The sequence below is a fragment of the Hevea brasiliensis genome, chromosome 12 (genome assembly GCF_030052815.1).
Source record: "Hevea brasiliensis isolate MT/VB/25A 57/8 chromosome 12, ASM3005281v1, whole genome shotgun sequence".
NCBI classification, from domain to species: Eukaryota; Viridiplantae; Streptophyta; class Magnoliopsida; order Malpighiales; family Euphorbiaceae; genus Hevea; species Hevea brasiliensis.
This window is the reverse complement of record NC_079504.1, coordinates 37,776,925-37,829,481: the sequence shown is the minus strand read 5'-3', so window position 1 is coordinate 37,829,481 and position 52,557 is coordinate 37,776,925. Positions and strand designations below refer to the sequence as shown.

At 33.2% G+C, this 52,557-nt stretch overlaps 5 protein-coding genes across 5 annotated transcripts; 4 read left to right on the top strand and 1 right to left on the bottom strand.

Moving 5' to 3' along the window:
• Nucleotides 1-7,878: 7,878 nt before the first annotated feature.
• Nucleotides 7,879-33,819, top strand: LOC131171214 (uncharacterized). The gene is made up of 17 exons (XM_058130683.1): nucleotides 7,879-7,994; nucleotides 8,068-8,180; nucleotides 8,296-8,371; nucleotides 8,465-8,607; nucleotides 9,183-9,269; nucleotides 10,509-10,592; nucleotides 16,299-16,506; nucleotides 18,917-19,002; nucleotides 19,167-19,398; nucleotides 19,625-19,748; nucleotides 19,858-19,994; nucleotides 20,453-20,561; nucleotides 31,798-31,840; nucleotides 32,330-32,501; nucleotides 32,693-32,763; nucleotides 33,104-33,148; nucleotides 33,729-33,819. Exons 1-17 carry the CDS (start codon nucleotides 7,977-7,979, stop codon nucleotides 33,817-33,819), a joined length of 1,839 nt encoding a protein of 612 aa, XP_057986666.1. The 5' UTR covers nucleotides 7,879-7,976.
• Nucleotides 33,820-35,349: 1,530 nt separating this feature from the next.
• Nucleotides 35,350-36,388, top strand: LOC131171213 (uncharacterized). The gene is made up of 4 exons (XM_058130682.1): nucleotides 35,350-35,358; nucleotides 35,470-35,664; nucleotides 35,821-36,111; nucleotides 36,218-36,388. The coding sequence occupies exons 1-4, from the start codon at nucleotides 35,350-35,352 to the stop codon at nucleotides 36,272-36,274; spliced, it is 552 nt and encodes a 183-aa protein (XP_057986665.1). The 3' UTR covers nucleotides 36,275-36,388.
• A 1,445-nt stretch (nucleotides 36,389-37,833) lies between these two features.
• Nucleotides 37,834-41,920, bottom strand: LOC131171420 (calcium uniporter protein 6, mitochondrial-like). Its single transcript, XM_058131505.1, has 3 exons — nucleotides 41,760-41,920; nucleotides 40,999-41,523; nucleotides 37,834-38,461 (listed from the first exon to the last, which is right to left on the bottom strand). Exons 1-3 carry the CDS (start codon nucleotides 41,889-41,891, stop codon nucleotides 37,979-37,981), a joined length of 1,140 nt encoding a protein of 379 aa, XP_057987488.1. The 5' UTR covers nucleotides 41,892-41,920; the 3' UTR covers nucleotides 37,834-37,978.
• Nucleotides 41,921-50,674: 8,754 nt separating this feature from the next.
• Nucleotides 50,675-51,482, top strand: LOC131171258 (uncharacterized). Its single transcript, XM_058130729.1, has 2 exons — nucleotides 50,675-50,786; nucleotides 50,896-51,482. Exons 1-2 carry the CDS (start codon nucleotides 50,693-50,695, stop codon nucleotides 51,456-51,458), a joined length of 657 nt encoding a protein of 218 aa, XP_057986712.1. The 5' UTR covers nucleotides 50,675-50,692; the 3' UTR covers nucleotides 51,459-51,482.
• Nucleotides 51,483-51,734: 252 nt separating this feature from the next.
• On the top strand, nucleotides 51,735-52,549 carry LOC110667186 (uncharacterized). The gene is made up of 2 exons (XM_058130728.1): nucleotides 51,735-51,906; nucleotides 51,994-52,549. The coding sequence occupies exon 2, from the start codon at nucleotides 52,147-52,149 to the stop codon at nucleotides 52,459-52,461; it is 315 nt and encodes a 104-aa protein (XP_057986711.1). The 5' UTR covers nucleotides 51,735-51,906; nucleotides 51,994-52,146; the 3' UTR covers nucleotides 52,462-52,549.
• The last annotated feature ends 8 nt before the right edge of the window (nucleotides 52,550-52,557 follow it).

Sequence of the window (52,557 nt, the reverse complement as noted above, 5' to 3'; positions counted from 1 at the left end):
GTTGATAATTACATTATTTGGTAACACAAAAAATAATGTAATAAATAACAATTGTGTAATGTAATTAATTACACTTAAACTAATTTAATGATCATTACATATAAAAATAGATGTAATCATGATTGTTTGATTTGAATTTTTGTATTTATTGTTAACACTATCACCACCATTACTATCTGCCCACCACCACTACTACAACCACAACCCCTACCTTATCACCACCACCACCACCACCATTACATTTACCACCATCATTATCACCACCATCACCACTTGACCACTGTTATCACAACTTAGCTACTACCATCTCTACTATCCTTTAGCACTACGTCATCTTGCTATCACCACCCAACCACCGTTGTCACCATCGCCGCTTTGCCACTTAGCTACCACTTCCATTCGACCACTAATTACTATATCTATTATCATTTATTATTAACACTATAAATAAAATAAATATTAACATCAAAATTATTATATTATGTTACTTATATTTTTATTTTACAACCAAACATAGAAATATAATGACATTTACATTACATTACAACTTTGATTACATTATGTAATTGATTACATTACATTACATTATGTTATATCAAACGTAACCTTATTGCTTTTGGCTTTGCATGAAAATTTTTGTGGTACATAAGTTTATATTGAAAACATCTATATAAATATAATCTATATCTATCTATATAGATATAATAAACCCGATATCAAAATGAACTTCACTAAAACGTGACAAGCGCTCTATTAAATTTGTTCCTATTTGTCCATTTTGCCCCCATTTCCCTAATAGTTTTACAACATCAATTGATGACATGTAACTACTAAAAGACCTACAAGCATTTAATAAAAAAAAAATTATGACAATAGTTACAATTTAATTAATAATAAGAAAACTAGGGATCATAATTATAAATTATACAAATCAAATAAACTTTTATTTTCCACTATAATTATAAAATCATGCATTAATTCTTTATAATAAAAAAAATTTGTGGCAATAGTTACAATTTAATTAATATTAGAAAAACTATAAGTTATAGTTATAAACTATATAAACTAATATCACACATCAAAAATCAAATTAGTCATCTCCTAATACAAATAGAAGATACAATATCCAATGAAGATTTTCCCTGAAACTTACTAAATAGTATTTTAATAATCAAGGCATTAGAAGAAGATGATGAACAATTTGCACAAATATCATTAAGGTAATCTTTATCTTATAAGAATTTATTTATATACATTTTGTTGATATCTTATTATTTATTCTTTATATTCATTTTCAATTTATTTTTATTCTTTGCATTTATTATCTTTATATTTCACAATTTTTTTACAAGCTATTCTTAAAACATTTTAAATAAATTAAGTATAAGTATATAGGAAAAGTTATATAGTAGTATCTTTATTCAATTAAATAATATACCAATAATGATTATACCGTGCAATGCACGGGCATAAGCCTATTTGTAGAAAGTACTTGTTCACTACAACTATTTCCTTGCAGTTTTTACTTTTACATTGATATCTTGAGGACCAATCCCTTCATTTGTTTGGGATTTTAAATTAGAAACTCTAGATTCAATTACTCTTTTCAAATGTTTAGTAACTAGAAGTTTATAAAAATTCAATTTAATTGATTTCTTTTTGTCAATTCTCATGTTTAGAATGAAAATTTTTCATTCATTTTAACTCAAAAAGAATTTCATTTTAAAAGAAATAAAAGTCAAGCATAATTATGTGAGAATTCAATTGAATTCTTTTCTTGCAAATGATTTATTCTTAAGAAAGCCTTTGTGTGGAGGGGTATATGAGTGGGAGAGAGCTACTTTTCACTGTGTCCTCCTATTGAGAAGAGACAAAAGACAGAGAAAAGACGTAAGTTCTTGAAAGTTGAGACTTGTGATGGTGTTGGTTGCCATTTTTTTTTAAACCAAAGATAGGAATTCATTAGATTATATTGGAAATGCAAGGCTATAGCCCAACAACCAATGGGGTAAATTACATTAAAATCGATTACCTAAGCTAAAGAAAGAAAGCAAGCCTAAGGCCCTAACAATCTGTAACCTTATGATAGTTGGGCACTTAACCCGAAAATGAAAGACCCGAACACCACATTTGACAGGTGATGTTGCATCATCCTACTCTAGGCCAATTAACCACCGTGGTAGCCATATCCACAATCATGGAAGCATAAAGAGACTAAGCATAAGTCATTCATTCCAAGGTAACCACCTTAGATCGAGTCCAAATTGAGAAAAATTGCAAGACTTTTGAATAAACAACCCAATAAGTAGCAATCACAGCCAAATTAAAAGTGATGACAGCATGACTTATGGCATCTCAATCTCCTATACCCTAAAAGGTCAGCCATGTAACACTCACTACTTTTCGATATTGGAATTCTTGTTGTGGATGGAAAATTCTTGTGAAACTTAGGGTTTCATGGATAAGAGAAATAGTGCTAACTTCTATATGTATGATATGATGTGTTAAAGATGTGTTTAAGAGTGAAAAGGTTTTAAGTGTTGCTTTTAGGCAAAAGAAACTTTGATAACTGAAAGTTAGACTTTTGACAGTCGAAATCTTTTTTACTATTCAAATATTTTTTTGGACAGAATGGATTCCGGCAGCCAAAAGTTTCTCGACGGCAGAGGTATAAATAGCCCATTTTAGTTCTTTTCTTCAAAAAGTTAATTCTCTTTCTCTCTTTTGACTGTTACACGTAAAAATGTTTGAATTGAGTTTTCTTAGAAAATTTCATGCTTGGATGTTTGGATTTCATGGGGGAGCTCAAGAATTCAAGAGATTATTGAAGTTTTCTCTACCCTTACTCTCAATCTTATTTTCAAGGGAGAGAGGTATCTCACTTTTCCAATTTCTTTTAAATGATCAAAATGATTCTTGAGAATGTTTTCATAAGTGAGTTTAAGAAGAATGGATTGCATGTAAGAAAAGAGTAGTTTTAGCTTTTGTACCTATTTTGATTTTTTTTTGAAAGATTTTGTATGTTGGCGATTTTGAGAATCTTTTAATACATGTTGGGTTTGGGGTTTTAATATAAGTTTAGGATGTGTTAATATATGATGGATTTTTTGTTTTAACTATATTAAAGATAAATGAGTTAGTTTTTGGAAGTTTTCCCTTTATAATGTTCTTTGAATGAAATGAGGTTTTTTTTTTTATGGTTGTTTGATGGATGCACATGTAGCATCCTTGATATTATTTAAGTGTTTGCATGTATTTGTGTTGAGTTGGTTGGGTCATATGAGGTTTTGGGAGTAAGAGAACTATGTTTGGAGTGAGGTTTGGGCAAAGGGAATTCTATAGAATTCGAATTAGGAATTCTAAAAATTTCTAGGTTTGACTACCAAAAATCATAGTTTCTGCAACTAGAGCAGTTGAAGCTTCTTGGGAGTTTTCCTTAGTTTAGGACTTCGGCAGCTGGAGTAGAGAAGTTAGGACTTCAGTAGTCGAAGTTCTTTCCTTCGGCAGCCAGAGTAGAGAAGCTAGGACTTTAGTAGTCGAAGTTCCTTCCTTCGGCAGCCGCAGTCGCCCCTGCCTAAATAGGGCATTTAAGGTATAAGACTTAAATCGAAGTCCCATGCTTTGGCAGCCACAATCGAAGTCCCATGCTTTGGCAGCCGAAGTTGATTCTACTAGCCCTATTACCCTTTTTGTTTTGAGGCTCTAAAACTTGTTTTTATGATCCAAAAAGATCTAAAATAAGATGTTTAGCATGTATATAGAGTTTTTGAGCTCCGAATAACTTTTTAGGGTCTAACATTTGTGGGATCGAACTTAAGGGACTCGGAAAGCTAAGGATCTAAGGATAGCTACTGTTTGTATCAAGTGGTTAATAGGCTATAAGAGGTGAGTAACACTTAGGGATGACAACGAGTCAGGTTTTTACAAGTACCCAATTCAATCGAACCCTAATAGGATGGGTTTGGGTATTATATAATTAGGTTCGGGGCGTGTTGGTTGAAAAATAATACCCGTAGCGGTTTGGGTGGATTCGTGTTTTATATATTGGGTATCCATTACAGAACCAGTTTACATAAATAATTAAATAAATATAAAATATATATTTTTATAATAATATTTATAAATTTTTATATATTTTATTTTATGTAAAATAAATTTAAATATTTTATAAAATTATTAATTATTTAAAATATAAATTATTAATTAAAATAATTTTTATACAAAATATTAATTAAAATATATAAAATTAAAAGGGTTTGGGTTTTTTCCTGTAATAATAATTGGGTTTGGGACGGGTTCGGGTAGTTAAGAATAAATTTTAAATAGGTTTGGGATGGATTTGGGTTTTGATAATATTAATCGGGTTCGAGTTCGGGTAGGGTGATTTTCACAGGAACACGACCCGTTGCCATCCCTAGTAACACTAATCCTAATTAATGAAACTGATTTAATTGAAATCAAAATCATTCACATGCATCATTTCATTATTTATTAGGATGTATGTATCTAGAATACGAAGATATTATATTTATGCATAATTACCGTTGATGTCAATGGATGTTAGATGACCCACTGGTTTATGTTAAATGCTTATGATCATGCATGATATGATATGATATTATATGATAAGATTGGGTGAGGCCTAATAAGCCCTTAACTCACTATATTTTTAAGCAAAAGTTCTAAGGAGCCTTTGTATGGTGAGCACATTAGATATGGGAAATCACTGGTGACAAGTCTATCTTATGTAAAATATTTGTGATGTGAAAAACTCATGTGATTGATGCATTGCATATGTATGAAATGAATAGTTTATGTTTGGTTAGTTTACTCATTGAGCTCTGTAAAGCTTACCCCATTCTCTTAACCTTAGATGCAGAGTTGTAGGGATAGAGGTATATTCGAGGAGAGCTTGCAATAAAAGAAGCTTTAACAAGTTTTATGTGTATTGAGTTTATAGAATGGACATGTAAATTATAATGGTTAGATACTGTGCTTAGTTGTAAAGAATTGTACTATATTGTTTATGTTAAGATATGCATGTATATTTATCTTAATCTATAAGCACACTTATTAACGTTTCATGAATGTGCGGCGAGTGCAGTTTAATAGTTATGTATGATATGAAAAGGTTTAAATTATGAACCATTTTAAAAGAAAATGAATTATGTTCCAATGTAAATGTTAAAGTGTGATTAGTTATGAGTTGCTTAGGTTTTAGTATATATATGGAATGAGCTTATAATTACGGGTTTTAGGCTTGCTACAAGTTTGGTAGCCTTAAGTTGACCAAGCACGATGTGGCCCTTAGTTGGAGTCGTTACAAGCCATCACTAGACAAATGTCACTACGGACCGTTGAGGTACCATCATCGTAGTAGAAAGAACCCTCACCCAAAGCCAAGCGCCAAAGCCCTAGATAAACCACATGCATCACAAGTAGGTTCAAGATCTTCCTCTCCTAAAAAATAAAATAAAATAAAATAAGAACTCCAAAATAGACCATGTACAACCTTGCCCAAAAGTGGGGAGGAGGAGACCTATACTTCGAGCAATGTTAGGAAGTTGTCCCCTACTTGTATGGGGCAAGGGAAGGTTTGCTATAACAACGATTGAAGATACCTAGTCTCAAAAAAATCCAAAGGAAAGGGGAGAAGTCTCTCTCTCTCTAAAGATAAAAAGAGATGGTGACACTTTATAAGCTTAGAACATTTAAATGGCTATCACGATTTACTACATGTACAAATTCTAGGTATTTTTGCTATTTGCTTAGGTGGTAAATAATTAGATGGCATTGGACTATCTTTATGAGGACATAAGATTTAAAAAAAAAAAAAAGGGGAACACATTGGATTTGATATCAATTTTTGGATATAGAAAACAATCTTCCTTTATATTATTTTACCTTAGATGATAATCAATATATTACTTGTGTGGTTTAGGATTTAGATTTGCTTGTTACTTCAATCAATGATGTTGAATGCTTTTCTATTGTAAATTAAAATTAAAGGGCTATGTTATTACACACCTTAAATTCAAGTATGATGTTTGAAATTTAGCCGAATTAATATATGTTGTTGGCAAAAGTTTAGTAAAACAAAAACGTCTTCATGTGAGGGAGGCCTATTAAGGAAAGAGAGAAAGAAAGTGACAAAGTGATAAATGTTAAGAGAAAAGTGAGATTCAAAGCATACAATAGAAATGGCAACGAGGTCGAAGGCGGGATCGCTCCTCTCACCCTCGCCTCATAGAAGTTCGGGGTTAGGAAGGGACTTTCGTCAAGAAGCTTGGCGAGCTACGGATAATTATTTTTTAATTATTATTCCCAAATATTATGTAGAAATAAATTATTTTTTAATAAAAGATAATAATATATCATTATGGGAGGCGAGCTACGGAGATTCAGAATGGGGAGAAGATCTCTCTGTTTCCACCCCACATAATATTTGGGACAAGAAAAATTGATCAAATTTAAGGGCGAATCGGATTAGGTTCAGAAAATTTGCTATCTAAAACAACTCACTCTAAAGTATGTATCGTTCTATATGTAACGTGTAGGGAACTTTTTGATTTAAAAATTTTTATTTGATATTAAAAATTAATTTAAAATTAAATATAATATATTTAAGAATAACCAATGAATTTTGATTTGGTTACTTTGGGGTGGTTTCTACGATCATGAAGTTTTGAGTAATATATATATATATATATATATATATATATATATATGAATCCAATGATCAATATTCAATACCCTTCTGGGATCATGCTATTATTTCTTTTTTCCTCTGTTATTTCTTTTCTGTAGAATATAACTGATTTGTTTTCAATTTTCCTTTTACCAATCGGATGATGATTATTAAAAAGAGCTTTCTATATATGTTGTGTAAAAACATATTATTACCCATCCTTGATTTTAGTGTGGATTAATTCTATTTGCATGGGACATCTCATGGTGCGAAAAATTAAAAAAAAAAAAGATATGCTGCTTTTACCTAATTTGGAGAGAGAATTTTCCACTTAAAAATTAGGAAAAAAATCAAATAAGATTATATATTTTTAATTAATAATCAAATAAGTTCAAAATTAAATTTAAAATCAAATAAACTCATGTACTTTTTAATTGAGACTAAATAAATTTATATTGAATAAAATATTATTTTTTTAATAATAAAATATTATCTTTCTGGTTTTTAAATAATAAAATAATTATTAAACAATTTTTATTTATCATGTTTATCAATTTCTTTATTTTTTTAATTTTATTTTAATTAAAACTAATAAATTTTAATATTTTAAATTAAGAAAAAATAATATTTGTTATAAAAAATTATATTTTAGTTTTAGATTTATTTAGCTTTATTAGAAAGCATATGGACTTTTTTAACTCAAAATTTAAATTTGAAATTATTTGACCCTCTATTAAAAATATAAGAAGTTATTTTGATTTTTTTTTTAAAAAATTATGTGAGGTTGATTTTCAAAGAGTGAAATATTGAATTTAAACCGTAATTGGAATCAAATCAATTTAAAAAATTATGTTAAATTATTTAAAAAGTGATTTCACTGTTTATATCTTATTAATAATTTTTTATAATATTAAAAATTATACATTGTACGAAAATAATTAAAATTTAATTTTTATTTTTAATTTAAAAGTATTTAGCTACTTAAAAAGTGAATAACAGAAATTATAATTATGCTTAGTTTATGCATTTACTCGCAGAGAGAGAGAGAGAGAGAGAGAGAGAGAGAGAGAGAGAGAATTGATACAGAAATGGATTCAATATTGACGGGCCTCAAGCTGGCCCCCAGATTTGGGCTTTAGGTAAAGGGGCTATAGGCTTTGGTCCATGGCGCCCGGTAGAGGAAAAAGAGCGGGAAATGGTTGTGGTGGGATTGGGGTCTGTATATCTTTCTCTTGCCTTTGGGACAGGGGCCGGTTGTAACTTGTAGGGACTCGTCTCAAGCGAAGAAATGATATCCACTCTCAAGGTTTGAATCGAATCGTACGATTTTGTTGAACTAAATGATAGTATTTATGGATGGTTAAATTTTTTGATTGCAGAAATTTTTTGGGTATTCTGGGTTTCGGCCATACCAGAAGGAGGTGATCGAGAAAATTCTTGAGAGAAGGGATTGTCTGGTCGTCATGGCCACTGGCAGTGGAAAGTCTTTGTGGTAAAATCCACTTATCCCTTTTTCGTTTTTATGTTTGGTTTCCCAGAAAGCTATTTTGCTTTTTTCCTTCTCTCTCTTTCCTCTGTTTCTGTTACATGTTTGTTTTTGTTAACAGCTACCAGGTTCCTCCTTTGCTTGTGGGAAAGACTGCCATAGTCATAAGCCCTCTTGTATCTTTGATGCAAGACCAGGTACTTTCTATTCTGTTTATATGTGTGTGTGATTTACTTCCATTTGTTTAATTATTTTAAACTTTGAGTTGGGACCTGCCAATGCTTTTCCAGGTGATGGCTTTGAAACAAAGGGGAATCAAAGCTGAATATCTTGGAACTGGTCAGAGTGATCACTCTGTCCATAATTTAGCTCAAAGTGGTCATTTTCATTTATTATTCATGACTCCTGAAAAGGCATGTTTACTTCCTGTCAGGTATCATATTTGTAGCCGTTGCTTTTACATGGTGCCTATTGAAATAGAGATGCAAGATACTATCATGCATGCAATTTCATGTTTGATGCATTTATTAGCATCTTATAAATTACAAATATTTATAAATTGCATTTTTTTTTTTGGATTCTTCTCGGTTAATATTTTTGCTTTCATCCTTTCATTTCCTCCTCATAAACTTCCTTTTGTGGGTGGCAACATATAGGCTTAATGAATTTAAAAGTCCTACAAAATTTAACTTTTTTCTTTCTTTTTGTGGTACAAACATTGTTTACTTGAGTATTTATAAGTACCTTTTTGTGCCTTTCTTATGATTATTTGTTTGATATTTTTTTTTCTTGAAATAATGACATTTATCATCACCATGGAGAAAGTCTAATGAATGCAGATGACTGTACATAGTATGAACTGTGTGATATCTATGTCTGGAAAGTGGTGACCTATTTATGTTCTGCTACTTCTTTTGAATTGAAAATGATTGCGCAATGCTTTGCCTCCCTTTTCCATCCATCATCTTGAGATGAAATGCTGTTATCATTTTCATTTCATTTCTGTAGCTTCTGGTCAAAATTGCTAGAGGTTGGAATTTGTCTGCTTGCCGTTGACGAGGCACATTGTATATCAGAATGGGGCCATGATTTCAGGTTATTAAATGCATTATTTCTATATTGTTTTGAAACAAGTTATTGTAGTCCTATTTTCCAATTATGCAGGTTCTAACCTTTAAAGGGAAAACTGAACATTTGTGCCAGTTTATTATTTATGTATGCATGGTCCTATGTATGTTTGGGTTTAGGGCAATTGGACAAAGGAAAGAGAGAAAGGGGGAGACAAAAGGAAGGTGGGCATGGGGGGCTGGGGGGTTGGGGCTATATCCCAAGCCCTGACATGCAATGTCTAGCTAAATCATTCTAAAGTCAGTTGGCCAAACTCAAAAGATGCTGATCTCAAGCCCATCTTGGCATTCTGCATATTTGTTTCCTTCAGCAAATGATCTATAGCTTGAGGTGCCAATTCAATGCAAGTAGCAAAGCAGTTGCCAAATATCTTCTAAGTTTATATGCTTTAGAGCTGCTACAAGCACTTTGAGCTGTTGAAGAGCCTCCTCGGAATGGGATTATCCTAGTTACCATGCAAGTCTTAAACCTCTTTTAACAATGTTGAGGTTAGTTACCATGTTGGTGGTTTTTGGCTGTTTTCCATAAAGATGGAGAAGCAACAGTACAGTCAACCTGTACCATCCTGTACCAAGCCTCCAAAACTTGCTCTACCTGGATTACTAAATGACTATGCAATCTTTTATAGGGAATATCAGCCTAACATACCTTACGTTTGAGTTTAATGTGCTGTCGTTTTGAGCTTAGCTACCATTTTAATAGTTTTTGCTGAAAAGATGGAAGAAATCAAAGTCCCATCAACCTGTACAATCCTGACCAAGCTTCCAAAACTTGTTCAACATTGATTACCAAATGACTTTATCCAATCTTTTATAAGGAAAAATGGCATAACATACGTTACTTTTGAGAGTAACATGTTCCTTTACAATGTCTTGTCTACAGTAGTAATACATTCCTTGAAGGCCCAAAATATTGTTTGCCTGGCATCACTTGTCAACCTTCAGTCACCTCCTTTCTTATGAGTCTTGTAGTTCAATCAGTGATCAGCATGTTGCACAAACATTAAGACCTGAATGCCTCAAAATAAGCATAACATTCAATGCACTGGTGTTCAACCATATTCTCAAATGGAAGTTAAAAAGCTTTTTTGGGAAGAGATTCATAATGATATATATTTTATTTTTAGTACTTGTAACAATTGCTCTTGTACTTTTTGTTTGAATTGCTGATTTTGGAGGAAAACTCCATTTTCTTTTGGTTTGTCAGGGTGGAATACAAGCAATTAGACAAGTTACGCAATATTCTCTTGGATGTTCCATTCGTTGGCTTAACTGCAACTGCAACAGAAAAGTATCCCCCTCTTTTATTTGTTTATTTATTTGAAAATTGAGATTATCATTTATTATTCATCTTCTTTATGCCTTTGGCTGTATGGGAAAGGGAGAATTGAAGGTAGCCATTTGACCCTTTTTTTCCCCCTAATTTATTGCATTTGTGATATGTATGATTCTCTTGATTCTTAACCATAGTTTTCAAAGGGCACACTTCAAGTTCCTCAATTGCCCAAGCCCTAGGTCATTTATCTTGAGGCGTTCTGTAGTTAGGCTCCATACCTGTCACGCACCTTAGCTAGTTGGCTTGCACATGAGAAGTTTTATGTTTATTTATTTGTTTATTTTACTTGCTTTTGGTTGGTTTTATTGGTATGTTGCTTATTTTTATTTATGCCTTTTAGAGTTGCTTTTTAAGTTTTAACCATTGGATGGTACTAGTTATTCAATTAGATATGTGCAATTGCATTAACTAATCTTTAATATGTAAATATAATAATATGATACGGCCTTCTAATCTTAAATTCAAAGTTGCCTTTCTCCTTTTTAATCATGTTGACAATCTAAAATAGTGCCAAACAAAAGTGTTTCTAGGTTTGGGGATATTTCATTAGAAATTATAGATGAGACTAATTTAGAAGAGATGGATTTATGTTGATTGCAAGATTGGCTCAATTAGTACACTTGTATGCATTGATGTTTATTTGTTGAAATTGAACTATACAATGCTTAGTGGTGATTATATTTTTTCCCCTTTTTTTCGACCATTCATTGGGCTTTAACATTATACTTGTTTGATGGTAGCTTGTATTTCCATTATTTTTTTGCCATATAGCCCATCTTGAACTAGTTTTGGTGGTTAATTTCTTTGTAGTATTCGTGTTTTATTGTAGAAATTTTGGATATGTTTTCATTCAATTTTTACTAAAAAGCTTTTTAAAAAAATTATTTATATATTTATACACATTGTGATAAATGTGTACCTCACATCATTAAGAAGTGCGCTTTTGTCTTGAGCCTAGGCCTTACTGCATTTTGTAGCATTATGTGCTTTGCTTCTTTGAAAACTATTTTCCTAAATGGCCATCTTTGATTTTGATCGTGGTTTTTTATGAACATGATTTGTAGCCATAGGAGTGCATTCCTAAATTTCCATTCCTTTTAGGCCTTAAGACTTGAATGCTCCCACCAACACCCTCAACCACCACACAAACCACAACCACCCCCCCCCCCCCCCCTCCCTCCCTCTACTCTTAATATCTTGGTGATATTCAGAAAATGGAAAAGCATAATTTCAAAACTTACTGATGTGGAACAGCTAAGAACAAAGGACAAAATAAGGACCAATCCTTGAAAAGAAAACTAAAACTCAATAATTTTATTTAATCTCATTAATAATCATAATCCAAAGTTGCTGAATAATAGAAAATTAGCTCTATTATAGAGCTTACAACTCTAATCAAATTAAGAATAGAAATCCTAATTCAACTCTAATTAGGAATACTAAATAAGATAAATTAGAAAATAATAGACCTAATAATAATAAAATTCCTAAACAATAAAAACTTTTTAAATTTCTTAATTCTAGAATAATTAAAATTCTTAAATAAAATTCTGAACTTCCTATTTTATATTACTTACATTAGCTTGTTTTGGACCACCTTTCTATGTTTGACTAATTTGAGCATAGTAATGCGAAGAAAGGTGCAATGACTGCTCATTGTTGTAACAAATGTTCATTCCCTTCCTCCCTTGCTCTCCTCAATATATACAAAAATCTGGTATGCATGGATACCTTACCTTGACAATATTATTTTTGCATATAGTTGGATTCAATCCCTTAATACATTTAGAAGCATAACTTGATACATCCAATAGAGAGCAAGAAATTGTTGTTATTATCACCTATTTTATTGTCATTTGTCCCCATTGCAGGATTATTAATAAACCTCTTTTTATCTTCTTATATATTAATCAAAATTTTGTGGAAATTACTTGTGTATCATGTCATCTTAGTCGTAAATGTTACAAGATAGAAGCAGTACCTCATATGTTATAGTTTTATTACATTACTTTATCTTTTTTTCATTTTACTATTTATGTTCCATTATATATTTGTTCTAGGTGTGATAATTTCCAATGCATAAATGATTGTATCCATGTTATGAGGCACATACCCACCATTGATGAAGTGGCAAGTCCTATGGCATATGTGTGACTGTTCATGTTTATATTGTGTTGTAAATAAGAAAAAAAGTAGAGAAAGAAAGGGAAAAGAAAAATAACTCTCACATACATCTCTGTGATTTATAATCTTGCCTATATGTACAAGAATTCTAAAATAGGAAAAATAGCTATACATGGATAACAATTATAAAATAGGCTACAAAATAGACTATACTACAGGAATCCACCTAAAATAGGAATGCACCTAACATATCCCACAACTGTTAGTACTTCCCTTTAAGATGGTGCATAGATATCTTGCATGCCCATCTTACAACCAAAACATGAAAGGACTTATTGCCAAGTCCTTTAGTTAAAACATTAGCTAGCTGATTTTCTAAAAGCCTATACGAATTATCCAGAATCTAACAATTTATCTTTTCCTTGATGAAATGTTGATCAATCAATGTGCATTGTTTTGTAATGCTAAACTAGATTGTGAGCAATGCTAATTGCAGTCTTGTTATCACAATATAATGTTTGATTCCCCCTTCTAACCTATGATGCGCGGAAACGTTAGGTGGGAGCATTTCCCCGTTCCGAAAATGTTTCCCTATCGAAAACATGAGAACACGACACGGAAACGTCTCTAGGATGTGTCCGTAATTTCAAGAAATAGGAAACGCTTCTCCAACAAAAAAAAAAAAAAACCTAAAATCAAATCATGCTGTGTCGTAAGGATGTGCAATACTTAGGTTAAAACAAGGCAAATCGCACCGCAAGGAAGAAGAAGAAGAAGAAGAAGAAGAAGAAGAAAGGAGGAGGACTTTATTTATGGGTAATATATATATATATATATATATATATATATATATATATATATATATATATATATATATATATCATAAAAGATGTTCGACAATAAATAAAGTCCAAATATTGTCCTATCAAAAAGAAAAAAAAATTACAACTTTATACAATCAATTCAATTTTTAAATAAATTAATTAACAATTAATACATGCCTAAATTAATTAACACAAAATAATTGATACATAACTTATGTCTAAATTAAATAATACAAAATAATAATTTGCTTTTGAATATTTTTCAATATAAAATAATTAATACATATCTAAATTAATTACTTAATTTAATTAATTAGACTATTTATATATTTATGATTATAAATAATTGAAATAACAAATATATAGAATAGTAAAATTAATTTTGAGATGTTGTACAAAGGGTCAAAGTTCTCAAAATATAGTGAAAATTGAATAAATAAAATTAATAATTATTTATGTAAAAAAAGTCTTCAAATAGGAGGAAATTTGGGTATCGATCTGTATATCATATATATCACAAGATTCTTGAAAGAAAAAAAAAGAAACAGAACATGGGGAAGCGAGCAAAGTATCAATGGGGAAGGAGCAAAGCATCGCGATGCATACTTGAACCAAGTTGCCCTCTATCATCACTCCTCCAATTGTCTTGTCGCCGCCTTGCCATCCAGTAGGTACTCCTCCTCCTTGTCTTCTTCTTCTTCTTATTCCTTGCAGCGCAATTTGCTTTGTTTTAACCTAAGTATTGCACATCCTTATGACATGATGCGATTTGATTTTAGGGTTTTTTTTTTTTTTAATTTGGAAACACGTTTTCGATTTCTTGAAATTATAGACATGGCCTGGAGACATTTCCTTCTTGTGTCCTTACATTTCCGGCAGGGAAACATTTTTGGAATAGAGAAACGCTCCTACCTGATGTTTCCATGCATTGTACATAAGCATGACTCACAAAACCATACACCACACTGACTCACAATACTTACAGCGTATGTATGGTATATTGAGGATCATGCATATGCTAACTCACAACCCCTAATTGGTCTGCCATGTGTCTTCCAATGATTCTCTCTAGTATGCCTTGGTTTACTACAATAATAACATTTTAAGTTATTTTTGTTTGATGAACCCTAGTTACTGTCTATTGGTTGTTCACGAAAGGTGTTAGTGACTGGCCCTACTTTGTATACAGAGACAGTGTGTATCATTGCACTTTTTCATCTTTCCTCCTGTTGGACATAAGAATGAGCTTGTCTCGAGGAAGATAAAGGATCCTTGCAATGTATCTGAACCAAATCTAGTCACATTCCATATTTAAAATAGCAAGAAAATCATAAACACACTCCTCTATCAATTTCTAGAATTTAGAAGCATCTTCAGAACATGTAGCTTGAAAATCTCAGTAATAGTCTAATTCTTGCCATAGACCTTTCAATTCAACAAAATGTTGCACTATAGTCATCTCTTCTTGTCTGGTCTCATGCTCCTTATTTCGTAGCTCATTAATCTCAGCATCATTACCAATCTGGGAATAGGTTTGAGCTTTAAGTTTTTTGAGTTATATTCAGTAATAAATATCCTTGAGAAATTTGTGGTTGCATTGAGTTGATAAGTCATGACATGATAAAATAGTTTTTAGATTCCCATTGATTGATTGTTGGATCAATAAAATCTTCTTTTGGCTTATCTCTTATAACATAATCAACAAACCTGTGTCTTGAATGAACAATAAACATGACCCTGACCAAGCAAGGTAATTGGTTCCATCTAGCTTCATAGGACTAATACGCAATAAAGGATTGTCGTCCAGAAATCCAACTTTAACTCCACTACTTTTAGTAGTGGCCTGAGAGCTTTTCTCTTTCGCCATCTTTGATTAGAATAGAGAAATAACACTTTTTCTAGAGGCCAAAGAAAGGCAGCAAAAGTATGTCCTAAAGGGACAATAGACTGTAATTGGCTTTGAGAATCAATTTCTCCTTAGTTCGCAACAATCTAGGGCAAAAGTTCTAATATCATGTAAATTAAAAGAAAAAAAAAATAATAGAGAGAAAGAAAGGGAACAGAAAAATAACTCATACATCTCTGTGATCTACAGCCTTGCTTATGTATATGGGTGAGCATCGGTTGGTTCGGTTTGATCTGAAAAACCGAATAAATCAAAATTTATAGTATAACAAACCGAACCAAACTAACTTATGGAGAAAACCAAATTGAAACGAATTGAACTGGTTCAGTTTGGTTTGATTTAGTTTGATTTGTCGGTTTGAGCTTCATCTTGGGCTTTTTGGGGTTATTTTGGACTCGTTTCATATCTAATTTCAGTTATTTTTAACACTAATTTTGGACCTAATAACAATTAATATAAAAAGCGAATTAGTTGATTCAGTTTTATTATATTTTTCTCAAAAAACTGAACCAAACATATCGAATTTCTTAAATTTAAAAATCAAATAGAATTTCTTAATTAAATTGGTTCGGTCATTTTTTGTGATTTGAACCAAATTCTGCTCACCTCTACCTACATGTGCAATAATTTTAAAATAAAAAATAATTATACAAGAACAATAGCTATAAAGTAGACACTAATACAAGAATCCACCTAACGTAACCCATAGTTGTCAACATATTACTTTGATATGACTTCAATAGTTCTTGTAAGATATATTTGGAAATAATAGTTTTGATTTTGCCTATTCTTTATGCATGAGTTCAGGGTTAGAATCGACATCATCAATTCCCTAAGAATGAACGATCCTTATGTGGCTGTTGGCTCATTTGACCGAAAAAATCTCTTCTATGGTGTCAAACATTTCAATCGTGGTACACTTTTTATGAACGAGCTTGTTCAAGAAATTTCAAAATTTGCAGGGAATGGTGGGTCAACTATTGTTTACTGCACAACAATAAAAGATGTTGAACAGGTGCATTTTTTTTTCTTTTTCATCTTCTAATTATTAAATCTTGTATTCCTTAATTTGAAGTTAGTTTCTTTGCTTAGGAAACGGCATGCATATCTTCAAAAAACTCAAAACTTGACGCCCATTTTCAAGTTTAAAAGAACATCGTTCCAAGAGATATTGTGATGTAAAACAAGTTCTAATACCAAAATCATGTAGAACAAAAGGAGACCAAAGATCAAGAGAAACAAATTCTCAAGAACAAAGAATTTCTTTAAAGATAGAAATTGTCCAAGTTTATTAATTCTCAATTGTCAATAATATCATAATAGTCAAATCTATTAAATGATAGAAAACCTATGCCTATTTGTATAGTTTTTGTAACCCAAATGAAATACTATTTAGAAATCCTAAATAAAATAAATGAGAAAAATAATAATAAACCTAATAATAGAATTCTTAAATAATAAAACTCTTAAACTTCCTAATTTAACAATGAATAAAATTCCTAAGTATCCTAAGTTGATTCTTCTTCTAATACTGCATCACGTTATTTTGAGGCCAAACTGTCAAAAAAAGTCAAACCTTTGCACAAATTGTCAATTTTGGCCAATTTTTTTTCTTAGTCAATTTTGGCCTAATTTCAAACTTGAGTGTTTATTTTGGCCAACCTTCAAAATTGGGGAATTCTAGTGCTAATGAGGCAGCTCTATCAGCAAAATTTATTATATTTAAATTGTGGGACCCACCTAACTAACCATGTATAAACCCATGGTTAGTGGACTGAACGGTGCTTTTGGGAGGAAAGAATAACGGAGTCGTTTTCTCACTCCTTTTTTGTTGTGGGTTTGTATAAATACTATTACTCTCTAGAAAGCTGCACTAACTTCATCCTAGCATGTGAAATATCAATATTATATGTTGTAGTTTATTTAGTGATCCACTTAACAGGGTAATCTTTCAAGTTTTGTGAGCCATGAATTGCTAATAGTTCAGAGGTAGAAGTTCTGAATGTTAGAACTTAGTTTCTTGTAAACCTTTTCCATTATCATCTATTGTTGCATTGGCAATGAAACAGGAGGTTTGTATATTTGATCAGTTCTACTTGAATATTTATTTAAGTATAGTAGTAGTACACTAATTTTTATATTAATAGTTCAAAGGTAGAATCCCAAAGCCACCTTTATTTCAAATGTTGCTTTAACAATTTAATTGCTTTTTAAAAAAAAAAAAAAAATTATAAAAGCACAGACAACGACATATACGTATCATCAAAGAGAAATAGTTTAAAATAGTAGGACCAAGGCTTTGAAATTAAGCCAAGGCTGCACCATCGTCAACATCACCGGCGTGTTTGAACTTCTGTAGTTCTTTGAAATTAAGCCAAGGCTTCACCCAAACCTTAGCTTCATATCATGGAAAACACAAATGAAACAGAGAGTGGCATTTGGTTAAAACTTAAAATTGGATCTGTATTGGATAGAAATTGTCTTCACTCTAGGTTGGGTGATTGGTACTGGCTATTAAGAAAAGGGAATAGTTTTTTACCATCTTATCCTATATTAGTAATTAGTAAGTCTATAAGATTTTGTGTCGATTTGATTCTGCCAAACGGTTTCTGGTTGACATGTTTTTTATACTATGTTCTACCCTGTTTCAAAAAAACAGAGCATAAGTCTAGTGTTGCAGGAAGGGTGGAAGGAGTCTTGTGGATAAGCAATCTACCTGCAATCCCAAATGGGACTAAGGAGATGTACCTGGTCAAGCTTTCAGATATTAATCAGTGACTGGGAAATCTCATGTATAATAGAATCGATAAGAAAGAATTCAGGCTAGTAAAAAGAAGTTCCTCCACCATAGATACAAATGGTGCGGTTAGCATTACCTGGATTGCTTATTGATGTCTCTGTTATAGTTAGAGGAATGGAAAGAGTAGAAGATGGGAGAACCCATTTTAGTGTTGTTGTTTAGCATAGCCTTAGTTGCCCATTGAAACTTGAAAGTGCATCATTTAGGTAATGGATGGAAAGAAAAAATAAAAAATAAAAAATAAAAAAATGACTACGTTTTTTCTTCAATCCACTAGCCATGGGTTTATCAATGATTAGCTAGGTGGGTTCTTCAATTTAAATATGACAAAATATGCTAACTAGACTGCCACATCAATACTAGAATTCCCCAATTTTAAAGTCTAGCCAAAATAAATACTAAATTTTGAATTGAGTCAAAATTGACAAAAAAAAAGGCCAAAATTGACAATTCCGGTAAAGGTTTAGCTTTTTTTACAGTTTGACCTATTTTTAATGTTTTTATTTTCCCTCCTGTATGATGTGACCATCATTCGAATTCTTTTTAGAAATTGCTACCAATTTATTATTGTGCATTGTTTGACTAACTTTGATACATATTCTTGTCATCATATATTTTTCTCCAGATTTTCAAGTCACTTCAGGAGATAGGAATTAAGACTGGAATATACCATGGCAAAATGAGCAGCAAAGCTCGTGAGGAGTCCCATAGGTGTTCACCACTAAACTATGCATTTTTGGAGTAGCGATTCTAGTTGTCCTCCTTGTGATTAATAATTGTTGAGTGTTATATTATACCCTATACCTTCTTTCTCCCATTGTTATCTTATGAGGAATTGATCTTTACATGCTTAAGTGAGCTTTTTTCTTCTTAAGGTCATTTATAAGAGATGAACTACATGTCATGGTTGCCACTATTGCTTTTGGGATGGGCATTGATAAGCCGGACATAAGGCAAGTGATACATTATGGTTGCCCAAAGAGTCTAGAGTCCTATTATCAGGAGAGTGGACGATGCGGAAGAGACGGTATAGCTTCTGTCTGTTGGCTTTATTATACAGGAAGTGACTTTACGAAAGCTGACTTCTACTGTGGAGAATTGAAAACAGTAAGTGAATTTGCTTCTTCTCTTAAGAAACTAGTTGAATTTTTTTTGCTTTGGCTTATTAAAATGATTTTTCTTATCAAAATTACTACACTAATTTATTATCTAACCAAACATTTGAGAATTTCTGTGTTGTTCATGTTCTTCCATAAAAAAAGTTGTAGTAATTCCCTTTTTTTTTTTTTCTTTCCTATCTTTTTGGAATTAATTTCACACTGCGATTCACTAGGAAAATCAGAGAAAAGCTGTTGTGGAGTCATTGATGATTGCACAAAAGTATTGCATATTGGCAACTTGTAGAAGAAAGTTCTTGCTTGATTACTTTGGAGAACATGTTTCAGCTGACAATTGTGGTTTAGCTTTCACTTGGATACTTTAATTTGTTATTTTTACTAGACTGGCTTAAAATTTTCTACCCCTTGTTATGCTTATCAATTTAGTTTATTTGCATTGTTTTTGCAGGAAATTGTGATAATTGTAGGTTCTTAAAGAAGGAACGCGACCTGTCAAGGGAAGCGTTTCTTTTGATGGCTTGCATTCAATCATGTAGGGGTAAATGGGGTCTCAATATGCCTATAGACGTTCTTCGTGGGTCTCGAGTAAGTTATTATTTATTGAAAATAGCTAGTACTTTTTTGTGATTATTCATCATAAGGAAATTGATTGTTGATACTAAATGCATGCTTTTCTTTTCCTTTTTCAATTTATTAAATGGCTTAAAAGTAGCACATATATTTATTTTATTCCCTACATTCAATTCCAGGCTGGTCAAGGAAAAATTAAGAAAGAAACATTTCTACTAAGGCCAATATTACCCTGTCTACTTTGCTTCTTCATGATGGTGGCTGGGGATGGAGAAGATTAAAGTTTTTGCCTTAGTGATATGGGAAGCAGTAAATTGTTATAGAGAAAATTGTTAACTTGCTCATAAATGAGTGGAATTCAAAATATTGTTTGAATCTATTGAATTTTAGCTTAAGCCATCATTCATTTTTAATTTATCTTCCCCATTCTTACATGGTTGTTTGTGGATGTTGTCTTTCAATGTGGATTGTAGGCAAAAAAAATTCTTGATGTGCATTTTGACAAGCTTCCACTTCATGGACTTGGGAAAAGCTACTCTTCAAATTGGTGGAAATCATTGGCTTATCAATTGATCTCTCATGGTACCTTAAGTGATTTATTTGAAAATTTAGTTATAATCATTCTAAATTACATGCATGTCATTTATGGTTGCCTGGTGCTATGAATTATTGGTTGTATGAATTGTTGAGCCAATAATTGTGGTTTGGTTCACCAACTCCATGGTCTTATACTTTGTGAAGCCTTGTTGTAATACATGATGAGTGACTCGGTGCATGGAGCATCCCACACTTGTGGGATTGGGGAGGGTTGATGTATGCAACCTTGCCCCTGCTTTGCAAAGAGGGTGTTTCTGTGGCTCGGACCCATGACCTCTAAATCACAAACAGAGTAACTTTACCGTTACACTAAAGTTACTATATTGTGGTACATAATATCGAGAAATATTTTCTTCTGTATGTTTCTATTTTTCTCATGTTTTTGAAGTCATGTCTTAAGTTAATTTCCTCAAAATTTTAAGTTGTATTTGTAGAAAGAGATAATTCTTATGATTTCAATTAATGTACATGGTTATATATATATATTTGATTCCTATAATTGTGTTCTACTAATTAGGAAGAAATCCTAAATAAGAAATCCTAAATAAGAATACAGAATATACAGAGAAATAATATAGTGATTGACTTTCCATAACATAGTGATTGACTTTCCATAACACTCTCCCTCAAGTTGGAGCATAGATGTTAATCATGCCCAACTTGTTACAAATGTAGTCAATCCTAGCTCCATTCAGAGCTTTTGTGAAAATATCTCCTAAGCGCTCTCCGGTTTTGATGTGTCTGTTGAGATGATCATTTGTTGAATCTTTTCACAAATAAAGTGACAATCAATCTCAATATGTTTGGTCCGCTCATGAAACACGGATTAGAAGCAATATGAAGAGCGACTTGATTATCACACCACAATTTCGCAGCGGGAGGTCTTAAAACTGTCTCATCTAGTAATTTAAGTATCAACATTACCTTACATAGTGTTTGTGACTTGGCTTTGTATTCGGATTCAGCAGTAGTTGGTGAAACTACACTCTTCTTCTTGCTTCTCAATGACACCAAATGTCTTCCAATAAAAACGCTATATCCAGTAGTTGACCTCTGTCAATCTTAGATCGATCCGATCGGCATTTGAAAAACATTCAACATTCAAATGTCCATGATTACTATATAGCAAACCTCTTCTGGGCGCCCTTGGATAACACAAGATTTGTTCCAAGGCTTCCCAATGAGCAACGGTTGGGGAAGACATAAAGCGACTTACCACACTAACGGCATAAGCAATGTCGGGCGAGTGACGTAAGGTAGTTCAATTTTCCTACCAATCTCCTGTATCTCTCTGGATCTTCAAACAACTCATTATCCCACCTACTTGATTTGTAAAGTTGGAGTCATTGGTGCGCTACAAGGCTTAGCACCTAATTTTCTGTCTCTGTCAATAGATCGAGGACATATTTTCTTTGAGACAAAAAATACCCTTCTTACTTCTCATAACCCGATACCCAAGAAATACTTTAACAATCTCAAGTCTTTGGTGCAGGCGAGTTTGGAGGAAGGTTTTAAGAGATGAAATACTGCAGAGTCACTCCCGGTGATGACAATGTCGTCCACATAGATTACCAAGAGAATTAGACCCGCCTCAGTTGCCTATAAAATACTGAGTGATCACACTTACTCTTTTGCATACCAAATTCCTGTACTGCTTCACTGAATCTCCCAAATCATGCCCTAGGACTTTGTTTCAAGCCATAAAGAGACTTTCGAAGCCTACAAACTTTACTCAACTCCCCCTGAGCAACAAACCTAAGTGGTTGCTCCATATACACCTTCTCCTGAAGATCACCATGAAGGAAAGCATTATTGATATCCAATTGATGCAGGGGCCAATCATATGTAGCTGCTAAAGAGATAAACAAGCGAATATAAGTAAGTTTAGGTACAGGAGAAAAAGTATCAGAGTAATCAACCCCATATGTCTGAGCATATCCTTTTGCTACAAGGCGTGCTTTTAACCTAGCCACAGAACCATCAGGATTTACTTTTACTGTAAATACCCATTTGCAATCAATAGCTTTCTTACCAGTAGGCAAAGGCAATAGTTCCCATGTACCATTAGCATCTAAAGCCTCCATTTTCTCTTTCATAGCATCACACCAGCCAGGATGAGACAGTGCCTCACCAACAGTATTAGGGATGGGAACAGAGTCTAAAGAAGTAACAAAACACCGAGAACAAGAAGACAATTGATTATAAGAAACAAAAGAAGAGATAGGGTAAGTACATGAACGTTTACCTTTATGAAGAGCAATGGGTAAGTCTAGATCAGAATCATGATCAGTATGAGGTACAGGATCTCCCAACGAAGTAGCTGGTGGAGGATCTGAGTCAGGAATCTCCAATCTCCAATCTCCAATCTCCTAGAATAAACATGAACAACGGGAGGTCGAGTAGGTCTAGAGACAGAAGGAACAGGCTGTGGGAGAGGACTAGACATTGGTTGGACAGTATATATTAAGAGATCATCCTCCTCCCCCTGACTCTCATACACAGATGATGGAGGAAAAATGGAGTGGACTAAAAAAATGTGACATCTGCAAAAACAAGATAACAATTAAGAGTAGGAGAGAAACAACGGTACCCTTTTTGGGTAGGAGTACCCAAGGAAGACACATTTGAGAGATTTTGGATCCAATTTAGTAACACTGTGGACGAACATCACGCACAAAACAGGTACAACAAAAAATTCGGGGTTCAACAGGGAATAAAGATTTTGTAGAAAACAAAGCAGTATAAGGAATATCCCCATTAAGGACAAAAGACGGCATGCGATTGATCAAAAAACATGCCGTAGAAATTGCATTCGCCCAAAAGTTTTTAGGTACTTTTATATGAAAAAGAAGAGCACGAGTTACCTCAAAAGATGCGATTTTTCTTTCGTACGCCATTTTGGGATGGGGTATCCACACATGAAGACTGATGAAGAATGACATTTTGTATCATATAAGGCTGAAATTGTGCTGAAAAGTATTCTTTGACATTGTCACTTCTTAATATGCGCACAGAAATATTAAATTGAGTTTTGATTTCATTACAAAAGGCACAAAAGATAGAAAACAACTCAGAACGATTCTTCATTAAATATAACCAGGTAACACGAGAGTAATCATCAACAAAAGTAACAAAATAACGAAATCCAGTTTTAGATGTAACAGAACAAGGACCCCAAACATCAGAATGAACTACCTCAAAAGGGGATGAAGCCCGTTTATTGACTCTAGACACAGAAGGCAAACGATGATGTTTTGCAAACTGACACGACTCACATTCTAGTACTGATAAAGACTGAAATTGAGGACACAGCTTCTTCATGGTAGACAAAGAAGGATGACCCAATCTACAATGAGCTTCAAGAGGTGTTAAGGTACTGGAGTAAACAAGCGATCGCGGTACATGATTTTTCAGAATGTAGAGACCACCTGACTCGCGTCCTCTACAAATAATCTGCTTCGTCGTAAGATCCTGAAACAAACACTAGTCAGGAAAAAAGAAAACAAAGCAATTTAAGGTACGAGTAAGTTTACTAATAGAAAGTAGATTAAAAGAGAATTTTGGTAGACACAAAACAGAAGACAAAGAAATTGACGAAGTCGGGTTCGCAATTCCAGAACCCATGACACAAGAAGTAGAACCATCAGCTAAAGTAACAGTAGAGGAAGTGAGATTAGACTGAAAAGCAGATAGAAGACTAGAATTACCTGTCATGTGATCTGTCACACCAGAATCAATAACCCATTTGGATGAAGAAGACACAAGGCATGTAGTGGATTTACCTGACTCAGCGATCACAGTGACAGGGGAACTGGTAGGCTTTAGAGATGCCTGATACTGGAAAAATTGTGCAAAATCCTTTGCAGATACCAAAATAGTTTTCTCAAAGGAAGATACTGTAGAATTCTCTGCTGTCATATTTGCCATCTGTGATCGTTGATTTTTCCTCTGAAGTTGCGGACAATTATATTTTGTATGGCCAGGCGCATGGCAATAATAACAAATGACTCCTCTTGAGTCCTGATTAGAACTAGCCTCTCCATTACGCTGATTATTTACATTTGCTGTAATTCCTCTTCTACTTCCTCTTCTATTAGCCTGTTGTCCATTTGGAGTACGGCTAATAAGAGCACTACTGGCAGGCTGTGAAGATTGAGTACTCTCTGTACGAAGGACCCGTGTGAACATTTCATGCAAAGAGGAAATCTCAGAACTGGAGAGAATCTGAGATTTAACAGTCTCATACTCTGAAGGAAGGCCTGCAAGAAAACTCATAACAGCCAGTTGCTCCCGTTGGGCCTGCTGAACTTTCACATCAGGACTAAAAGGCAATAATACATTAAGTTCCTCATATACCCGTTTAAAATCCATAAAATAAGCCGTGAGAGACTTATCCTCTTTCTCAGCACGGTAGAATGCCTTACAAACATCATAAATACGGGAGATATTCCCTTTACCAGAATACAGAAAATCTTAGTAATTCATCAATTCCTTAACAAATTCATAGTGATTAATTAAACTAATTACCTCACTATGAATTGAGTTCCGAAGCTGCAAAAACAACCGAGCATCCTCCCTTAGCCAAGTTTGTCGTGTATCATCAGTGGGTGGATCTTTAGTAAGGTGATCATCCTTATCAATGCTACGCAAATAGACCCTAACAGTCTTACTCCACTCCAGGTAATTCGAACCATTAAGTTTGTGTTCCGTGATCTTAGTCATCACCGGAATCACATCAGAAATAACATTCTTATTGTCTGCCATTTGTTGAGACAAAGAAAACTAACCGAAACGCTAATCCAAAGTGCTTATAGCAGCAAAATAGCCTAAAATCACAAATCAAGCAAATACCCAAATAGGATCTGAGAGCCAAACTTCAGAAGTCCTTTAATGGTATACTGGATCAGGCAACAGCACACAGTGGTGGAATGAGGGGGTTGAGGCGACGCTGGCGATGTTGATCGGGATCGAAACGGCCGATCGGCAGCCAAGGTCTCTCCTGAGCTGGGTAGTGAGAACAAATAGTCACCCTAGATTGATGACCTGCTTTGATACCATGTAGAAAGAGATAATTCTTATGATTTCAATTAATCTGTACTTGGGTATATATATACAATTAATTCCTATAATTGTGTTCTACTAATTAGGAAGAAATCCTAAATAAGAAATCCTAAATAAGAATCTGAGAATCTGAGAATATCTGAGAGAAATAATATAGTGATTGACTTTACATAACATAGTGATTGACTTTCCATAACAGTATTAAGTATGAAAATTTCAATATTTTTTTGGCTGGAATGACTATTTTAGTTGCACCTCAAAATATCAATGTATAGATTTTCTGAAAGATGGAGAGGTGTTTTAGAACTTAAATTGGCATATTTAGAAAATATGATAAATTACTATCATGGACTAAAATAATCAACTAGTTTGTGACAACAATTTACGATACAGAAAGCATGGAAATTAATAATGACCATAGTTTTAAATCACAGCCGTGGTCGTGGTCATGAGTAACGGAAATAGGCATATAACAGCCGTAACTTTTTTTAAAATTTTGCAAAATTCATAAAATGAATAGATATTGGTAAATATAAGTAAAACTAAGATACACAATTATATAATAAGCATAAACACATCAAATTAAATATCATTAATAATATATTTTAGTAAAATTAATTTTGAAAAATAATTCAAATTAGAAAAAAAAAAACACATTAACCTATAGATTGAACAAACCAATGCTTTGTACTATAAATTTAACAACAAATCTAACATCAAATAAAATTTTCTTCAACAAATATGCAAAAAACAATAAATAATACTCACTTTTTGCAAGTATTTGTGGAGAATAAAAATATTTATGATGATCTTAGCTTAAAAAAGAATAAGGGAGAGATTTGTAGAAAGGAGAAGTTTAGGTGAAATTTTGAAAAAAAAAATGTAATAGAAACAGTAGCAAAAAAAAAAAAAAAGCTGCTTGCATGTGTTTTTTATCAACTGAATTATTACGGTAACAGTTGTTACTGTAGAAAGAGATGATTCTCCTTAATTTCAATTAATCTGTACATGGGTATATATATACAATTGATTCCTATAATTGTGTTCTACTAATTAGGAAGAAATCCTAAATAAGAAATCCTAAATAGGAATACAAAATACAGAATATACAAAGAAATAATATAGTGATTAACTTTCCATAACACTTCCCCTTAAGTTGGAGCATAGATGTTAATCATGCCCAACTTGTTACAAATGTAGTCAATCCTAGCTCCATTCAGAGCTTTTTTTAAAATATCTCCTAAGCGCTCTCCGGTTTTGATGTGCCACTGTTGAGATGATGCATTGAATCTTTTCACGAACAAAGTGACAATCAATCTCAATATGTTTGGTCCGCTCATGAAACACTGGATTAGAAGCAATATGGAGAGCAGCTTGATTATCACACCACAATTTCGCAGGCAGGGAGGTCTTAAAACCTGTCTCATCTAGTAATTGAAGTATCCACATTACCTCACATATTGATTGTGCCATGGCTCTATATTCGAATTCAGCATTAGATCGAGAAACTATACTCTGCTTCTTGCTTCTCCAAGACACCAAATTTCCTCGAACAAAAACGCAATATCCGTAGAGTTGACTTCTGTCAACCTTAGATCTATCAATCGTTTGAAAAACATTCTACATTCAAATGCCCTTGATTACCATATAACATACCTATTCCTGGAGCGCTCTTCAGATAACACAAGATTTGTCCTAAGGCTTCCCAATGAGCAACAGTTGGGGAAGACATAAACTGACTTACCTCACTACGGGCATAAGCAATGTTAGGAAGAGTGATTGTAAGGTAGTTCAATTTTCCTATCTCTGTGTATCTCTCGATCTTCAAACAACTCACTATCCCCTGCTAACAGTTGTAAATTTGAAGTCATTAGTGCACTTTAAGGCTTAGCACCTAAATTTCTTGTCTCTGTCAATAAATCGAGGACATATTTTCTTTAAGACAAGAAAATACCCTTCTTACTTCTTATAACTTCAATACCCAAGAAATACTTTTACAATCCCAAGTCCGTGGTGCAGCTGGTTTGGAGGAAGGTTTTAAGAGATGAAATATCTGCAGAGTCACTCTCAATGATGACAATGTCATCCATAGACTACCAGGAGAATTAGACCAGCCTCAGATTGCCTATAAAATACTGAGTGATAACACTTCTCTTTTGCATACTAAATTCCTATCTTTGTTTCTTGAATCTCCCCAATCGAGCCCTAGGACTTTGTTTCAAGCCATAAAGAGACTTTCGAAGCCTACAAACTTTACCCAACTTTCCCTGAGCAACAAACACCTCCTCCTGAAGATCACCATGAAGAAAAGCATTCTTGATATCCAATTGGTGCAGGAGCCAATTATATGTAGCTACTAAAGAGCTAAACAAGCGAACAGAAGTAAGTTTAGCTACAGGAGAAAAAGTATCAGAGTAATCAATCCCATATGTCTGAGCATATCCTTTTGCTACAAGGCGTGCTTTTAACCTGGCCACAGAACCATCAGGATTTACCTTTACTGTAAATACCCATTTGCAACTAATAGTTTTCTTACCCGTGGACAAAGGCAATAGTTTCCATGTACCATTAGCATCTAAAGCCTCCATTTCCTCTTTCATAGCGACACCGGCAAGAATGAGGCGGTGTCTCATCAACAATATTAGGGATATGAGCGAGTCTAAAGAAGTAACAAAACACCGAGAACAAGAAGACAATTGATTATAAGAAACAAAAGAAGAGATAGGGTAAGTACATGAGCGTTTACCTTTACGAAGAGCAATGGGTAACTCTATATCGGAATCATGATCGATAAAGTGCAGGATCTCCCAACGAAATAGTGGTGGAGGATGAGTCAGAATCTCAATTTCTGGAATAAACATGTACTACGGAGGTCGAGTAAGTCTAGAAACAGAAAGAACAGTGTGGGAGAGGACTAGACATTGGTTGGGCAAGATATATTAAAAGATCATCCTCCTCTCACGACTCTCATACACGGATGATTGAGGAAAAAATGGAGTGAACTTAAAAATGTGACATCTGCGAGAAACAAGATAACGATTAAGAGTAGGAGAGAAACAATGGTACCCTTTTTGGAGTACCCAAGGAAGACACATTTGAGAGACTTTGGATCCAATATAGTAACTGTGGGCGAACATCACGCACAAAATAGGTACAACAAAAATACGAGGGTTCAGAGGAACAAAGATTTGTAGGAAACAAAGCGATAAGAAATATCCCCATTAAGGAATGAGACGGCATACGATTGATAAAAAACATGCCATAGAAGCGCATCCGCCAAAAGTGTTTAGGAACTTTCATATGAAAAGGAAGAGCACGAGTTACCTCAAGAAGATGCCAATTTTTTTTCGCCACGCCATTTTGGGATGGTGTATCCATACAGAAGGCGATGAAGAATGTCATTTTGTGTCATATAAGATTGAAATTGTCTTTGAAAAGTATTCTTTGGCATTGTCACTTCTTAATATGCGCACAGAAATATTAAATTGAGTTTTGATTTCATTACAAAAGGCACAAAAGATATAAAACAACTCCGGAACGATTTTTCATTAAATATAACCAGGTAACACGAGAATAATCATCAACAAAAGTAATAAAATAATGAAATTCAGTTTTAAAAATAACAGAACAAGGACCCCAAACATCAGAATGAATTAACTCAAAAGGGAATGAAGCCCGTTTATTGATTCTAGACACAGAAGGCAAACGATGATGTTTTGCAAACTGACACGACTCACATTCTAGTGCTGATAAAGACTAAAGCGAGGACATAGCTTTTTCATGGTAGACAAAGAAAGATGGCCCAATCTACAATGAGCTTCAAGAGGTGTTAAGTCTTTGGAGCAAATAGCGACCGTGGTACATGATTTTCCAGAATGTAGAGACCACCTGACTCACGTTCTTTACTAATAATTTGCTTCGTCGTAAGATCCTGAAACAAACACTGGTCAAGAAAAAAAAAAACAAAACAATTTAAGGTATGAGTAAGTTTACTAACAGAAAGTAGATTAAAAGAGAATTTTGGTAGACACAAAACAAATGACAAAGAAATTGACGAAGTCGGGTTCACAGTTCCAGAACCCATTACACAAGAAGTAGAACCATCAGCTAAAGTAATAGTAGAGGAAGTGAGATTAGACTGAAAAGCAGATAGAAGACTAGAATTACATCATGTGATCTCGCACAAAATCAATAACCTATTTGGATGAGGAAGACACAAGGCATGTAATGGATTTATCGACTCGAATCGCAATGTGATGAGGAAGCTGTAGGCTTTAGAGATGCACGATCTTTGGAAAAGCTGCAAAATCCTCTGCAGATACCAAAATAGTTTTCTCAGAGGAAGATACTGTAGAATCCTCTGTTGCCATATTTGTCATCTGTGATCGCTGATTTTTCCTCTGAAGTTGCAGACAATTATATTTTGTATGGCTAGGCTCATGGCAATAATAACAAATCTCTTGAGTCCTGATTAGAACTAGCCTCTCCATTCTGATTATACACATTTGCTGTAATTCCTCCTCTACTTCCTCTTCTATTACCCATGTCCATTTGGATTACGCTAATAAAACTATTGGCGGTGTGAAGATTGGGTACTCTCTGTACGAAGGACCTGTGTGAACGTTTCATGCAAAGAGGAAATATTGGAACTGGAGAGAATCTGAGATTTAGCAGTCTCATACTCTGAAGGAAGACCTGTAAAAAAACTCATAACAGCCAGTTGCTCTCGTTGGGCCTGCTGAACTTTCACATCAGGACTAAAATGCAACAATACATTAACTTCCTCATATACCCGTTTAAAATCCATAAAATAAGCCGTGAGAGATTTATCCTCTTTCTCAGCACGGTAGAATGCCTTGCAAACATTATAAATACGAGAGATATTCCCTTTACCATAATACAAAAAATCTAAGTAATCCATCAATTCCTTAACAAATTCACAATGATTAATTAAACTAATTACCTCACTGTGAATCGAGTTTCGAAGCTGCAAAAATAACCGAGCATCCTCTCTTAGTCAAGTTTGTCGTGTATCATCCGTAGGTGGATCTTTAGTAAGGTGATGATCCTTATCAATGCTACGCAAATAGACCCTAACAATCTTACTCCACTCCAGGTAATTCGAACCATTAAGTTTGTATTCCGTGATCTTAGTTATCACCGGAATCGCATCAGAAATAACATTCTTATTGTCTGCCGTTTATTGAGACAAAGAAAACTAATCGAAACGCTAATCCAAAGTGTTTACAGCAGCAAAATAACCCAAAATCACAAATCAAGCAAATACCGAAATAGGATTTGAGAGCCAAACCTCAGAAGTCCCTTAATGGTATACTGGATCAGGCAACAGCACACAGTGGTGGAATGAGGGGGTTGAGGCAACGCCGGCGATGTTGATTAGTCGAAGCGGCCGGTCGGCCAAGGTCTCCTGAGCTAGGTGGTGAGAACAAATAGTCACCCTAGATAGATGACCTGCTCTGATACCATGTAGAAAGAGATGATTCTCCTTAATTTCAATTAATCTGTACATGGGTATATATATACAATTGATTCCTATAATTGTGTTTTACTAATTAGGAAGAAATCCTAAATAGGAATACAGAATACAAAATATGCAAAGAAATAATATAGTGATTGACTTTCCATTTACGGTAAATAATGGCTATTATCGTTAAGTGACGATGGTAACGGTTGTTGCCAATACAACTCATAACTTGTCTTTAAATAACTGTGTAAAGCATACTGGCCCTTGAAAAACTCATAAATAACGGCTATTGTGTAACATAGTGGCTGCTATTTAAAACCATGATAATGACTAAGTCAGCTTATCAGAATGTATTCACTTTATAGAACTCAACTGGAAATTCAATCATTGTCGGTATATATATTGGATACTGTGGTTGGAGATGATACATGGAGGATATCTAAGTAAACAATGAAAGGATATAATCAATATGAAAAAGAATGTTGAAGATTAATTGTTTAATGTGATTGTTAGATGTTGATTTCATGATTGCAAACTATTGGTTAGCTACTTGAAATTGATTTTTCTTTGGTAATGTTTGCTTCAACATTGATATTAATTGTGCTGTCCGTTAAAAATCTTTTGTATGATAAAATTATAATGATAATCTTTTTGCTCAATGTTGACTTAATGCAGGTTTTCTGGTGGAGACTATTGAGGATGTGTACAAATTTGTAAGGTATACTGTTCTTTCATTTTCTTGAATCTAGATTGCAATTCACCAATAAGAAGATTTTCGTATTTCCCTTTTATTTCTCCTTCCCTACTCATATATCTTATGTTATTGAAGAACCATAATCTAGAAGCTTAAGCTATCAGGAAGGGCCGGGATAGGTTTTAATCTTTTAATCAGCATCAGGCAAAAGTTCATCAGGCTTGCAATTGTTGGCTGGCACACTACCTCTTATGCTGAAACTTTAATTGCTAGAAACTCATGCTGACATAGAATTATGAAAGTATATCATTATTTGAACGATGAACCCATAAGTAACAGAAGCTTTGTTACCATATTAAAGAGCCACTCAGCCTAAAAGTTTAAGTTAATAATAAAGACCCAAGAGACGGTTGTAATCTATATTTTGTGTCATAAGCAATTAGTTGGGATTTGGGAAATGTCATCTGTAAGCTCTCTGTAATGACTGATCTGATTTTGTTCCTTTATTGGTAGTGTTGGTAAGAAAGGAGTGCAATTTCTTAGCTCTGCTAGACCTGATTATCAACCACGACTAGTTTTGCCATTGACTAGTGAAATGGCTGATGATGAGGAATATCAAAGTGCAACAAGTGGAGTTGGAGAATTCAAGAATTTTGTGACTCTGGAATCTGAAGGTTTTTCGGAGGTTGGTAATACAAATGTTATTTTTATTCATCAGATTTTAATGCACTATGGCTTAAGTAATTCAACCTGAAACAATCTAACTGATGCATGACAAAGTAGGTTGCATTTTGTTTCACAAAGCCCCTTTTTGTTCCCTGAGTCAGCAGGTTCTGAGTTGTACTACTGCATACTTCTATATATTGTTTACAACAGGCTGAGGTACAACTCTATCACATGCTTTTGGAAGAGAGGATGAAGCTTGCTAGAATCATTGGGACTGCTCCGTATGTATACACTTCCTACAATGTATTCACTTTATGACTCAACTGGAAATTCAATCATTGTGTTCTCTGTGGATACAATGGTTGGAGATATTCACATGGAGGATATCTGCAATGAAACAATGAAGAGTGTAATCAATATGAAAAAGAATGTTGAAGATGTTGTTTAATGTGATTGTTAGATGTTGATTTCACTTGATTCCACCAAAACTATTAGTTCCTTCATGATTAGTTACTCTTTGGCAATGTTTGCTTTAACATTTATTATTAATTGTGCTGTCACGTTAAAATCTCTTTGTAGTAAATTATAATGATATCTTTGCTCAATGTTGACTTAATGCAGGTTTTCTGGTGAGACAGCCAAGGGATGTGTACTAAATTTATGCAGGTATACTATTTCTTTCATTTTCTTGAATCTAGGTGCAATTACCAATAGAAAGATTTTCATGTTCCTTTTTATTTCTCCTTCCCTATCCATATATCTTATGTTATTGAAGAGACCATAATCTAGAAGCTTAAGCTATTGGAAGGGCTTCGATAGGTTTTAATCTTTTAATCAGCTATCAGGCAAAAAGTTCTACATCCAGGCTTGCAATTGTTGGCTGGCACACTACCTCTTATGCTGTAAACTTTAATTGCTAGGAAACTCATGCTGACATAGAATTGTATGAAAGTATATCATTATTTGAACGATAGAACGCAAAGTAACTGAAGCTTTGTTACCTACATTAAAGCCACTCAGCCTAAAAGTTTAAAGCTAATAATAAAGACCCCAAGAGAGCGGTTGCCAGAATCTATATTTTTGTGTCATAAGCAATTAGTTGGGATTTGGGAAATGTCACATCTGTAAGCTCTCTGTAATGACTTCATCTGATTTTGTTCCTTTTATTGGTAGTGTTGGTAAGAAAGGAGTGCAATTTCTTAAAACTCTACTGGACCTGATTATCAACCACGACTAGTTTTGCCAGGTTGACTAGTGAAATGGCTGATGATAAAGGAATATCAAAGTGCAACAAAGTGGAGTTGAGAATTCAAGAATTTTGTGACTCTGGAATCTGAAGGTTTTTCGGAGGTTGGTAATACAAATGTTATTTTATTCATCAGATTTTAATGCACTATGAAAACTTAAGTGTAATTCAACCTGAAACAATCTAACTGATGCATGACAAAGTAGGTTGCATTTTGTTTCACAAAGCCCTTTTGTTCTCTGAGTCAGCAGGTTCTGGAGATTGTACTACTGCATACTTCTATATATTATTTATACAACGAGGCTGAGGTACAACTCTATCACATGCTTTTGGAAGAGAGGATGGAAACGCTTACTAGAATCATTGGGACTGCTCACGTATGCTATACACTTCCTACAAGTTGTTTAGTTAACATATAATATACCATGTACACCTGTTGATTCTTCCTTTTGCAGATATGCTGTATGGTGATCAAACAATAAAAAAATTGCCTTGACAAGGCCATCAACAAAGCTAGGTTAGCAAACATTGATGGTGTCAACCAGGTATGGCTTAATCATTTTGATATTATGCTACCCAGGACTTTTGATTTATCTGCTCAATGTAGTATTGCTCTCAGCTCAGAATTCCATATCATTACTCTCATGCATTACCAGAATATGATTTCTACTTTACAAATTTGATGACCTTTTCTTACTGGTATTTGGGGATTCATCTTTCAACCTGTAGTACTGCTGAATATGTTAATTATCTGGATTAGTGCTTATACATGAAATGCTAATTGACATTTTCTGGAGTAGTGATTTGCTCCTGCTACTCTCTGAAAATCAAGATGGAATTGAATTTGTCACCGTCTCTCCTTTTTGTATTTGCAATCTACCTTCATTTGTGAATTGTAATTCAGATTTGAATAATTTATGCTTGATTATGTAGAGTAGATTATACGTTGAACAGCTGGATTCCAAAGGATTGGATGATTGTTGGAAAATAGTGAGTTGGGAATCTTTTTAAAAGGGCAGAGGAGTTATTTCATGGCCATGCTGTAATAGGATGCAACTAATTGGTGCATATCAGCTGTGTGCTCACACAACTTACCATAAAGCACCTGCCAGTGTTATATGTTGGTCATTAGTTGTTCCTAGCATAAAATTAGACACATTGATGAGGAATGTTATCATAAAATGGCTACATAATTGCTGTGTCTTTATAATGTTTGTATGCTGAACATGTTCTTTTCCCTTTTAGTTAAGAATTTGAGAGAATCAAATCTCACAAGTTCAAAAGAAAATTAAAGAAGAGAGAGACAGGGAGAGAAAGCTGGGGTGTGGGTGTGTGGGGCGCTGGTGGTGTGGGGAAGCAAGAAAGAAACTTTGGTTTTCCTTTCATGATTTACCATGTACTTTTTAATGCTACATATGAAATTTGATAATGTTGCAGCATCTTGTCACGAGGCATGGAGATCATCTTCTTCAAACAGTTAGGCATCTTTCACAAAAATTAAACCTTTCCTTGGATGGTGAAGCAAGTTTACAGACTGCTAATGCCAGAAAGGTGCATCAATTTCAATACCCAACCAACAGAAAATTGTCATCAGCTAAGTTTGAAGCATGGAAAATGTGGCATGAAGATGGTCTATCAATTCAAAAATTGCAGTACGTCTTCATAAATTTTTAAAACATGCTATCTGCATGTTAACCATTCTTGAATTCTTATGATTTTTATCTGTAGAATTTCCTGGTAGATCAGCTCCTATAAAGAACAAACTGTCTGTGAATATCTTCTGGATGCTGCCCAAGATGGTTTTGAGATCAATTGGATCAGATTTTGTTGTGAGATTGGACTGACAAGGGAAATTTTCGTAGATATTCAAGCTGCCATCAACAAGGTTGGCTCTAGAGACAAGCTAAAGCCCATTAAAAATGAATTGCCTGAAAACGTAAGTTTTCCTTAATTTTAACTTTTGTGGGTTTTTGTTATGGGGAATGGGAGGCGGCTGGTTTGCATGATTGACAACATCATGCGTGCACTATTTATGCTGATTGTTGGGTTGGATCACAACTAAAACTGAGTAAGGTCTTGCTAATGATGTCAGATAAGTTATACGCACATCAAGACTTGTCTGCAAATGCACAGCTGTGGGATGTCTCTAGAAGTGGTACCACCTAGCCACCTGGGTATGTCAAAGGTTGGTGAGCTTCAGAACCAAGTGTCTGATATTAGTACTGTCACAAGGACTCAAGAAAGAGAGGTACATCCTATCCATGATGAAGATCTGTACTCCCCAGATAAGCGTCAAAAAATAAACGAAATTGAAGGAAGGTCCACTGTGTTGGAGGCAACAGAGAATTCCATATTAAACTGGCTTAAGACCTATGAAGAAGGGGTGAGTGCAATAAGAGCCCAAGGCTCTGCATTGATGTATAAAGAGCTTTGCTCAGTTCAATCTATTGTCCCTTTTTCATTTATGTAGCATTGCATTTGTGTTGCAGGTTTCGTTGTCTGATATTTTGGAGCACTTCAATGGGTCCAAAGGAATCTGTGATTGATCTGCTGAGTACACTTGAAGGTGACTTTATGATATTTAAAAAGAATGATCTGTACAGGCTTTTGTGATTAGGAATTGCATTAGATTGCTAGGCGTGGTTTTGTTTTATTTTAGTTCATGCAGAGATTTCTTTTTCCAAAGTTCATACAAGAGATTGAATGACTGAAATTTGGCGTGTAATTAAAGTGTTAATTACTGCTTATGACGTTGTGCATCACTCACCTTCTGACATTTCATCAAGTGAACATTTAGATTGATTTTTATAGAATTCTAGGTACACAAATGCTATAGTAGAGTGGCATAATTATTAAAGAGCGCAAACCACAAGTTGATTTAAGGTGCATAGGGTCCTGGAGTGTTGGCCCTCACCTGACTACAAAAAAGGTAAAATTAAGATGATCCTATATGATAATTGTGCTTGTGCAATTTGGGTTAATTATAATATTGAAGGCCATTTGGATTTTACTTTAAACTGTTATATTCAGCTAGACTTGAGACTACGTATTGGTCTAAACGTTCTGTTATTTTAAAAAGAACTTTGTTATTTATTTATTTATTTAAAAGTAACTCCGTTCTTTTTCAATTAGGACAGTTTTCTTTCTCTGGTCTTCAAAGGAGATTTTTCACTCCTTTTAGCTTCTCTTCTGATTTTTAGCTGGAGTTCTTGCTTTCCTTGAGGCTTCCCTACTGGGCGGGGGGTAGTTCTGTCTTGACCCGGTGTTGTAGGTTTTACCCTCCCCACTCTTTGGCTTGGGTGTAAATAGATTTTGTTGGGTGGTTCCTTGCAGGTAAAAAGAGAGGGTCTTCTGATGGCAGTGGTTGTGCTATCTCTTTTGCCATATGGTGTTTTGGGAACAAGTTTCAACTTTATGGGTTCCTTGGAGGCAAGTCCTCTAGGAACGATATCAATGCTGCTGTAGCTTTCAATTCCTCCGTGGCTTTAAAGCATGCCAAGAGCGCTGCCGCTCTCGTTTCTCCTTTCTCGTAGAGCCTGTAAGGCTAATACCTCATGGCTTTGAAGCATGCCAAGAGCTCTGGCTCTCTCCTCCTTCGTAGAGCCTGTAAGGCCGATGTCCTGTTATGACTGCGTAGAGATCTTTGGGCAATGACTATTTGTAAGGCTCCCTCTGGCCTTGGTTGTGCTTTTTTGACATAGGTGGAGTAGCTCCTATGCGTGTGATTCCTTGTATGGTGATTCCGTCCTGAGCTTCGACGGGTTGGACACACCAAGCCCTACTTGTGTTTTTTTTTTGGCCCTAAATATTCTGTTAAATATTCTATTGGGGCTTAGGATGGTTTGAGCTTTGCAAAATAAATAAATAAATAAATAAATAATAAAAAATTGTCCACCTGCTAGCCACAAATTCTGAGCGTCAGACCTTTCATCATTGTTCATCAAGCAAAGGTTACATGACTTGCACCAGGAAATCCAGTGACAGTAATTTTAGTATTTCATGGTTAAAATTAGAAGGGTGTTAAAGCAACAAAAAGTACAACACGATGCATGCAGGTCCATCATACCGGTATATGTCCTAGTTTGTTGGGATGGAAGAATACATGTATCCAAAAATTGAAAGGTAGATTATATGAGCCAGCAAGAATTAAACGTTTCCTCGGCCTACATGAAAACAGGCGAAGTTGAGATGGTCACCATGTAAAATTCTGATGACGAAGATCGAGGAAGATGACAGCAGGGAAAGAAAAGTTAGTCCTTATGGATGGCATCCTCCAATTCCACTTCCAACCCACGATTTTTAAGAGAGGTAGTGGCATCCAGAGGTGTCTTGCATTTCTTTTGCAATTCCTTGAACCTCTCAACATCAAATTTCTGTTTCTTGAACAATTTCCTCTGCCTAGAGAGAAATAGCCTCTTCATCAAGTCTTGATAAGTTGGATCTCTTGAAGTGAACAAGAAGTAGGCATAGCCTATAATTATACCAGTGGTAGTGACAAAAAATCCAATAGGTTCCATTACATCCCATGAGAATTCCCAGAATGTTAGTCGAAAGAACAGTCCAACCTGCAACAGACCTAGTCCAAGCCCACACCAAAGGATGCGCTGAACTTGCTTATGTGCTAGTATGTCAATTTCTTCTTTCCTTTCCTGCAGTGTCTTTAGCTCAATCCTCACAGGATCATCTTCATGAGTCAAAGCAAGAGGCATTGCTCTTTTAACCAGCTCTACCACCTGAAAACATAAATATATAAGAGGCAAAATCAACCATAACGAATAGGGTCGATAATTCATGGAATCCATGTATAGAAGAAAATAATAAAGGAATGGAAAAGAGGAAGGCAGCAAGCCAAGTATAGAAGTTTTGGGTCTTATTCAAACCCTAAAAACATATCTTTTCCAAACTGTAACTACAACTACTATATGGCCAGTACAAGTGAAACCCGAAGCTACAGATTATGCCTTCAGGCTGATACGAGTGGAAGTATAGAAACTTATAAGCAACATAAAACAACATCCAATTTCGTTATTGCTTTTTTTATCTACACATAACCACACTCAGTTGCTCTTTGATCTGATTGGCAGTAAATAAAAGCCAACAAAAGTTTGCCTGAAAAGCTCAAACCATAGCTAGCACCAACCAGAGTCAGCCATGCAAATGAATTATACATATAAGGCTAATAATTCAAGCATGATGACATACTGAGGCATGAATAATGCATTGAACTAAGCAGAGATTTATTATAGCTGATATCAGCCAACAAAACACAAGTCCAATGGTCTGACAAGGGAATGAATTATTTAGATAGTTCATTATTGATAATTCGTCCCCTTGTTAGGGGATCTTTCGTAATTATCCCTAACACGATATCCTCACATAATTACTTCAAATGACAGATCAAACCTTTCTGCATAAACTAGTATCTGTTGTGAATTCCGGATGCTTTTTCCTAATTATTGCATTATTTTCTGAGTAAGGCCACGAGCAAGCCTTCAACACATTGGCTCTTTGATGCAAAATATAATTAATATACCATCACAAACTAAGTGGCATAAGGAAAATATATTATTCTTCTTGATGACAACTGGCTGCACATTATCAACTAAAGCCTTCAACTGTCATGGTTATTTAGAGCATCATATCTTTAATGAACAACGCAAATTTATATATGTTGTGCATTCCTCAAATCAATTAGACAACAAATGTACTCCGTAGAGAGTGAAACTTAACCAATATATAATGATGCATTTTTTGTTTCCTTTAGATGCTGATGGAATTCTGATTCTATTGATACAATTGTTGGCCCACAATGAACAACGAAAATCCTAAAACATATAAACCTCCTAATTAATAGAATCCTAAAGTTCCTAAATTCACAATGAAAAATTAAATCAACATAATTGCTTAATTGAATCTTCCTTGATTTCCTTGACTGCATCAATATGTTTTACATAAATTTGAGAGGGTCTCTGCATCTAAAATATGGAAAACTGCAAAAACATAATAAAGTACATGGTTGGGCATGGTAACATGACAAGAATCCAGTAATATAATGAGATTTAAAAAGAAATAAAAATTATTGATGAATGACAAGGTTAGCCACACTTGTTCTATATGTGAAATTCATCCGTTTAAAGCAGCTTTGTTGAGAGCTTCAACAAACTAAATGCAAGCACAGTCATTGCTTCCTGCTTAAATCACAAGTAACCTCAAATTCAACAACACAAAGCTGATAATAAATTTAATAGTTTTTCCTCACAAGAAATCTTATTCAGTAACTAGACAATAGAAAGAGAAAGAAATAAACCAGGTTTCTTAAGCCAACAATATCAACTTCTCCAAAATTAGCGAGGGACTAAACAGTCTTATGATATCTGGCAATTCTAGAACAAAAGAAAAGGCGAAATTAATTAAAAAAAAGAATGAAGCAGGATTCGTTAAAGCTATGTCCCCCGTTTCTCATTCCACTAAACAAAGAAAGAATATACCTTCTTTTCAAATGTCAGATCTGTGAGCCATGTAGTGGGTCTATTCAAAACCATGAAAAATACAGCCAGTGTGGGTTATTCTCAAACCAAAGGTTGTTCCTATGTTTAGTCCACAGTTAGGATTTGGGAAGCAGGTGGGTGAATAAATATTACTAAAAGAACAGCATATTCCTCCCAACAATACAACAGGGAAATAGTTTTGAAAATTTCAGACAAAAAGAGATCTTGACAGAAGCATTTATGAGAAGATCAGGCAACATGAATTGGAAATTAATGAAGAAAGCATGTATATAACAGATGATGCTCAAGTTTTAACCTTTTTCAGATTACGGAAATACCTAATTCCTTGCCAAATACAGTACAGATAATATTATGAGGTACAGATTTCAAATTGCAAAGACTACCCATTAAGCAACAATGTAAATTCATGGGTAGATCTATCTATAAAAAAGGAAAGAAAAATACTTTATTGATATCATAATTATTCTAATTATTAAACTTGGTTTAACTTTACTCTTGGTTAATGCAAGGCTGAGCATAACATAAAAGGGAAGCTATTGAAAGTCCCGTGACAAACCTTAATAAAGCAGTAGAGACAAGGGCCCGTGAGTATCCATAGACACCCAATAAAATCAAGTGAAAATGGAAAAGAAACAGAAAGTGGAAGGGAATGGAATAACAAAAATGGGATGTGTTCCAAAACTGTGACCACACCTTCCACTCTGAAGTGGAGGCAAAATAAACATACCTGGGCTGAAAAGAAAGAGAGAAGATAAGGGTACCTTGTCAGGATGGAGATAGACCTTGTCCCGGAAGAGAAGGACAACGCCGGCATCATCAAAGGCACGAGCAAATTCAATGGCCTCATCTTGAGATCTGGCAATACCCATGCTCTTGCAAACCTGCAAGAGCTCAGAATAAGAAATAACCTCCTTCCCCTCCATCCCTAACTTCATCTTCAATGCCTCCACATTCACCAGCCTCATCAATCTTTTCACCTCCGCGCAAGTAATATTCTCAGTACTACCACCACCACCACCACCTCCTTCCTTGCTGCTATTGCTGTGATCACCAGCATCAGTAGTGAAAAACTGCGACGACGATGATGTTGTTGACATTAACACTCTCTTGCTCAATAACACTAGTTCCCTCGCCCTTCCGCTTTGTTGAATTGGAGCCCATCCCATTCCCAACAACAGCGACGGCGGAGGAGCGCTCCTCCCCACAGCCGCCGCTGACAAGCTGTGCTTCAAAATTCCACTTGACCAGAATCTCCTCCACATTGTAATTGATTTGGGTAGTGAACACTAAAACGAACACATATTATTGTACATTAAAAATCCTAATTTATCAAAGAAGAGAAAACATCACATTTGAAGATCTGTAACTGCAAACAGAACAGGTTTTGAAGATGAAGAATCATGCCCAAAATGTGAATACTTGGTTTAACTGTAGTTTCTTATTTCTTGTGAAGAATTACTAAAAATATCAGAAAATTTCCATTAATTAATAAATTAAAAAGGAAAAAAGAAGACGGAAATACAAAATTCGATAAGGATAACTTCTCTGAAACACCCGCTCTCGGCATTGAAGGATGAAGATGGACGACATTTACAAGTGGCTCAACCACCATCTCAGGGGACAGGTTTTGACCCCACAAAATTATCCTGTCCATGTCTTCCACAATTTCAGTTTCTCTTTGCATCAATGTGTACACATTAAAGTTGAAATTTTACCAATAAATATATTGATTTATTTATAAATAAATATTATTAATTTAAATAATTAATTTAAAAATATGTTATTTATTATTATATTTTACTGATTTATATAAATTAATCATGAAAAATCACTTGACTAAAAATTTAAGAATATTAATTAATTAATGATTATTTAAAATTTATTTAAGTCAATATATTTTTAAAATTTTTCAAATGTAAATTAAAAAAATATTAAATTTTTAATTTTATTTTATTTTTTAATTAGATAATATATATAAACTAATTAAAAATATAAATAATATATTATTTATTAAATTTTAAAGTTTAATAAAATTTATTAATATTAAGAAATAAATTTATTTCTCAGTAATTTAATTGTTTTGTACATAATTATATTTTTAATTTTTTTTCAAGTCTTGATATTAGTGATAAATTATTTGTGGAATCTCATTTATTTGTATACATAAATATTTATTATATATCAAAAATAGATGTTACTATAAAATATGTAGAGTTTGAAATCATTTAATATTTAAGAAGCAGAAATATCATAATTAACTTCTATTCATAATTTAAAAATAATATATTAATCAACTTATTTATTTATTCACACTTAAAATAAAATTATAATTAATTAAAAAATTTATCATTAATAAAATTTTATAATATGATTATAAAAATATATAATATAAAATGCATATATGATTAAAATAATAAATAATCTGTCCAACACGTTAGATTTAATGAGAAATTTATTTTCTATTTTTAATTAAACTACTTAAAATTGTGGTTCAAAAGTCAAATTTAATTTACGATAAATTTTTTTATTTAAGTATTATTTATAATTAATATTTAAATATTTTAAAATAAATAAAAATATTTTTAAATTTTAATTCTATTATTTATTTATTTCTCCTTTTATTTTTTATATTTTTAAAAAATTTATTTTTATTAATTTAACTATTAGTTAAGTGATTAAAATTATCAATGAAAATTTGAAAAATTAATAATAATAAAAACGGATGAAAGTATTGATAATGATAAAGTTTTCTGAGGAATTATTTTGCCTTAAGGCTTATTTAGTACAAAAATGTTATTTTGGACTTATTTGGCATCAACGAAAAGTATAGGAGCTTATTTCATCTTTTTTTCCTTATTTCTTTTATCGCCTAAGTACAAAAGCTTGAAAGCTAGGTTTCTAAATTGAAAAAAAAATCAAGCCTTAAATTAAAAAAATAAAAAAATTAAGCGGTGAAAGTACAAGATATTTAAGTATATTCTTATTTGACTTACAAATAAATCCTTAAATATTATATTATTTCTAATTCTTGTGCCCATATCTCTCCCTTTCTCTTTGTCTCTCTCTCCCTCTCTCTCTCTCTCTCTCTCTCTCTCTTTCTTCCCCTTTTTTGTTTCCTTGTTTCCATATCATTTTCTTATCATCTTTTTCCCTTTCAAAAGTTATCCCTTCCCCCATTTCCCTTTTCTTTTTCGAGTGATCCACACTATAACGCTCCAACCTGCTCAAATGTTACATACACAACTCCATCTACAGTCAAGCTAATGATTCTCAATTATGGCACCCCATGGAGAATTTTTTTACTAATATTTTGTAATTTGTTTTTAAAATTCAAAAAAAGTTGCAAGATTCTCAAGGCTTCAGTGATAGGCTTTTAGATGAAGGGAGTAGAAATGAATCATTCATATCAAAAAGGAAGGGAAAATGAAGGGTTTTCATAAGAACATGGCTTACATAATTGCATAGCACACTTTTGAGCTCGATAATGGTGAAGACCAAGTGGCGGTATTATAGGCTGGGGCATTAGAGCATAGATCATCGAAGAAGAAAAGGAGGAAGGAGAAGGGAAAATTTTCAAAAGAGAGAAAGATGATAAGAAAGAGAGATGAAAAATAAGGAGATAGAAAAGGGAGAGAGAGAGAGAGATGGATAGAGGGAGACAGAGATTGAGAGAGAGGGAGAGATAGGGGCATAGTTATTAAAATCGCTAGTTAACTTGTACAATTTTACGAGTTAGAATCACCAAAATGAATCAAAACGTATTTTACGAATTAGAATCGCCAAAATGAATCAAAACGTATGAAAAATCAAAATTAAATAAAATCAAAGTGAAATCGCGAGTTCAAATAGCAAAATCGAATGAAAATTATCATGAATTTATGAACTTACGATTTTATATATTTAAAAAATTTATAATTTAAAATATTTCCTTTTAATTCATCAAAATCATTATCATTTGTTTATTTTAACATCATTTCTAGATTTTTTAAGTTTTTAAAGAAAATAATAACTATTATTTTTATTATTACAATTATTATGTATACATTGTGATTTTTATATTATTTCTTGAACAACTTTTGTTATATTTCAATTATCATAAGCATGATCTAATTTCTATCTATTATTTATCTAATATTTTTATTATTTTATTTACATTTCAGAGTTCAAAACTTGGAATTATACTTTTAAATATGAAATTTATATATATGTGTGTGTGTGTAATTCCAATTATTTTCATATTGATAACTCAATGAAAAAAATATTTCATCTAAAATTAAAATAATTTGAATATAAAGCTTAAAAATGCATTAGAAAGCTTTTTTTTATAACTTCTTATAATTAAATGTACATGAAAAATTATATATGTATTTATATAAATATGATTATATTTTTTTTCAAAGGTAGTTTTAGGAAGTTGTAAAATCTTTTACAGTCCTTTCATCAATTGGTTCGAAAATCGAGTTTGATAACCTTGCATATGGGCAAAAAAATTAGAAATAATTATAATATTTAAGTACTTATTTATCAAAATATAAGGCATTATTTGTAAATTAAAAGAAAAAGTACAGTTTCTTTGTTTGGATGGGCGGGAAGGTTGTTTAGTAAAGTAAGGTATGATAAGATAAAATATAGTTAGGTAAGGTAATAATTTGTTTTATGTTTGGGAGAGAGGTAAAATAAAGCAAATGAAGATTTAATAACATTGTTTTGTTTGGAAGGAAGATATTGGAAAGTATAGCTAAATATGAATATTACAAATATACCCCTTTTATAAAACAATTAAAAACATAAAAATAAGGATGGGGTAATTTCATATTTGCAGAAATTAAATAAGAATAATATAGGAATATAAAAATCTTAACCCTCAATAAAAGGATTTGGGGGGATTTTTAACCACTCCCTCCCCCCCCTACATACTCTCATCCCAAATAATCTAAAAATCTCATAAAAACTTACATTACCCTTAAAACCTCTCTATCCAAACAATTTAGTTAAGTATTCTGTATTTTTGCATTTTGTACTTTGATTTTTTTCAATTTAGGATATGAGGGTTTCTTTTTTTAATTTAGGGTCTGAGTTTTTTTTTTTTTTTTAAATTCAGGGACCCATGCTTTCAACCTTTGAGTTTATTTTTTTTTTTCAATTTAGGGACATGAGCTTTCAATGTTTTGCACATAGGTGACAAAATAAATAATGGTATTAAAAATTGCTAATGTGTTCGCTAAGTCAGCATCATTTAACGATAACTAATTGTTTGAACGATATTTATTAAAAAAAAATATATTGTATCAAATTAATAAAAATTAAACACAATTTATCATGCGTCAAAGCGCAAAAATTAGGATATTTTTTTTATACTTTTCTCTAATTTTTTTTATAAACAATTTTTTTTTATCAGAGAATTAAACTCAACTCACTTTAAAATTAGCAATTGAATCATAATTAGGAAAAAAATTCTAGTGCCCAAGCTCATAACTTTTACAAGTTACCTATAGATAAAAATTATATTTATTAATAAATGACTTATTCAATTTAATTCAATTTTTAAATTTAAATTTTATAATTTAATGCATTAACATTACTATTTTAATTTGAAATTAAAAAAAAATTGCCAATAGTTAATATTTTATTTTAGAAAAAGGTTAAGGTCAGTATATAGAAAAACCAACTAGTATCTAAATTATAACATCAATGCAGAAAAATCAAGCTTAAACATAGCAATAAACCTTATAAGCCTATACAAGAAACAACAACCTGAATAAAAATAGACCTTAAAGGTTTTCCAACCCAAAGATAAAAAAACCTAATCTTGCGATCAACCTATGTGGAAGACCCGGAGCAGGGAAGAAAACTTGAAATAGAGGACAGCATTGTTGTCCAAACCTCCCATATTCAGATCCAATTGAAGGCAAAATGAAGCATACATAAACTAAACTAGCCAAAGCCTAAGTCCCGCACATACGCATTCCCCAATTGTCGAGCGAGGCAAAAGGACCCAAGAATAGAGAAGAAAAGCTCAGTAGCATGGATATGACTAGAACCCTGTAGATCAACACTGGTAGCTAAGGGTGAGAGGTTGACCGACTCTTTGCATCTATCTCGTGCCTTTTGAGTTAGGCTAAGTCCCTCAACCCCATGAGTTGCCACACCCACACCAAGCTTCCTTTAATTTCCCAAATGCTATAGAGGCCCAAACATAAAGCGAACTAAAGACCAAAAATTTGGCTATGCAGATTAAATATTCCCTCACCATTAGGGGTGTACATGGGTCAATTTGGGTGGGTTCAAAGAATTTTGCCATACCAAACCAAAAAAGTGGGTTTTGATAGTATTCAAACCAAAACCAACAAATTAAATTACAAAACCATATATGTTTGGTTTTCACATTAAGCGGGTTGAGTTTGGTTTGGGCAGTTTTTACTTATTTTAATATTTTTTAGGCTTTTATAATTCAACTCTTGTTAAACATTTTTCATATACATATTATCATATATTATTTAAATAACAAAATATTAATTTAAGATGTATTATTCAATAAAAATAAAAAATGAAATAAAATTATTCATGTATTTCTCTTTTTTATATATATATATATATTTGGTTTGTGTCAATCCGAAACCCAAACCGAAAATTCGGTTTATAATTATTTTTAAATCATAAATAATATTTAAATATATAAAACTATTAATTTCAATTTACATTTATTCAGATTGGTCGGGTTGATAGATTTGGCTCTTTTTTTGTACGTCCCTACTCACCACCTTAAATTTACAGTAAAACCAACAAGATTATTTATGCACACCACAACTTAGCTTGGAGGTAGAAAGGGAGAACCCACTTCTAGGATAAGAGACAAAGGCTTCCCTATCTTAATAGTGCAAAAGGAGCCACTAATATGATGGAGTAAAGGCCTAGGTACCTCAAACCAAAAAAAAAAAAAAAAAGAACAACGAGAAGAAAACTTTTCCATATCACTGGAGAAAGAAACCAACATATTAAATCCATTAAACACATATAACTATTTCATCCATCCAATTTTAAAAAGCAAACAAGTCATTAATGGTTAACACTTGCGAGCCTCTCAATTGTGTATAGTATTATCAATGCGGATAATGATTTTCAAATAACCAAACAATCTTTATTATTATTATTGTAGGATCAAGCGTTTATTATCGTGCTAAAAGCTTAAACTGCTAGCAGAAGTGCAACTCTAACTCTTTATAGTGTAACAGTCAAAGTGTCATGGGCTAAAGGAATCTGAACAGGATACTGGCCCACTGAGTTATCTCTATCTAGTGCCAATAATCCCCCCATCCCCTAGCATTTGCCAGGGATTCGAACTTATAACCTTGGCTCTAATACTAATTATAGGATCGGGCGCTTACCACCATGTCAAAAGCTTCAGCTGTTAACAGATGCATAATCCCAACTCCTTATAGCATAGCAGCCCAATCGCCATGGGCCGAAGGGATCTGAGCATTATGCTGACCAATTGAATTATCCCCACCCAGTGCCAATAATTATTATCATTTTTTTTTAATTCATGTAGGTCTATTGATTTTGTTAGCTTCTCTCTCCTATCGAAACTATTCATCTAAAAACTATCAAAACTACTTATCTAAAAAAATATATACTGTTCTGTTAAAAAGAAAAAAAAAATTGCTACCAATTCACCATGTACTATATTTCGATTAATCTACACACTTTATGATGAATAAAATAATGATTTATATAATCGACAAATTATTAAACTAATTACTAAGAGACGCACATATTTAGTTAAATGGACACATTATTAAAATAATGATTAATTTAACCTAGCATTTTAACAAGAAAAATGATAAATAAATCGAACTCATTCATCCATTCCTCATTCTATAATAATAATAATAATAATAATAATAATAATAATAATAATAATAATAATAATAATAATAATAATAATAATGAGAACCTTGCATTCTAAAAATCAGTGTTGTCAAATTCGATATGAGGCTTAACTCGATGTGTGGATTGAATAGATTAGTAATTGATTCAATTCTTAGATCAATAATTCAAGCTAATAAATCACTAAAAAGTTAATCAGACAATATTTATTAATATAATTAATTAATTAATTAATTAATTTTTAATTAAAATAAAAATTGCAGCATTTATTAAATTATATTTATAATAGTTGAATATCTACCCTATGCACGAATAAATATAAAAATTATATCAACAAATATTTTAATAAGAAAATAATTGTATTTTACTGAATGTATATTATTAAAATTAAATGTAGGTACTTTGATATAAATTAAAATTGTGCTTTTTTTCATTTACACCGCATCATAAAGGTTCGTTATGTCCCGGATACAATTAAAGGGAAAAAATAATCAAATTATAAGTTAAAGAATGATTAAATTTAAAAAATAATGATAAAAATTTTTATAAATGAGGTCAAATCACAATTGAGACGAAATGAATTTAAAAAAAAGTGTACAAATATTGATGTTGCCTAAGGCACTGTTATCAAAGGCGTCTTAGGCACAAGGCACACCAAGCGCAGGCGCCCTGGGACAGGCAAGGCTCACCACCTCACAGAAGGGCACCAAGGCGCACTGAGGCGCGGCCCAATGAGTCAAGGCGTTGGATATATAAGCCAGGGCTTTTTTTTTAAGCTTGTCCAGACTAGCAGCCAGTAAAAAGAAAAAAAAGAAGAGGAAAAGAAGAAGAAGAAAAAGAAGAGGAAAGGGAGAGATCAAACAAACCTGGTATATATATTTTAATTTTACTATTTTCTTATTGTTTTCTTCTTCTTCTTCTTCTTCTTCTCCTCCTCTCTCTCTCTCCTCTGCTCTCTTCCCTGCTGCATTTTTTTCTTCCTATTTCTTTTTTTTTTTTTTTTTGCTGTTAATGCCATGCTCTCCCTCTCCCTTTCCTATGCTTTTTTTTTTTTGGAACTGTCGTGCTCTCTCTCTCTCTCTCTCTCTCACTCTCTCTCTCTCTCTCCTACAGTGTTTCAGCACAGCACTTTCTTTTCTGCATTTTCTTTTTGCTGACATGCTCTCTCTCTCTCTCTCTCTCTCTCTCCCCTCCTGACTGCTTTTACACTTTCTTCTTCTGCATCTTTTTTTTTTCGGCTGCTAATGCCATGCTCTCTCTATTCTGGTTTCTGCACTGCTACAGCAGCTGCAATTTGTCATTTTCTTCTTTTCATGCTCTCTCCTTAGTCCTTACCTTGCAATTTTTTTCTTTTCCTTTTCTTTTTAGTATAAATTTGTGATTTTGACATATTGTTTATTGTGAATATGTGAAAATATGTTGAGACTTGACAACTTGAGATGCTATTATGCTAATATGCTAATTCAATTACTCTTATTAGCTTTTAGTTTTATTATTGGATTAAAAATGTTTTATGACTTTATTTTCTTATTGCTAATTGTTATTAGGTCTTCTTAGAAATTATTAGAAATATTGTAATTGAGTTCGTGTTATCATAAATTATTAATTTCTATTATTATAATTGGATTATGGCACTATAAATTGGTATGTATATTATTATTGGCTTGTTGTTACTTGTTAAATTATTAATTTTCTTATCTTTTTATTTTATTTTTGCAAAGATGGAATCAGAAGCATCTACCGCTGCTAAAACTGACAATAGCAACAAAGATCCCGCATGGAAATATGTCCACTTGGTGAATCCAAACAATAGAAATGATGTTGCTTGTAACTTTTGTAGCAAAGTTACAAAAGGAGGGATATTCGAGCTAAGCGACATTTAGTTGGAGGATTTCAAATGCTACAATGTGTAAGAAGTGTCCAACACATGTGCGTGAAGAGCTACAAGAGTATATGCGAAAAGGCTTCAAAGAAAGACCTTAGATAAATTGCTGATTATCAGGATGTTGAAATTCTTAGAGATAACGAAGATGAAGATGATGTTGGGACAATTCTTAGAGGCTCAAAAGGAAATAGTAAGGTTCAAAAGAAGGCAAGGACAAAGGGTCCAATAGATTTATATTTTGCCAAAAGTGTTGCAAAGGCGGTACAAGATAGAAAAAATTCAAAGCTGAATAAAACAAATATTAATTATGCATGTAAAAATGAATATCGAAAAAAAGCATGTAAGGATATAGCTCAAAGGATGTATGATGCGGCAATTCCTTTTAATGCTGTCAATTATCCAAGTTTTCAAGTTATGGTGGAGTCTATTGGACAATTTGGGATTGGTATGAAAGCACCTAGTTTTCATGAGGTGCGGGTTCCCTTATTGAATGAAGAAGTTGCTGAGGTGAAGAATTCATTAAAGTCCTATAAAGAAGAATGGGCAAAGTATGGTTGTTCTATAATGGCAGATGGTTGGACTGATAAGAAACAAAGGACTTTGATTAATTTCTTAGTGAATTCTCCAAAGGGAACTATTTTCATGGAATCTTGATGCTTGAGTACTCAAAAACTGGTGATAAGATGTATGAGCTGCTTAATAGATTTGGAGAGCGTGTTGGAGAGGCTAATGTGATTCAAGTTGTGACAGATAATGCTAGCAATTGTGTGCTTGCAGGTAATTAAGAGTTTTTATTCTTACTATTATTAGATAGTTTAATTTAATTGTAAGTAAATAATGTATTTAATATTTATGCTACTTGCTACCATATTTGTTTTGTTTTTAGGGAAGTTGTTAGAAATAAAGTGCCCTCATTTGTATTGGACTCCTTGTGCTGCTCATTGCCTAGATTTGATGCTAGAAGATATTGGAAAAATTCCCAAAATTCATAACACAATTAAAAGGGCAGTGACATTGAATGGATATATTTACATTCGTCCGGGTGTGGTGAACATGTTGCGGCACTTTACTGGTGAAAGAGAGCTAATTAGGCCAGCTGTCACAAGATTTGCAACTGCTTTTCTCACCCTTCAACGTATACATAAGCACAAGGCGAATTTGAGAAAGATGTTTACCTCAGAGGAATGGACCAAAAGTAAGTGGGCAAAAGAATTGTCTGGTAAAAAAGTATACAGTATTGTCATGATGCCTACTTTTTGGACTAATATTGTTTATATCTTAAAGATATTTGGTCCATTAGTTCGTGTGCTTAGATTAGTTGATGATGAGAAAATGCCTGCAATGGGATATATTTATGAGGCGATGGATAGGGCTAAAGAAGCAATTGCAAAGTCATTTGATGAAAATGAAGAAAAATACAGGACAATTTTTGAGATTATTGATAAATGATGGGAAAGCCAACTCCATCGACCTTTGCACTTGCAATGGATATTATTTGAATCCTGAATTTTTTTATTCAAATGAGAAAATTAATGAAGATGTTGAGGTTGTTACCAGTTTATACCAAGTTGTAGCAAGGTTGATTCCAAGCAAAGAAGAGCAAGACAATAATGGCACAATTACCTTTTTATCAAAATGCTGAAGGTATCTTTGGGATGGATATGGCAATTAGGAATCGAAAGAAAGTATCTCGAGGTAATATAATTTTATCCATAAGCATGTAATCTCATATTGCAATATTTTTGAATAATAATTAATATGCATTATTTTTTCATTAGCTACATGGTGGCTAACTTATGGAGCAACAACTCCAAATTTGAGAAATTTTGCTGTTAAAGTGCTTAGCCTCACTTGTAGTGCATCTGGTTGTGAGTGTAATTGGAGCATCTTTGAGCATGTAAGTGACAAAACATCTCCCTTTAGAATTATACCTTTCATTTGTTCTTTCAAAAATTATACTTACTAAAATTGTTATATTTTGCAGATTCACAGTAAAAAAAGAAATAGACTAGCTCAAAATCGCTTGAATGATTTGGTGTTTATCAAGTACAATCGGTCATTAAAGCGTAGATATGATGCACGTGACCGCATTGACCCCATCTCATTGAAAGACATTGATGATAGTAATGAATAGTTGATGGGTCAAATGGAGGAAGAGATGGATAGAGATGAACTTGTTTTTGAAGATGATGATTTGACATGGAATGTGGTTGCTGCAGCTACTGGAGCTGAAGAGAATGCCTACAACACTAGATTAAGCAAAGGGAAAAATGTTGTATCTACATCACAGCAAAAAAGAAAAGCATCATCCACTCGTACTTCTTCACTTCTTGAAGATGAGGAAGAAAATGATGATGATGAAGATGTTAATTTGGAAGATGAGTATGAGGAGGATAATGAAGATGATGAAGAAGATGAAGAGGATTTTGATATTTCTATTGATTTGGATTGAACATTTAGTAGTTTACTAGTTTATTAAACTTTAATTTTTAGTAGTTTATTTTTATCTCTTTTGGATTATAAACTAATTATTACTTGCATATTTGTT

Excerpts from the sequence above, each read along its gene's own strand:
- LOC131171214 (XM_058130683.1), top strand. Across the intron at positions 19,399-19,624 it reads ACTGTGGAGAATTGAAAACA|GAAAATCAGAGAAAAGCTGT; the intron begins GTAAGTGAATTT and ends GCGATTCACTAG. Across the intron at positions 32,502-32,692 it reads AATCTGAAGGTTTTTCGGAG|GCTGAGGTACAACTCTATCA; the intron begins GTTGGTAATACA and ends TGTTTACAACAG.
- LOC110667186 (XM_058130728.1), top strand. The coding sequence starts at position 52,147 with ATGGGTCAAATGGAGGAAGAGATGGATAGAGATGAACTTGTTTTTGAA.
- LOC131171420 (XM_058131505.1), bottom strand. The coding sequence starts at position 41,891 with ATGGACAGGATAATTTTGTGGGGTCAAAACCTGTCCCCTGAGATGGTG. Across the intron at positions 41,524-41,759 it reads AGTTATCCTTATCGAATTTT|TGTTCACTACCCAAATCAAT; the intron begins GTATTTCCGTCT and ends TGTTCGTTTTAG. Across the intron at positions 38,462-40,998 it reads TCTATCTCCATCCTGACAAG|GTGGTAGAGCTGGTTAAAAG; the intron begins GTACCCTTATCT and ends TTATGTTTTCAG.
- LOC131171258 (XM_058130729.1), top strand. The coding sequence starts at position 50,693 with ATGTATGAGCTGCTTAATAGATTTGGAGAGCGTGTTGGAGAGGCTAAT. Across the intron at positions 50,787-50,895 it reads TAGCAATTGTGTGCTTGCAG|GGAAGTTGTTAGAAATAAAG; the intron begins GTAATTAAGAGT and ends TTTTGTTTTTAG.
- LOC131171213 (XM_058130682.1), top strand. Across the intron at positions 35,665-35,820 it reads AAAATGAATTGCCTGAAAAC|ATAAGTTATACGCACATCAA; the intron begins GTAAGTTTTCCT and ends TAATGATGTCAG. Across the intron at positions 36,112-36,217 it reads TTAAGACCTATGAAGAAGGG|GTTTCGTTGTCTGATATTTT; the intron begins GTGAGTGCAATA and ends TTTGTGTTGCAG.